The 72089-nt window shown below is 30.0% G+C and overlaps 4 protein-coding genes, 1 long non-coding RNA gene and 1 other non-coding gene across 13 annotated transcripts; 3 read left to right on the top strand and 3 right to left on the bottom strand.

Annotated features, from left to right (window-relative positions):
* Nucleotides 1–3498: 3498 nt before the first annotated feature.
* Nucleotides 3499–5294, bottom strand: LOC121209445 (transcription factor MYB56). The gene is made up of 3 exons (XM_041080099.1): nt 4552–5294; nt 4029–4457; nt 3499–3941 (listed from the first exon to the last, which is right to left on the bottom strand). Exons 1-3 carry the CDS (start codon nt 5006–5008, stop codon nt 3703–3705), a joined length of 1125 nt encoding a protein of 374 aa, XP_040936033.1. The 5' UTR covers nt 5009–5294; the 3' UTR covers nt 3499–3702.
* A 37345-nt stretch (nt 5295–42639) lies between these two features.
* On the top strand, nt 42640–48933 carry LOC107962886 (uncharacterized). 4 transcript variants are annotated; one of them, XR_001701816.2, is made up of 5 exons: nt 42653–42994; nt 43060–44026; nt 44115–44226; nt 47578–47699; nt 47782–48933. It is a non-coding gene; the product is annotated as an uncharacterized lncRNA (long non-coding RNA). The 4 variants fall into 4 exon arrangements; XR_001701815.2 differs by having other exon boundaries at nt 42654–42994; nt 43104–44026; nt 44115–44215; XR_005904595.1 differs by having other exon boundaries at nt 42640–42994; nt 44115–47699.
* A 4082-nt stretch (nt 48934–53015) lies between these two features.
* On the bottom strand, nt 53016–53087 carry TRNAM-CAU (transfer RNA methionine (anticodon CAU)). Its single transcript has one exon. It is a non-coding gene; the product is annotated as a tRNA-Met (tRNA).
* Nucleotides 53088–53814: 727 nt separating this feature from the next.
* Nucleotides 53815–59482, bottom strand: LOC107962874 (probable ADP-ribosylation factor GTPase-activating protein AGD14). Of its 2 annotated transcripts, none has more exons than XM_016899432.2 (13): nt 59160–59481; nt 58555–58616; nt 57953–58040; nt 57806–57867; nt 57624–57720; nt 57070–57522; nt 55761–56435; nt 55486–55596; nt 55292–55408; nt 55104–55190; nt 54528–54636; nt 54401–54446; nt 53815–54301 (listed from the first exon to the last, which is right to left on the bottom strand). In XM_016899432.2, the coding sequence occupies exons 1-13, from the start codon at nt 59253–59255 to the stop codon at nt 54247–54249; spliced, it is 2058 nt and encodes a 685-aa protein (XP_016754921.2). In that variant the 5' UTR covers nt 59256–59481; the 3' UTR covers nt 53815–54246. The 2 variants fall into 2 exon arrangements, 1 of the variants encoding a protein (XP_016754921.2); XR_001701810.2 differs by having other exon boundaries at nt 54289–54301; nt 55091–55190; nt 59160–59482.
* Nucleotides 59483–65249: 5767 nt separating this feature from the next.
* Nucleotides 65250–71651, top strand: LOC107962856 (disease resistance protein RUN1). Of its 4 annotated transcripts, XM_041080098.1 has the most exons (7): nt 65250–65916; nt 66183–67278; nt 67657–67736; nt 68343–68583; nt 68725–69807; nt 69941–70708; nt 71357–71651. In XM_041080098.1, the coding sequence occupies exons 2-5, from the start codon at nt 66280–66282 to the stop codon at nt 68824–68826; spliced, it is 1422 nt and encodes a 473-aa protein (XP_040936032.1). In that variant the 5' UTR covers nt 65250–65916; nt 66183–66279; the 3' UTR covers nt 68827–69807; nt 69941–70708; nt 71357–71651. The 4 variants fall into 4 exon arrangements, with proteins under 4 accessions (XP_040936032.1, XP_016754898.1, XP_016754912.2 ...); XM_016899409.2 differs by lacking the exon at nt 71357–71651 and having other exon boundaries at nt 69941–70810; XM_016899423.2 differs by lacking the exons at nt 66183–67278; nt 71357–71651 and having other exon boundaries at nt 65860–65916; nt 68474–68583; nt 69941–70810.
* On the top strand, nt 65450–66029 carry LOC107954815 (disease resistance protein RUN1-like). Its single transcript, XM_016890505.2, has one exon. It carries the CDS (start codon nt 65450–65452, stop codon nt 65843–65845), a length of 396 nt encoding a protein of 131 aa, XP_016745994.1. The 3' UTR covers nt 65846–66029.
* Nucleotides 71652–72089: the final 438 nt, after the last annotated feature.

Below are 72089 nucleotides of genomic sequence, written 5' to 3'. Positions count from 1 at the left end.
AGTATTATTAGCATTACTATTATTATTATTATGTATTAGTATATATTTTTATTATGTACGTGTATACATATATATATTTTCATATTTAATATTTTTATTTCACTTTATTTTAATATTTTATTAATGTTATGTTTGTTTCTTTTATATTCCAATGTTATCATTATTATTATTATTATTTTTATTAGTTTATGCTTTGTTATATATTTATATATTTATAATACGTATATATACTTGATATATTTGTATATACCTCGGTAATATTATTACTAGTTTTTAATATACGCATATATTACCTAAATATTTTAGTATTATGTATATTCTTCATGTATTATATAAATGTGTTCTTAATACTATACTTTATTTGTGTCATGTTTTTTATGTTGTATTATTATATTTTAATATTATATTATATAATTATATATACATATATCTTTTATATATATTATCATTGTATATATTTTAATATTATTAGTTATATTTTTCTTTTACACTATTATACACATATTTCTAATATTATATTGTATATACTATTGTTTATATATATATGTGTGTATGTATTTATGTAGTGTACAAAATAGTTTTATTATTATTCTTATCATTTCTAAGGTATGCATATACTGTATATGTTCTATGCGTGTTGTATGGATTTTTAATATTGCTAAATATACATATATCATCGTACGCACGCATTCTTAATATTATTATTACGTGTATACATTCATTATTTTCATTTCGTGTTCAATTCCATTATTACATTATACCTTCATCTTTTCTAATATTATTGTCACCTCGATTATCTGTTTCAATATATTCCTAGCTCTTTCATTTATTGATTTTTATTTCATATTATTTTACTTTGCATTATTTCGAAAATATCCTTATTCATGATTTAAATCAATTTCAATAATCAAGGCAATATACCGATTTAACATTAAGTCATCGAGTTCATCGCTATGTTGGGTGAACGTCAATTGACTTATGTTAAAGTGATATACCCTTCTAAAAAAAACGAAATAAACCAAAATTTCTCGTTCTTTTAATCGGATCACGACTAAATTTTACATTGAACCGTATTTTTGAAAATCAAGACAACCTGTGTTTATGAGATACCAATTTTTGGGCGTCGCGAGGGTGCTAATACCTTCCTCACGCGTAACCGACTCCCGAACCCTAATTTTTCTCTGGCTTTTAATGTAGACCTAAACTCACCCTTTTATTTGTTTTAAAAGAAGTCTAACAGGTGTCCGGTCACACCTAATAAAAAGGATCGGTGGCGACTCCCTGTTTATTTTTAAAATCAAACTTCAAGTTTTCAAATTTTCAACAAATCACCACAATTAGCGACCGAAACTAAAATTTTTACGTCGCTACAATTAGTTTTGACTAATGAAAGAACTTTTTAGATCTTGTCAAGTTAAGTAGGCGGTGAAGTACAAAAACATAACTAATTGCCAATATCTCGATATTGGGAGAGAAAATTTCAAGTATTGTTGGCATTGCCAAATATTATAAAGGAAGAAGAGAAAAAAAATAGAAAAATAAAAATAAAAAGAGAAATAATATAAAATAAAATAATTAAAATAAAATAATTAAAAAATATTTTTTAAAGTTTATATGACATGGTAGCTTATTATTAGTTGGAATTTTCTTAACGAATTTAACATTTTTGTGTAAATGGTGGCTAAATATTAGATTAGGTCTCACTTGTGACAAAAAAAAAAGTTTAGGTATCAACTTAGAAAAAGGTAATAGTTTAGGTAGTAATTTGTGGGTTAAATATTTTTTAAAAATAGGCTTAACAGTTTGATTAATAGATGATGCCTTAAATAAAAGATTACCCCTACACTTTTAACAATTCAGATGAAAATATGTTAATATTGGTTTAATATATTATTTTTTACTCGAGTTCAATTTTTTTATTGTCATATTTGCGTTTCTTGGGCCAATGTGATACTTATATTTGATAAAGTTATACATTTTGGTACTCAAAGATAATTGTATTAATTTTTAGTCCTTAATTTGGGTTTTAGATTTAATTTGATGAAAAATCATAATTAACTAATAATATTAACAATTAACTTTTTATTAAATCAACTCTAAAACCTGAACAAAATCACAACTCATCTGTATTTAACAAATTAAACACAAAAATAAATAAAATTCAAATATATTTTTGGGTACCGAAATATATAACTTTTTCTAAATACAAGTATCACATTGAAAAAAAAAACCCCAAATACCTCGTTTAAAAAAATGTCAAACTTAAGCATTAAGTGATGTATTAAGCCATTAATATCTTAAGCATATGTTCGAAATATATAACTTTTTCTAAATACAAGTATCACATTGAAAAAAAAAACCCCAAATACCTCGTTAAAAAAAATGTCAAACTTAAGCATTAAGTGATGTATTAAGCCATTAATATATTGATATTATGGTAAAAATCGAACATATGCTTATATTTATAACTCTTATAATTTTACTTATAAACTAGAACAATTTGTATTACACGTCCTTGAATCAAATTTTAAATTAATTCATAAACTTTGAAATATTTAATTGAATCCTCAAACTAAAATATTTTTTTCAATTATATCCTTGATTCATTACGGCGGTTAACTTTAATATTAAATGTCAATGTAGACCTAACCTAATTTAATTTTTAAACACATATAAATCAATAAATATTTTTAAATACTTTAGATCAAAACTACCATTTAATGCCAAAATTAGAGACTAGATTAACAAAAGAACTTAATTGGAACGATACTTTAATTTAAGGATTAAATTAGAATATTTTAAAAGTCAATGATTGATTTAGAATTTGATCAATAGTTTGGAGATGTTTGATGCAATTAATTTTATATATCTATACTATTTTTTAAGTACGTGACTAAGTTAGTGTCACGAATTAACTCGACATAAACTCAATTAGAGAAAATACTAAAAACCCGAATCTTAAATGATTGATAAATATTATTGTAGTGTGTTTTTTTTTTGTGTGTGTATTTTCATACCTTTATACAAAAAATTATAAAAAATATGCAATTGATGTGATTTGTTCCCTTTTTATCATTAAAATGTTAAGGGAGGGAAAGAGGGACGACATTATTTGATTCCGTATCATTTGGTACTAGATGAGAGCTTTAAAAAATGTTCCAAACAAGTCTTAGATAATGAGATTTGAACTTAAATCATCAAGTAATATTCTTCTGTATATCTATACTATTATCTAATTTTATCACCGCATTATGTTGTAATATACATGTTTAATTATTTATTGAGTTTTATTTTTAAATATACACATAATGTAAATAAATGGTTTCTCTATATATATATAGATGTGTGATATAATAAATATTTGATAGTAAAATTGTGAAAAAGAAATTCATGATTGTGATAATAGCGATGTCCATAATTTAAGTAATCGGTCATCTTCTTCTCTATTTTCATCTTCTTAAAAACTATTTATATATATTATATATAAAGATGTATATATATGGGACTAAACTGTATATACAAAAATTATAAAAATGATGAACCAACTGCAGAAGCATAACATTTTTTTTTTTGCCCAATGGACTCAATTTGCTCCTTTTTCCTCTTCTGTTTTCAGCTGGATTTCTCTACTTTCAAGTTTAACAAAAAGAAAAAAAAAACCCAAAAAATAGATTAAAAAAAAAAAAACTAATGGTTGGTGTTTTAAGAAGCTCCAACTCCAAGGAAATCAATGAAGTGCATGTTGATCTTGTCATCTCCAATTGCAGTTTGGGAGTGGTTGGTCCTATTCGTTCCCACTGACTCAGTTGCTGAAATTTCTGAGTTAGAATCTGATGAGTTAGCATATTGGTCCACACCCATAACCACTCCCATTGGTCTTTGTTGGGAACCATATTTGCCAAAATCACCATTTCCACTGCTCCCCACTTTCACTTTTTCACCTGCAAATCATTTTCTTTCATATGTAAAAAAACTGAAAATAAAAGTGATCATTTCAAGGGAAAAAAAAAGTTAAAAAACATACATACCCTTTTGATGAACACCACTAAAAGCGGTGAAATTTTGATGGGGTGGTACTCCTTTTTTTGTTGATGAAGGAGTAAGGGCTAGATCAGTACTGGTTGAGTTGCTGCATGAAATGGTGGATTGGTCACTGCTAGCATTGTTTCGAACAGTCAAATCCAATCCTTTAGGGAAAGAAGTTGATGATGTTGATGATGATGGTTTTCTCCTTCTGTAAATGCTTGATTGCTCTCTATGTTTCCTTGCCATTATCACATGCCAATGATTTTTAACTGCATTATCTGTTCTACCAGGGAACAATCTAGCAATCAATGCCCATTTGTTACCATATACTTTATGTGCTGTTAAGAGTCTCTCTTCTTCTTCTTCACTGAAAGCTTTCCTATTGATTCTTGGATCTAGCTGGTTAAACCATCTTAATCTACAACTTTTCCCTGAAAAAAAAAAAAGAGATGTCATTTAGGAATAAGATCAAACACTTGTGAAACTAACAAGATACAACTTTTATAGCGAACATCAATGAAAGACCTGATCTTCCTTCAAGATGTTCAGCTATCAAGTTCCAATTTTGAGGACCATATTGAGCAACAAGCTCTTTTAATCTAGCATCTTCAGCTGGTCTCCAATGACCTCTGGAACAAAGCTTGGTGTGTCCATTTTTGACACTACCACCGGGGTTTTTATTACTTTCATTTTCAACACTTAAATTCAAAGAAAGACCCTTTTTTTCAACACCCAAAAACCCAGATTTTCCATCACCAGCAGCAACAAATCCATCGGCTCCCCTGGTTTGAAATGGATCAAAGTTCAAACTTTTATTGCTTTGTTCCATTAAAGAGGTTGGAATCTGAAACCCCATTTCAGAGTTTTTGGCAACTCTCCCTATTTGATGAGGAAAAATCGAAGGGAGTGATAAAAAGTTCCTCTCTTGAACCTCACCACCATTGTAGCAGTTAAAATCATCGCTTAGATTTAGAGGACTCATTGTTATATATATAACAAAAAACCAGGACAAACCCAGAAAACAAAAACCCAAAACAAAAAACAAAAAACAGATGATCAAAGATCAAAGAAGCTAAGCTTATCACTTTTCAAGCCTCAACCATTAGAGATGAATGTCTGAGAAAAGAAAAAACAAAACAAAGGGATCTGTTGAAAATCAAAGGAAGAAAAGGAAGAAGAGAAGAGAGGACACGGTTCTTGATTTTGTTTCACTTTTTTTTTTACATTTCCTTATGGTCTTAGTTCTTGAGCTTAAAAAGGCAATGGAAAATGGGTCCAGGGGTAGGGCGGAGGGGTTGAAGGGGACTGAATTTTTTTTTATTACAAAAATGGGAAATAAATAAATAAATAAATAAATAAAATAGAATAAAGGCTGGGGCTTTGCATGCAACTGGAGAACCGCTCGTGTGGGTGTTGGGAGTGTGTCCCTCTCTTTTTTTGTTGTTTTGGTTTTGATGTTGGTTTTTTTTTCCTTGATTTAATTAATTTAAGGATAAATTATATTGATATCCACTCCATTATAATTTTTTTATCTTTAAATTATAAAAAATTATAAAATGATCACTTAACTATTTTTTTTGTAATTTAACTATCTTAAATTTTTAAATATTTTTAATTTTACGGTAGCCAACTGATGAATAAAAAGAAAAAAAAATTAAATAATTGAATGATTATTTTATAATTTTTTATAATTGAGTGACTTAAAAAAGAAAAAAAACTATAATTGAGTGACTTCAATTGTTATTTACCTAAAAATTAAAAATTATTTATATGAACGGAATGTAAAATTGAGCCATCTAACTATTATTCGATTGACTTTTCTTTTTTAGAAGTTAAATGAGACTGTTGGTGAAACTCAAATAATAGATACATGATGGCTTTTAAAAGTTAAAATTTTTTTAAAAATTTTTTAATCTTAAAATCAAGTCTAAATTTGTTGATTGAGTATTAGTTCAATTAACATGAGTATTACTGTCAATATAAAAAGACGTGTGTTCAAGTGTATTGAAACACATTGTTCTCTTTTTTTTAAGTTGGAGAAAGGCTATAGATAGTTTTAATTACTGTGTCAAAAAAATCGATATGATCAAAACTTATAATAAAATTGTTAAAAAAATGTTAAAATTTATATTGAAATTATTAAAAAGGTTGAAAAATTTAATAAAAGTATAATATTTTATGAGAAAAAAGAAAAGAAAATAGGGAATTGGATATTAGGAAAATAAAAAACACAAAAATTGAGAAAATTGATAAAAATGATGGGGGGTGTTGTGTTTGTTTCGCATCGGGGAATGAAGCAAAAACCAGAATCTATTTGTCTTTTTGTCAAACACTTTTGCTTTTAATAAATTTTTATTCATAAAGTGTTTTTTCATAGTCGTAATTTCCAACTCTCCCACTTACCTTTAATTTCCTCCCTTCTTTTTTACCCTTCCTTTTTCCCAACCATTTTAATTTAAAATTGTTTTTATTTTAAATTTAATTTTTTTAAATTAAAAAGAAATATTTTTTAATAATATTATTATAAGTTCTAATCATATTTTTTTAACACAATACCTAAAGTTATTTATATCTCCTCTCTAACCCATAAATAGAAGGAGAATGTGCTTCAGCACATTTGAACTCACGTCCTCTTGCGTTGATAATAATATCTATGCCAATCGAATTAAGATTCAATCGGCAAAAAAAAGAAAATACTCATTTTTTGTTAACTTGAATGAGCGTGGTCAATAAGACCTTGGGTATATGATTTAAGTTAACATTTTGGGTTTTGGCTAGATTTTATTTTTTTTACTATATATGAATTGTGTTTAAAAGTATTATGATCTAAATTATGTTCGTTTTACGTTTTATAATAATTAATCAATAGATTTGTAATGATTTTAAATCTTGTCACGTGTGAATCGTGTTCAAAAGTATTGTGGTTAAATTATATTTATTTTATACTTTGTAATAATTAATCAATTTGATTATATTTGTAAAAAATTATGTTAAAATTTATATAAATATATATACATTTAAAACTTGATTATAAATTTAAAAAAAAAACACAAGATCATAGAATATAGGATGCCATGATAACAACAATTTTTTTTGACATAAAATTGGACATTGGAATTTGTTAATACTTCAAAAACATTAAAAATAATGACGATATGCCCAATAAGGCATGAGAGGAGAGGTTCCCAACACAGACATAGATTTGTCCATTTCAAACAATGTGTCTTCCCTTGATGTTAGTTCCCTCTTTGCTAATTAAACTTATTATTAATTCTTTATTTTTTTTAAAGAAAATAAATGATGAAATTTTATGTTTGGTGTACTATGTGATTTATTGATTGTATATTTATACATTATTGCATTAAATAAAAATTGTATAAATTAATATAATGTCAATGACGTATTAACAAAACAATGCTGGCTGTATTTATTTTTAAAATTTTATAAAAAAAATTTAATGTTTGTTTATTTATAAAATAATGTAATGTGATTAATATAAATTTATTTATTTGATAATATATCTTTGTTGTGTCAAAGTTTTTTCTTTGTGTTAAAACTAACGTAGATAATGGTAATATAGAACGGTTACAAAGTAAAAAGAAAAATAAAACCCACGGATTTTGCAGGAAAACCTTTTCGAGTAAAAAAAATTACGAATAGAGGATGAGAAATTCACTAATGTTGAAAACTGAATGATATAAGAGGAGTTTCGACTACATTTATTTAAATGTTGAAAAATCTTATTCTAATTAATGTTAAATAGACAAAGTGTAGTTCTATACGGATTCTACTTATACCATATGGTCCCTTAATTTTACCACTTTATTTCTTTTAACAAGAATTTTGGTCACATAAATCTAACAATGAACCCATTTACATTTTTCTCATTTTTAAGAATAATTCAATTAAGAAATGTAACATTCATTTGATGGCAATTCAATTAATTAATGGGTTAGCCATTCATGATTTGATTAATAAATGTAATAATTTTATGTAGCATAAATATATATATATATACTTTTTGGTTAAGAAGGGTATGGATAGTGAAAAGTAAATCAGTTAATTTTAGTTTAAATGACTTTAGTGGTTAAATTAGTTGTAGGATTTATTTATTTAATTATGTTGATTGGTTAATAGTTAATGAATCTCATAATTGAACTGATTGACTTAATACTTGATTTTAAAAATTTATTTTAAATAAGGCAATTAACCGATGAATGCTAAGTTGATTAATTGGTCAAACCAACTAATGTTAAGTCAATTCAATTAGTTAGTTTATTCATATAAGTCAATTGGTTCAATTATTGTATATGATGGTAAGTTAAACCAGTTAACTTGAAAAGAAAAATCAATCTGATTAAATTAATCGGTTGCTCACCCCTGGAAAGGGATACTATGTTTAAATCTTAAACCAAGGACGAATTGTCTATGGATACGAGATAAATTTCTAAAATTTTGAAGGGTGCTAATTTTTTTTATTTTAAAAAGGTTTAGTTTATATAATTAATTTTTAGAAAGGATAAAAATACCATTTTTTTCATTTATTCGAATAACTAAAAAGTTTAAATTAAACAATTAAATTTTTTTTCTCATTTAATAAGGGGACCAAAACTCTACGTATCTTGACTTCACCTATACCCAGGGCATAGCTAGGGGGCTAGCAAGGCCCTTGGCCCTCCTACAATAGAAAATTTTTTATTTAGACCTTTTAAAATTTTTAAAATTTTAAATTATATAGTAAAAGTAAAATAACACTTTGACACCCTTAAAATTAATAAAATTTTAATTTAATCTTTTAAAAATTATAAAGATATAACCTCTTAAAATGATAAAATTATATATTTTTTACTATCGTAAAAATTATAATTTAATTTCGACCCCTTAAAAAAATTTTATGACTTCGCCCGTGTTTATATACTAAACTTAATAATATCAACTATCATTGAAAATTAACACAAATTATTTACTATCATGACTAATTGTTTAGTATTCCAACATCAATATAATATTTCATTTTGAATCAATACAAAAGCCAATTTGAGGTGATCTAAAGTTACAACTTTAGATTTTCTCTCCTTTCTAAAATAATGTACTTGAGTACCATGCTTTTGGGATTAATTAATATATATATATGTTCATAAATGTAGATGAATTTTTTTAAATTTACCTTTGTAAAAGTATCTTAAATCTTAATTGGGCACAACAAAAGTATTAGAATTGTGTGACCCAAATTCTAAGAGATTGTTTGCAAGTCAAGTTAAACAAAAATATATTTTCTTTCTAGAAGATTTAGTATTTATTAGTATAATATATTTAGCATTTATTAGTATAGTTTATTTGACTTACTAATTTAGCCTATAAATAGGCTCCTTTACAATCTTAGAATTAAAGAGACACCCATTAGATTAGAACTCATAACACATTCAGAGAATTTTGTGTTTATGTTTGAGGGTTCTTTGTTTTTCGGGTTTTTGGGGTTTAGTTTTTATCTCCATCTTTTGTACTCTTCATTCTTTTGCCATTATAGTAAAATTATCTTTGCCCGTGATTTTTTATCCTCTTTTGAGGGGTTTTTCCACGTTAAATTTGTGTGTTCATCTTCTCAATTTCTTCTACTATTTTTACTTGTTCGTTGCTTATTTGGGACGATACTAACAAAAAGCAATACCAAAACAAAACTTCATTCTTTTGTTCCTCATTTACGAGATGTAGCTTTGCATGCAAATTTAAAAAAGCAATGAACTCGAAAGCAACAAAATAATAATAAGTGGCAATGTTATGTTTAAAAAAAACCAAAAAAGAAAAAGAAAGAAACCCTACTAACATGCATGGAAAAAAAATTTAATGATTCCCACCACTTAGAGCTTTCAAAAAAAAATTGTAAATTAATAATATAAAAAATATTATTCTCAAATGCAATAGATTTGAAGATAATAAATTAATTGATTAAGAAAGTGATTGGTGATAATTAAATCAAGTGCTTGACTGGTTTTTCCACCACAATCAACAATAGTATTCTTTTTGGATTAGGGGAATCAAATAGTTTAATCAATGTAGCTTTTCTTTTAACAGAAGAAAAAAAATATCAATCCAATCACTATTTACAATTTTTTTCTTTCTTTATTTGATTTAGATGTTTTGAACAGGTAAAAAATAATTGTCGATTGAGTCTTAACTCGATTGATATGAGTATTGTTGCCAATGCAAGAGGATGTGTATTCGAGTATACTGAAACGCATTATCCTCCTATTTATGGGTTGGGGAGAGACTATAAGTAATTTTAAGTATTGTGTAAAAAAGAAAAAGACATGTTTTAATATATACTTAAAGATTAATTTAATTATACACGACAAAATTTTAGGAAGCGAACTTATTGGAAGGATTTTACTAACTTAAATGCTCTTGATCTGATAGAATTTAATCTCGAATTTAATGTGGTATGAAAATATATACGATTGAATCATTAAAGATTTTACAGTTCAAAATGTGTGGCTTTGTCTACATCAATGCTTTCATTTCAGTAGTAAATCCAAAACAATAAATTTTATGTTCTATTCTGATGTAAATTTTCATCAGAATTAATCGTATCAATGTGTACTTTAAGGAATACTATAGAAACAATGCCTACTTCTACCTTGAATCCTCTGTAGCTTTAAATAAATAAAAAAAGCACACTTATATACCTTAAAAATTATCTCAATATGCCATAAACAAACTGATACCGATATTCACCAACATAATAACAATAAATCTATAGATACAATACCTACTAACCAAGCAATATAGGAGGGTGTAAGTGATAAAAAAACAAGATATTGAAAAAATAATGATAAATTAATGTTTGCTACATTGATATTTGGTGGGGGTGAGTCATTCAACTTCCCTTTTCTTTCATTGCTTTTGACATGATTTTTAGGTGACTTTAATTATCTTTTTTTTGTATACTTTTAATAAGGCAATGTTCCGTTAGCTAACCTATTAAAGATGATCAGTTATTATATAAATTCTTCTCCTTTTTGAATCTTTTTGACTATTGAAATCATTGTCCCACTTTTATGCTTTCATAATTTTTTCAATTTTTTCTTCCATTTTAAAAAAAAAATTGTATATTTTATGTTTACTAATGAAATTCTTTCGCCCATCTATTGGCTTTCATCTTATTATAAAAAGCAACATTAAATCATGCATACGGTCCATCTTATATTCAACTAGCTAAACTTTTTTGTTAATAAAATAAATATAGATTTATATTTTTTTATATACTAATATTGTATGTGTTTAGGTTAGATATTCAATATAACATGATATAATTTAGAGATGAATCTTACAAAGATAAAAATTACATTTATATCTATCCAAAAAAATAAATAAATCTTAGAATATCAAATAAAACCTCCCAATTTTTAATATTTATTATATGATTCTAACTAAAAGAAATAGTGATGTAACATTTATATTTATATATGAAAAAAAAAGCTTGTTGTGAAAATGGAGAAACTGTCACACTAATCATGCATGGAAGAGAAAGCAGTGTCACAAGAAAAATGCCTATTGCAAATTAGGTTGTAACGTATTCAGGGAGACTTTGTTTTTTTTTTTTTTTGGTTTCAAAAGTGGTGATAATTATTATGGGTTTGTTTTGTTTTGCTTGTTTGACCATGGGAATCATGTATTCATTGGGGAGTCAGCAGGTGAAATAAATACTAATAATACCTATTACTTGATTATATTTATATGATTTTCCTTTAAAAAGTAAATAATAAATTCACCATAAATATACATAAATACTAATACCAAATACATAACTATATATTTTCCTTTAAAAAGTAAATAATAAATTCACCTCATTATTTATACAAATCTCTATATATGTTCAATGTACATAATAAACACACGATGTAATTTTTATTTTTCTTAAATTATAATGATAGAAATGGTAACAGAATTAAGTTCAAATCATAAAACGGATTTAATTACTGATTAAGACGAATGTAGTTATATATATTCTAAATTCGTGGTCATTTTTAAAATTAATATTTTATACACTTTTAAATTTACTTTAAATTAGTTTTGAAAAAAAATATTTTATTTTATTTTCAGCACATAATTCGAAAAGTGGTACGTTACGGTCGTGCACACATTAATGTCTCATTCGAAAAATCAGCCATTTTTTAACAGTTACATATCACACGTTCTACTACTGTTCATGTCAACCAATAAAATTTCATTTGTAACGTATCATTATTTGCTTTTCCCCATAAAAAAAATTTAAATTTTAATTGTTAAAAGTAATTTTCAAGTTATTCGTAAGCCCTTCTTTTAAAAATTAAATTTTTGGTTTGATAAATTGAAAATTGAAAATTTGATTAAATATTTAAGAAATTCATATTTTATCGTTGGGTTTGATTTTCGATTTAATTTCGAATTAAAAATATATATTTTTGAAAAAAAGAATAAGTAATGAATATTAAATAATATTATTTTGGTACTTAAAATATAAATTAAAAATTGTTGTAAGTTGGGGGTTTAAGCACATGCATGGATTTTGTCTGTTAGTGGAAAAACCGTTTTAGAAATTTGGAGTTTATCGAGGGAGGGAACCTTTTAATGACGACAGGAGTGGAAGCCCGTTACACGTGCGGGCAGATCGTGTCCGAACACGTGTGCAGTGTACGTGGAGATTGTTTTTATAAAAATAAAATAAGAAAACCGTAGTAACGATTTCTCGGTAAGCATCCTTGGGTTTACCTTAACGAGATCGTGGACTGTGTGGGGCCCACCTCCTTTTTGGTGCTTCGAAATGACTAAAATGGTCTTCATTGTGAAACAGTGAGAAGTTGTATAGGTGTTTTAAGGAGGTAAGGAGGATATTTTAGTAATATTAGAGCTATAGAGTTATCGGTTAAAATGAGTTTATTCATGTTTGAGATTAAAGTTCGATTGATAGATACATCTATGTGGTAGTGTAGTGTATGTGTATGTAGATGTAGATGTAGATGTAGATAGCTGATTACTGTAATGGATTTGCACGAGAGAGTAAGGGTAAGGGTAAGTAGTCTATACGTTTAAGCTTTTGGGTACATGGTTTTGTAAGTTGATATAACACTATTTCTCTCACTTCTCTTTAATAAAGTTTGAACTAAACATTTATTTCAGAAAAAAATTACATTATTTAATTTTTAATGTGTCATATTCAAATTATCTATATAATAATTATAAACATAGTACATATAAATTTTGTGTCGAAAATAATACTTGAAAAAGTGAAACAAATAAAAGAAAATTATTTAATTTTCTCATTCAATGGAACTTCGATTTAAAGGTCGTTTAGATTTAATCTTCTTGAATGAATATGATCTCTTTTAAAGATCTTCAAGATATACAAGATTAGAGAGCAATTTTCTTCAAACCAATTGCGACGTACTTCATGATTTTTTTTTGAGTTCTCTAATTTTTCAAAAAATTCTTGAGATTTTGGAGAAAGTTTCTATCTTTTAAAATTTTTTCATCAAGTTTTAATTTCTAGACTTTTAGATTTCTGAACTTGTAAATTTGTGTAAAATGATTTAAAGGTGATCGCTTTTCATAGTGTTAGCCACTGAGTAAAAGTGAGATTTTGTAAAATATAACTTCTTCATTTGAGTGATTTACAAGGATTAAACTATTTTATGTATTATTTATCTAATATTAGTTTAAAATAATATGATGTATCTATAAAAAATTTCTAAAAGTATTTATTTATTTTTGTTGATCTATTATTAGTGAATTTAATTTAATTTAAGATAAATAATAATGAAAAAATGAATTTTGGTTGGTCCAACATTTTCTCCTTTTACAAATGTTTACTTAAGATTTGATCACGTACACAATCTTTGTTGAGGATAGAAAGTGGCCAAGTCTTGAACTTGATTTGCTTTCGATGCCAAAAATTTTCATATTTGAATTGTCTCAACAAGATTTGCAAGATTAAAAGGGTGCCATGTAACACCCCAAATCAGGACTAGACGTTATAGTCGGATTATGAACGTTACATCATTATGCAAAAACATCATCGAAAGGTTATGTAAAAAGTTAATTTATCTCCAGAGTATAAAGTTATTTAATTTATTAAGAACGTAGGTAGTTAGAATACTGCGTAAAAGCATTTTGACAAAAACCTTATTTATTAATTTAATTAAAACATCGTATTGAATTTTGAAAACTTTGCAGCAGAAACATTTTAAACCCTTGAATTATAAACTATAGTGTCTTAATTATGCCGTTTTGATTAACATTCTGGTTTTAGACAGTATGATTATTAAACAATTACCAAAACCAAAGTTAAAGTCCCAACCAAGAATAAAAGTAAAAAATGTCTGAAAAGTCCATAAAAAGTCCGTATAACAAAAGATAATCTAATTTATACTTAAACTAAATGAGTGAAATCCAAACTCTAGAGTTGCCGTCCAATTCTAAGTTTGAGGATCACCTGAAATGAAACAGGCAAGGCGTGAGCTTTAAGCCCAGTGTGTGACTTGGCCCATAATTTCAGTTCAAATATATATAAAACAAAACATGAACATGTCATATCATATCATATTGGAATTCAAATCATAACATATCTTTTATTATTTCATATCGTATCAGATTTCATTCTGATCATATCTTATCATATCATAATGTATTATAACATATCATATCATATCATAACATGTCCTACCCCCATCCGCTATTCACTATTTTTGACCAGCCAATCACACCATATAGGACTATAGGAGTCCATCCATCCAATCACACCAATTTGTGGCGGTGTTGTAATGCCCCAAGAATTTGAGTGTTGTTTGTTAAATTTTGATATAGTTAAGTCTTTGTATCAGTGGCTAAGTGCTTTGTTTGTGTGTTAGAGGTTAGGAGTTCAAACCTCACTTTTGGAAAATTTTGTTATTTTGTTTGACTTGACCCTTATTGTTGAACATTTGACTTAAGTTTATTTTCGTGTTAATCTTTGTCAAGAATGAACCTTATAGTTCAATGGTTAAGCTATAATACTTCTAAGTCTTGTGTTCGAGCATATGCATTAAGGAATATTTTTATGCTACTCGGTAAAAGCCTGTTAGTTTTTTTGTGTTGTTTTTAAAAGTCTCATTTAACGTTTTTTCTTCTTCTTTTCTTCCCCCCCTCACCGTTCTTCTTTTCATTTTTCTTTCTTTTACTTTCTTTTCTTTTTCATTTTGCTTGCTTTCGTAAATTGTTATCGGGTTTAATTGGAAATTCTACGTTGTTCGTTGTGTCGATTGAAAAGTTATTGCATAAGTTCTATCGTTATTCTCTTTTCTTTTTGTGAAATTTCTTTATTTTTATTTGAGGTTAGAAATTACTATTGACTGTTTGAATTTTCGTTAATTGTGCGACTGGGGTTTTGTTAGGCGAAGGTCTTGCGAGAAATGTTCCTCCAATGTGCTAGTTCTGTAATCTGCTGTTACGTACGAGATAAGCGAGTGATTTTTGAGTCAGGGTTCTATGTCGAACATTTTGACACAATTTTGGGTTTGTACGTTAATCCTAGAGTTTCATTGCGAATAATTGCTTAATTGGCCTTTAGATTGTCATTTTTAGGTATAAGATTCATTTCGGCTGCTTCCACATCGAGACCGTACTAAGTGTGCAACGAAAACCTGATTCTCTACGAATTGTGAATGTCGAAAAACCAAGCTATCGATGTCACACGATCATGTGGCAGACCATTGAACTCATTATTTTAGATTTGGGGACACACGGGCTAGGGACACAAGTGTGTATCCAAACCATGTTACTCATTGTTTTGGAATTAGAGTCACACGAGCCAAAGATACAAGTGTTTTTCTAGGCTGTGTGAGTGACATTTTGGGTTTTGAGTCGCACGGGTGTGTTTGCGGCCGTGTGCTAGACCATGTAACTCACTATTTTGAACCAGACGGCAGTGTGCTAGGCCGTGTGACAGACCGTGTGTGATATTAAAATGACAATATAGGTATGTGCTTGACCGTGTGGACCACACGGGTTAGCCACCCAGGTTGTGTGAATCCATACGGGCGTGTAGGCAAAAAATAAAAAATTTTTCTTAGGGTTGTAATCGCCGTTTGAATCGAACATAGGCCTACCGTAAAGTTCGTATGATTTGAGTTAGACAATAAGACTACTACCTGATGATCTGTTATTGAATAATCTATTATTTATATGTATATAGTTATCATGAAATATGATAAGTAATTGTGATAGCCTTAATGAGCATGATCTGAATTGATATTTTGTATATGCACATCTGATATCTATTAAATCTGCATTTGCATTGGGTTGAGATTATGAAAAAAAGGAAGTGTGGTTAGTTTAATAACCTACCGAACTTAGTGACTAAGCCACAAACTTATATCTGACTTAGGTGAGTTTTTGCACTTTGATCTGGAAGCTTGGTTGTAATCTTTATGAAACATGACTTATAGGCACTATGCAGTGTGCAGGGATGGATGAGTACTTGATATCCTATATGCAGCTGAGCTGCCGGACAAAAATTTGCAATCTAGTTGCCATATGTGCAGTAAAAACTACCATATAACACTTCCTCTATCATATCAGAACTTACCCTGAAAAATAGACATACTTATCAATAGTCATATTATCAACATATACATATCATAAATAATATGGCATGTATACACATATATTTCCCTACAAATCATAATACAACATAACCTACTTAACATACCTTCTAAGCTTACCCATGTATTCTTATATACTAAAAATGATGATTTTCTGAGCCTATAGGATGTCCACAGACCTTATTTTTGAGTCCCTTATACGACCCCTCAAATAGACCTTAAAATTGGCCTAAAAGGCCCACACAACCTAAAAAGCTAGCTCGTGTAATCCATACGGCTTACCCATGAGGGCTACAAAATTTCACACAATCGTATGCTCCACACGGCCTGGCACACGACCTACCACACGGCCATGCGGTGCACATGGGCTATCACATGACCGTGTGATGTTGGGCAATTTCGAAAAATAACCTTGTTCCGCAATTTTTTCCTGAATTTCTAATGATTTTTTTAGGTTAGATCATCCACCTAACCGTAATTCCAATTAACCTCGCAACCGGAAACTCAAGAATTCTAGAAACATTCATTCAATCAAACCAGTTAATCATCCACTAACCACATTCTTTATAGCAACATTTTAAATCCCTAAGGCAAAATTTGAGTACATACCACTTAAAAACAACGTTCAACACGAGACTTACTTCGCTGGTAGGGCACGATTATCATTTCCCTTGCCTAACAATGAACCACGAAAATGTTTAATCACAACAAGAATTAAAATTACACCCAACCAACACCTATCTTGCCCCAATAATGAAATTAATATCAATAGCATAAAAAACAACAAATGACAACATTTACGCTTGATTGGATTTACGAAAACCACCAAAGATTTCAACGACACAACCCATAATCACTTAAAGGTAACAAACAGAATAACAAAACAAAGAAAGAAATGAGACTCAAAGCAACTAAAAAGAGAAAAGAAGTAGAATGTGACAAGGGAAAGAGGAAAAAAATAAAATAAAAATAAAACGTGCAAAAAGGAAAAACAGTTGAACAACTGAAGTGGTGAGGAAAAATAGGGATTTGGGATATTATCCACCAAATTTCATAGAATTTAAATACAACTCTAATACCCAACAAAAGCATGAGAAAAAATTATTTCCCACTTGCACATGACAAGATTTGAAATCAAGACCAAAAAGTAACTAACAAGCACCTTACTACCAAACCAATAAACTCATTCTAACATAATTTAACCAGAAATAAGATTTAATTCAAATAATTAAAGATAGGAACAGAACAAAAAATTAACAAAATTCTAAAGGAAAGACTTGAACCTAAAACCTCACACACATAATCACAACATCCAACCACTATACCAAATTAACTTATATTACATAATTTAACATTCCATAATTAAGAAATTTAAGGTGTTGCATGCCATCATTAACTTTTTTTTTCATTTGAACATAACTTAAAAAGGAAACTAGGTTGCATAAGTGTCCTCATTTTTTAAGGGTTAATTTATGACATAATTCATTTTTTATATGTTCAATTTGATCTCGTGTTTAAGAATGATACACTAGTTTAAGCTTGTATTATGAGCCTCAATTTTTGGATGAACAATTTAAGCTCATGCTTAGGAGTATCGTATTTTGGATAAACAATTTAACTTTGTATTTAGGAGCATTGTTATAATTTAAGCTCGTACCAAAAAGCAATGTTATAATTTAAGCTCATTGGCCTTTTTGATATTTAACCAGAGTTCAACCATGTTCATTCTAATATTTTTGTGATAGATAACAACCATTCCCTTAGTTATCCACCGTCTTGTTTGTGCTTGGAGCCAATGTAATAAGATTGAAATATCGAATTTTATGATTTTATCCAAAATATTTGATTGAGGAATTATAGTAATTGATGTCAAGTTTAATGATGTTACTTATTGTAAAATTTGAACATTGATAATGGCAATATAGAACGGTTGCAAAGAAAAAAAGAAAAAAAAAAGAACACAGATTTTACGTGGAAACCCTTTCGAGAAAAAAACCACGGGCAAAGGAGAAGAAAATTCACTAATGTTAAAATTCGAATGATACCATAGGAGTTTCGACTACATCTATTTATAGTTTGAAAAACCTTAATCTAATCAATGCCAAATAGAATCAGTGTAGTAAGGTTGAAACACATTATTCTAATCAATATCAAATAGAAAAAGTGTACTTTTATACGAATTCTACTTGAGTAGCCTATACTTGTGTATTAAGGTTGAAACACCTCCGACCCTCGGCCTTCGCCCCCACAAATCCCCTTATTTTACCACTTTATTTTATTTCTTTAATAGGAATTTGGGTCACGCAACTCTAACACTTCTAAACTCGATATTTCCTTTTACATAGAGTTATATGATATTTTTTTACTAACCAAATGATGGTACTTACAATAGTTAGGATCATCTACCCAATCAGCTTCTTCGAGTTGTATAACTTTTAGTAACAAAATTAGCTTAGCTTTCAAAAGCTTTTTAAGTACGCATAGAATATCAACATCAAAGAAATGATACTTCTTTTCTTATATTTCATTCTTTGACTTTTTTTTGCCTTTGACTTCAGCAAAAATAAGCTGGACATTCATAATCATGGGTTGATAAATATCTTCATTGTTAATTAAAATTTTACCTACTTTGTGAATTTCTTGTTGTGGAGGTTTTTTATTTACAATAGTTTCCATACTTAACTTCGTATCATAAGCTCGAGTAGCTAATTTTTCAAAAGCCTTTAGCTTGATGCCTTAGATAATGTAGCGCAAGCCGTAAATCATACAAGGTATGCACATGCCAAAGGTAGGGGACTCTAACAACTTTTCATTGTAGTCTAGAATCAAATTCCTCCATTAGTGAATGTAAATGATAATTTGCTTATCTTTTCATTGTCATAAGCTTGTAAGCTCAGTCATACTAACAGTGTGACAAATGTTATAAATTCAGTTGAGAAACTCATACTTAAGTTATTCCCAGTTTTCAACCATTCAAGCTCAAAATTAGTGTACCAATCGAAAGCATTCACTTTTATTGATTGGATGCTCTACTTCACCATGAGATCTCTATCAGTTCCAACAGTATTGTAGGTTTCTGACAAGCGTCGTTTTGCCTATCAAAATAAAATAAACCTCTTCAAAAATAAAATAAATAAATAAAAAGGTAGAATAGTGGAAGAGGGTTGATCCACAGAGAGTTTAATGGAATTCTTGATTAAATTTCTTGTTCTCGACCTAGGAGCTGAAATAAAAAAAAGGTGATTTGAGAAGTAGCAAGAAAATAAAATAAACCAGTAAAATTGCAAAGAAAGATGTATTAAAATAGAAGCAATAAAATAAAGAAGATGAAAGATTAAGTTGAATAAACACGAGTATAAGAATTGCCTCGAGCTAGTTTCGTCAATTCCCACGATCATCGAAAATAAATTTTTGCTCCGGGATTCATGTGGTTACAGTCTACGAGGCCCAACCATTCATAACTTGCTTTTCTCTTATGCAACCGATCTTCCCAAGTCTATCTTCGAAAGTCGATTCTTAAGTAAATCAACCACGTCTATCGCGGTTAAAATACTTAGTTTTAAAGCAGGAAAAGCCCAACTCGGAAGTTGTCTTATCAAGAATTATTTTCGATCTCGTCTTTCCTTAGCGGACCGCTGCTAAGAGTGTTCATAGGAAGTCGAAATGCCACAGGCCAATCCTCCCTCCCAACTGTAAAATTAAACGATTCCAAACCAACAGATCTTTTTTGATTTGAAAAACGTTTAAAAATTTTAGTAAGGCCGATTGCCAAACTATCTAAGCAGAAAGATGAAAATGTATCCCGAAGGGATTTAAGCAATATTCAATTCTCACGTGAGGAATTGATTTGTACTAGCTCTTGGCTTGAGAAAAATTAGTCAAGCATGATATTGATTATCATGCTTAACATGTTTTGATAATGTAAAAACATAAAATAAAATAAAGTCAAGTAGAAATAAAACAAAAGAAGAAAATTTTATTAAAAATGAAAATAAAGTAGCAATAAGAACAAAAGACAAGAGATCACATTAACCTTACCCAAATGTGGGTATTTATAGGCTTCAAATTCCTAAATCAACAAGGAAAACTAATCAAAAAAAGATAAGATAATATCTTTAAAATTATGAAAATGAAATCCAAAATCCCCCAAATCACGTCAATAGATCAAGATAAGTTGTTTCCAGAATATTCCCAGTGTTGACTTCTGATTTGCCATGTCAGACCCACGTCGTGCCCAACGTCGTGCCCACGACTCCAGCCGTGACAGAATAAAAAGAAGAGAAACTGCAGATTACATCTTTTTGTTTCCATTTCCAGTATTGGGTTCACTACACAAGAAATAAATCAAATACAACCAATTAAGTAGTGAAAAATTCATAAGACAAAGGAATTAACAAGCAAAAAGTGTCAAATATAAGAGTACATCAGTTTCTGTCAATGCATAACATGTTGATGTGAATTTCCTTTGGCATCAAATTGCTGAAACTTTGGTGTTTGATAATTTTATGGCATCCTCAAATGATCAATATTTTGAGTGTATGAATTTGTCTATGTGAATGATGGCGGAGCAACTCATTTGTCTTGCTTTGATTGTACTAGAAAGAACATATGTTTTCTCCATACTTATTGGTTAATTTGTTCCCATTTAGTTATCTTTAACATACATTTTAGCATTTTCAGTTTAGTAAATTGCATTTTATAGCCCAGTGAATCCTAACCTATTTTATCCTTAATTTTGCTATCTTTTTGCAATAATGTTGTTGCATTAGTTAATTCTAGATTGCGTTCACAATTGTCGCCGCAGTTGACAGTTGTCTGATAAGAGCTAACCATGCGTGAGCTGTCCAATCTGGTATAACTGCCCTGTACGTACAAGTACAAAAGAATCCTGAAGGAATGACACTTGTACAGTCGAGAAGAGCATAAAAGATTGATGTAAGAAGAGGAAGAGAGGATTTTTTTGCTGAACAACCACTCTCTTACCCTATTTTGAAGCTTGCGGCCATGGCAGCTTGAGCCTCCTACGGGTCAGCCAATGCGATGAATGATGCAGATCTATTCCTGATGAGGAAATCTAAGTGCAGAACAAGGGGAAATAGAGAGATCCAGTCGAGTAGCCTTGGAATAGTATTCTCCATTCGATTCTTTCTTATTTCTTTGAAATCGTTGGTGATTACTCTATGTTTTCTACTGTATAGAAGTGCAATGAATGCTTTGTTAAATATTATCTTATTAAATCTTGTTTTTGTTCTTTAATCTTCAGGGTTTGAATGTTCTAAACACGGAAGTGTTATTGCAGTCACTAACACTGGAAGGTGTAGTGATAGTTTGAGCTAATAATCATTTAAGCGAAAATTGAGTAAGGACTAAAGGAATTTAGTCCACTTGTTCTTAATATGGTCATATTTCCATCATTGGAAGGTGAGGTGAACGTGCATGGTTAAGTCTCAAATTAAATAAAAGAGTGGCGTTTGGGGAGATATGCATTAATTTTTATTGCATTGACAATCACCTATCTTTTATACCTTGTGAGTACTTAGAATACTACTACAGATTCATGTTGGGGATCCCAGTTTATCATTACCATATTTTATTTCATTGTTTTTAAGATATTGCTCCGAAAATTACCTACACAATTTAATTCAATTTTTTTTAGCTATTGCATTGACATTAATAGACAAAGAACTACAATCCCTATAGGATCGATATCTGACAGACTCATATCTGTCTACTGTACTTGCATCGATAGTGTACGCTTGCACATTTTTGCTGTGACGTTAACAGCTGATCATGTTACTTGATAGCTTCTTTGATATGTTCTTTGAGTTGATATAAAAAAATATTTTAAAGTTCTTATTAAATAGTCTTGGTAGAAGTTTCTCTACTTTTTGAAGAGATTGATGATGAGTTTAAATAGAAATTAGTTATTTTCCCTTAAGCTTTTGATTTGTGGTATCATGAAAGTAAGTTGATCATTCATTCCTATAATGCTTGTCGCAATAGACTCCATAGTTTTTGCAAGAGAAACCATTTGTTCCTCAAGAGTAGCATTGTTGGTTGCCATCACAGTTACAATGTGTAACTTAAAGATAAGCTTTGGCGAAGCACTATTGCAAATATTTCTTCCTTTAAATTTTGAGTTGGAGAAGACTTGAGATTTAAATTGTTAACATGGGAAGCATCAAAACTTTGGAGAAAAGAGATAGTAGGTAGAGATTGTTCCATTGGATATGTCAAAAATTTGTAGACATGAATTTCGAGTAAAAAGATATACTTGAAAATTTGAAACAAATAAAATAATTTTATTAATGAAAATTTCTTTCAATCTTCTAAAGTTTCTGAAAACAAAGAACATCGTTTTATTATTTCTTCAATGGAGTTTCAGCCAAAAGGTTGTCTTGCCTTGATATTTGATTAATGTAGTTTGTTTCAAGGGTTGTACATACTTGATCTTAAAAATGAATTTGCAGAGTTGTTTTCTTTAAATTATTTGAGATTGATCCAAGGGTCTTTGAGAGTTGATGTTGGGTCGCGCTTCGAAAGTCTTCTAGACTTGATATTGATGGACAAATTAGTCTTGTTTTTGTTGGTTGAACAAGGTTGAGAGTAATTTTTTCTTTTAGAATTTATGCAATGTTCTTATTGGTTTCTTCGAGTTCTTATTTTTCATAGATTTCTTAAGATTTTGGAGAAAGTTTCTAGCCTTTAGAATCTTTCTTTTGACTTTGATTTTTGAATATTTGGACTTTTACACTTGTGAAATTGTGTTGAATGACTTGGAGGTGAATCATTATTATAATGTCTCTTAGTCAAGTAAAGGAGAGATCTTATAGAATATAACTTCTTAAACTCTTTTATTTTTTATTTCTCTCATATTAATTTAAATTAATTGAAATGAAAATAATACTTAAAGAATATGATACCTTTATAAAATAGTTTTAAAAGGATGAAATTTCTTGGTTTATCTCTTATTAATCAATTTAATTTAATTAGAGACAAAAATGTTCCATATTAGATTTGAAGTAATATTTAATGCCTAAACTAATGATTAGATTGATGAAATGACCTAATTGAGACGTAATGATATTTTAAAGATTTAATTAAAACTTTATGAAATTTAGGGACCAATTTAAAATATGGGTGATAGTCTTGGGATTTTGATAAAATCAACCCTTTTTACAAGAAAATAAAAGATTTTATTTTACATATCCTTTTTTAAGTGAATAAAAATATATAAAAATAAATTACATTTATTAGACTATAACTAGGGTATCCACCATTAGTAGTGGTGACTAATCTTCTTGCCTTAGGTGCTCTCTGAAAAAGTAAACAACTGGTCATGATATGTGTTCCATTCCCATGAGTGGAAGTCGAACCCTCAACCACATAGTTAAGGGATGAGGTAAACAATCGTTACATCACATCTCATGGTTAATAAACTAAAATTTTTAGAAAGCTATATTTTTCAAGGAAATTGAATACAAATGAAGAAAGTTTGCAGATGAGTTGATTTTTAGTTGGTAGTCATTATTATTCTAGATTAAAAAGGCCGACTATCATTAAAATCTATTTTTACAATGTCTACTTTTATTCATAATACCTCCTCCATCTTTAAATTGAAAGGAAAATGCTCTTAAACATATACTAACCTACCTTCTCCTTGTTACTACAATTACAATAGTATTAATTTAGTTAAAACTCAATTAACATCGTGTTAGTATAATTAAAATTTGGTGTTTATATATATAGTAATAATATATTTTATATTTGAATTTGTTGATTATTGTTAGAGGTTGATTATGGAAGAAAATGAAACAAGTATAAAAAGACATTAATTGGAGACAATAGCCGGAAGATTTGCATTGTGTTAAAACATTTTACATCAATGAACAAGAGAACACTATAGTGTGACTCATTGTTTGCTTTTTATAATCATAAAAATCCAAATAAAATTAATTAAACGACAGTTACAATTTGAGTTAGGTCTGTGTTTGTTTTTGAAACAGTGTAACAACACATCACAAAAGGACATAAAAAGCAGTCTTTGTTGAAAAGAGGAGCTTACCAGAATTAAGGCATCACAAATTTACAACTTTATTTGACTCACCTTTTTCTTTTATATATATGGAATATTTGGGTGACAAGACATGTCTAGTTTAGGGTTTATTTGGATAAATATTTAAAGATATGTAAAAATATTTTTTTGGGTTTTTATACAATATTAAATTAGGAGTGAAGACAAAAAATTATTTTAGGTGAATTATAAATAAATTATAAACTTTTGGAGGATTTAAGTGTAATTTTATCATTATACTAATTTATAATTTCATAAACTTTAAATGGGCTAAAAGATATATTTACCATTGGCTTGTCCCCTTATCTACGTCATAATTAAGGTGAAGATGAGGTAACATAATTTAAATTTATGTCAGACGAGCGTCTAATATAAATCAAAACATATTTAGTGGATTTTCATTTGATATAATAATAGTGTATAATTCTATAAATTGTTAAAAGTATTGTCAGTTATTTTTATTTTCATTGAATTTTAAAATTATTGATGATATATGTTTTATTCACCGTGCATGAACTCATACGCTTTTTACGTATCAAATACAAATACATATTTAATTGGTTTGATATGGATTTAGATTGAAATTCAACTTTTTATATAGATAATCAATTAATTATGGAAATAAGTTTGAAAAATAAGCTATATGGTAAAAGTTGAAAAACCAAATTATCCTAAAAATATCTTAGTGATGTTTTGCAATAATTAACTGAATCATTACATTGTAGCAAAAAACAATGTAATTTTTTGTCTTGTTTCCACATTAATATCCAGTTGTTTTCTTGTCTAAGACATCAAAATCATGATAATATGTAATTAAACTCAAATTGATGTTTGTCATTAACTATAAAACATAACTAAATTGACAACCTCTTTTTCTTAGTAAACGAAGCCCAATGACAATCAAAACTTCCTATCTTCAAACCTTGTTTTATAATTTGACTAAACCTAAACTAACTTTGTTCTAAGAACTTATAAATTCTAGGGTTTCTTAAAAAATAATATTTAATTAACGAGATAACAAATTTTAAATAATAATAATGAACTAGAAAATTATAACAACTCTAGGGTTTTATTTTATTTTATTTTATGAATGGACCCTTGTTTTGTTGCATGTATAAAAATTTGATACTTTTGGATATGAAATAAAAATACTATGCATATATATATTTAGGGTTTAATATATAATTTAGTATTTAAGTTTGTCACTATTTTCTAGTATGATATTTATGTTTTTTTTTGTCCAATGATACTTACTTGAAGGTATAGTAGAATTGCCAATGTAGAGATTGTTAGAGTTTATGTACCAAGTCGTAGAAGTAGAATCTGTATAAAACTACACTTCTTCTGTTTGACATTGATTAGAATAGAGTTTTTCAACCTTTAAATAGATATACATCATTTGTTTTTCAACATTAGTGAATTTCTCCTCCTCTACCCGTGGTTTTTTTGAAAGGTTTTCCATGTAAAATCTATGCATTCTTATTTTTCTTTTTTTTTTTTTGTGATCATTCTATTGCCATTATCGTCTATTATAACAGTGTTTAATTTGAGTTTTAGAGTTGATTTTATGAAAGTTAATTGCTAATTATATTATTAGATAATTATGAAATTTCATCAAAGCAACTATAAAAACTAAAGTAAATCATATTGATGGGACTGAATCTGACAAATTAAACAAATTTACAATTGAAAAAATCATGAAACATTCAAACTTGATACTATTAGCGATTAATTTTCATCAAATCGACCATAAAATTCAAATTAAATACTAAAATTTTAACACCATTACTTTTAGATACTAAAAATTATTACTTTTGTCAAATATATGTATCACATTGAACAAAAAATAACCCAAATATAAAATGATATATTAAGCCTATATTTAAATATAATTAACACGATTTGTTTAATGATATATTTTATATTAGAGCTTAGGGTTTTAATGTATTTAATTATTTATAGTTAATTTATGTTTATATGATTAATACAAAAAGGAAAATATTTATATTTTTTATTGTTTGATGAAGACACAACTGATGTGGCACAGTCATTATCGTGTAAGTGGGTTGCTATTTCATTACTTAAATATTTTATTTTTCTTTGAAATTTCATTGTAAGTCCGACTTTGGCAATCGAGTATAACTAAACTGTTATCTTTAATAACGAAATTTGTAATCCAAAGCTACAATCAAACAAAATTTAAGAACGAAATTATAGAAATGACCGATCTCCATTTCATCACATTGATATCTTTACTAAGATGATATATAAAATATTTCAATTTAATCCTTAGAGAACGTCAACCACTAAACCTGAAAAAGGAAGGGCTTAATTCGATGAATAGCCCTCAAACTATACCTTTTTTTAGTTAGGTATCCAAAAGGTTTTGTTTTGTGTTTTTTTTTTGTGTGTGTAAAATTAGGTATCTAAATTATAATTCCATAATCATTATAAGCCCCAAAAGTTACCCTTCGTTAAAAAAATTTCAAACCAATCAAATTATGACATGTGACACATTTATTTTATTATTTACTTATTTTTCTTCTTAATTTTTCACTTCTTTTTCCTTTCATATTCTTTTTCATTTCATTTCTCTTTCCTTTGTTTTTTCCCTTCTTCTTTTTCCCACAATTTTCCAAATCCTAGTGATGGATGCTCAACAACCAAACCACGGATTAACAAATTAATTGGCTACCGTTGAAGAAAAAGAATAAAGAGAGTAGAAAAAAAAAGAGGAAGAGAAAGAAAATCAATAGGACTCTGGAAAGAAGAAGATAGGAGAAGAGAAAAGAAAAAGAAATATGGAAAAAAGATTGTGAAAGGAAAAAGAGGAAAGAAGAAAAGAAAGATAGAAAACCAATGTAAGATTGTGGGAAGAAGAAGAGAGAGAGGAGAAAAGAAAAAGAAAAAATTAAAAATAAATATGTCACATGTTGACTCTTGATTGGCTAAAGGGTTTTTTTTTTAAAACAGAGATAACTATAGGGACCCAAAATGGTTATAGAATTGTAGTTTAGGTACCTAGTTCGACAAAAAAATTTTAGGTACCTAACTAAAAAAAGTGAAATAGTTTGAGGGTTTTTTCATTCAATTAAGCAAAAAAAAATATTTTTCTCTATGAAACACATAAAGGAATCAATATTAGCTAAGAGTATAATTCTATGCTACATTTTTCATTTTTTAATTATTTATGATTAGAGTCCTGATTATCCAAAGTGTTGTTCTTGGTGGTGTTTGGAGTGTTGTAGTACAACATAAGACACTTTCAAATAGATGTATAAAACAATAAACACATAAGAATTGTTTACGGAGTTCAATGAACAAATCTACGTCTAGGGAACTTTGCCTAAATAGTTAATTAAATTGCAAGTCAACAATACAATCCAATCAATTCTAAAATTATAGCAACCTTAGTGTTGTACACTTCTAAGTGGACTCACACACAAGAAGCCTCATGTTCTCAAACACCTTTTAACTCAAGGTTGTAAACACTTCTCACAAGAAGGAAATGATATCAACAATGCATCAAAACTCTTCCTATTCAAAACTCATGATCATCGCTTCGTGCAAAGCTTCTCATAACTATCTCTTCTTCGAAGTAGCCAAGAAGAAGATGAAGAAGAGAAAAAAGTAAAAAAAAAAGAAGAGAAGAATTCTCTCTTCGGAAATCTTTTCCTCGGCTATATATATATGATCTCGATTTTCGTGACAGGTAAGTTTTAAATATTTATAATTAATCGTTCTTGAAACTAACTATTATCGCGATGCTGGCAAGTGTACCTATCGAACAGTAGTATAGTTTTAGCAAGACCGGATTGTCGAACCCAAATGAACTAAAAGTACTAGTAATGACTGTCTTTTTATTATCTAGCCTAAGAATAAGGGGGTTTTGTTTTAACTAATTAATTAACTAATCTAAGAATTCACAGAGAATGGAATTGGGGGATTACTTTTAGAAAACGATTGAATTAAGACAATACCTAAGGAAAAATCCACCTAGACTGTACTTGTTATTCTGGCTCCGAATCGGACGATTTATTCATTTAACTTGTTCCGTAGAGATCCCTAAGTTATGTTATTATCCCTATTCAAGACTAATAACGTCTAATCCCTAGATTGAATAATTGAGACTTTTCTCTAATTAATACCCTAGGGTTGCATTAACTCGATCTATGGATCCCCTTATTAGGTTTCACCCTAATCCGGTAAAATCTTGTCAACCTATGTCTAGGCACGCAATCAACTCCGCTTAATTATGACAAAAGTACTCTTAGACAGGGTTTATTCCTCCTCTGAATAAGAGCTTATCTTGAATCAGTATCATGGGATATCAAAACTAGAATTAAGAACACATAATTAACAACAAGTTAAATATTTATCATACAATTCAGAAAATAATAACAAGATTCGTCTTAGGTTTCATTCCCCTTAGGTATTTAGGGGATTTAGTTCATAATTAAAAAGAAAAACATCTCAGAAGAATAACGAATACAAAACATAAAGAAAACCCAAAAACTCCTGAGGGAAGTTGAGGGGAGATCTTCAGTCTTGATGATGAAACCGGCTTCTGAGATGGATCAATCGGTTTCCTTCGAGTAATTCCTTCCTTCCTCTCCGTGCCTCCCTCTTACTTTCCACCTCTAGGGTGTATTTATAGGCTTTAGAATGCCTAGAAGCCCCTTAAAATTGGCCTTTTCTGAATTGGACTCAAATTGGGCTCGGCAGGGACATGCTCGTGTGACACGCCCATGTGAGTCGTGCTTCAAATCTGCCAAATTGATACGACCGTGTGGTTTGCCCATGTGAGGAGGTCTAGGACGTGTTGAATTCGTACTTTGGCCCATTTTTCTCTGTTTTTGGCCCGTTTATGGTTCTTTTCGCTCTCCTATTATCTCCTAAGTATAAAACATGAAATTAAAGCATTAGGAGCATCGAATCCACCAATTCTAATGGAAAATCATCCATAAAATGCGTTAAGCATGGGGTAAAAATATGTATAAATTACGGTTTATCAATATACCCCCTCTCTCACGGTCTCCAACCATTTAGGAACCATCCATTGACAATCATTTTGTCCCCCAGTAAAAGACTGGCTAGTCTAGATTAAACTGAACCATAATCAATTCTCAACCTTGTCCAATTTTGTTTCTAACTTTTCCTGATTTTCCAAAAAAGGCCGCTAGCTTATGATATCTTTCAATTTAACCCCTAAATCATCCTTAATTTATGGGTTTAAAGTAAACCGTGTGTGACAAAGCTTATAGCAAATTATTATATATTCAATACATTCGTACTTTGGCCCATTTTTCTCTGTTTTTGGCCCGTTTATGGTTCTTTTCGCTCTCCTATTATCTCCTAAGTATAAAACATGAAATTAAAGCATTAGGAGCATCGAATCCACCAATTCTAATGGAAAATCATCCATAAAATGCGTTAAGCATGGGGTAAAAATATGTATAAATTACGGTTTATCAATATACCCCCTCTCTCACGGTCTCCAACCATTTAGGAACCATCCATTGACAATCATTTTGTCCCCCAGTAAAAGACTGGCTAGTCTAGATTAAACTGAACCATAATCAATTCTCAACCTTGTCCAATTTTGTTTCTAACTTTTCCTGATTTTCCAAAAAAGGCCGCTAGCTTATGATATCTTTCAATTTAACCCCTAAATCATCCTTAATTTATGGGTTTAAAGTAAACCGTGTGTGACAAAGCTTATAGCAAATTATTATATATTCAATACCTTCATACATCAAATAATAATGGAAACTAGTAAATCATAACCATTCATCAAATGAGTTAAAATAACCAAAATTAGATAAACTCCTCCTTAAGTGTTGTATCTTCAAATCATCAAGCAAAACTACTTAAAATCTTAAGCTCCGTGATAAAATATCAGAAAAGTAGTAGCATAATAGACTATCATAAACTCAAAATTTCATCAAAGGTCTATTACATGACTATATTTGCATCTTCTCCTTTTTGTCAGAAATGCCCAAAGAGGTGATTTCTCGTTAGGGGAAAAGAACCAATATCCATGAGAAAACAATAAAACAGCATGAACAGTAAACCAAATTCATAGGTTCAACAATAGAATCAAAGTGCTAGAAGTAGTTTATACATACAATAATTATAACAATTCAAATGTCCAACCCAACCATGAATCAAGGACGATGCTGATAGGGGGCAGGTAGGAGCCTTGGCCCCTCAAAAATGGTAAAACTTCCTCTTAATCTTTTTAAAATTCTGAAATCATAAGTTAATACAAGGGCAAAATTACACTTTGACCCCTAAACTAATAAAATTTCAATTTGACCCATTTAAAAATTATGAAATAATAAGTTAATATAATGATAAAATTATACTTCAACCCCTTTAAATTTTTATAATTAAATTATGCTCCCCAAAAAGAAGGGCTTTGTCCTTTCCACCAATCATCACCTCCTATACTTCTTCCCCCTTTTTTTGTTAAAAAAGGGCCAAAGTGAAAGCTCCCCCTTAGTAAGATGACATGTATAGATCTTTTTCTTTCCTCACATACTCTCTGGTCAACTTTTTTTATGGCTAACTAAAGTGACAATGTCTTCATCATTAAGTTCATTAATACTTGGATCAGGTGTCTTAGTAGACGGTATATATCACCAATAATAGGTATACTACTATCATCAATAGCTGGTATAACAGGTGTTGCAATAGTAGGAATGTGTTTAGTTTTAGTTTCATTGTCCTAAAAATTTTCATGTGAGACTTGTTTTTCTTGATTCTTACATTCAATATTCTCATTAATAACATCATTAATTGTAAGGGTTTGAAGGTAGTGATAACAACAAAGAAACGAATCATGAGCCACTAAATTAGATTTTGCATTAATGAAGAGAGTAAGAATCCATAATATTTGGGTAATCATTGAATATAATAAAATCGCTGAAATTTTTTTGACTTAACCAAGTCATGAATCCATCCAAAAAGGAAAATAAAGACTTCATATAAGGTAATTATTGAAAAAATTGCTTAGTAAAATGACAATGTTTTATTTTTCGTTATACACCTGTCAACAAGTCATATTGCACATACCTCTAACCATATCCTTTTTTTTGTGACTTATCTCTAGTTTGTACTCCCTCATTTAGATTGTCGATAATATTATCTAGAAGATAGTTTTTACTAATATTTTGTAACGCCCTTCGCCCATATCCCTCGCCGAAACAGGGTTCGAGGTGCTACCAGATTTAAACTCATCCATTTATATAAAACCAGACCGTAAAATTTTTTGATCAATTTTAAACTGTTCATACACACGTATATTATCCTTTAATCGGGCTTACAATGCCCAAAATATTCATGAGGCATTATTAAATAGTTACCAATATCTTAGTCTTGTATCATTTACTTACTCAACTTTACAACCCTATACATGCCATAGACTCGAAACACTAAGATTTACTTACGCCGATAGCGTAGACTTGACAATGTGATAATATCTCTGACGGCCTCCAACCTGAGCTAACCTGGCAACCCTAGGGAATATGGGAAAGAAAATGAGAGTAAGCTTTACGCTTAGTAAATTCATAAGAAAACAATAAGCAACTCATTAACAAGTTTTATCAATGTTTACAACATAATCACAAATTCACTACAAGTTGTCTTCCTGAGCAATAGTCACTAAATTATTTATAACTGGAGCTACAGAACTCCAAATCAATTGCCGTTAATTTTCCCTGAAAATAGACTCATATATCTTCCATCCATAAAATTTTCAGAATTTTAGGTTTGGCCAATCAATACCAGATTTTTCTTAAAGTTTCCCCTCTTTCACTGTTTGACTAATCTGACCACTCTTCACTACGAATCAAATTTCTCATTGTACAGAATTCAAAATATGTTCTATTTGATTTCATTTGAAACTAAACTCATTAAGGAGTCTAAGCATATAAATTTTATCTTATAACCATTTTTGTACAATTTATAATGATTTTCTAAAAACAGAACAGGGGACCCCGAAGTCATTTGACTCTATCCCACGCCACTTCAAATATCTCATTATCAGCAAGTTTTTTTTATAAGAAACTAGACTCATTAAGCTTTAATTACATAATTTATTCAGCTTCTAACTCAACTCCAACAATTTATGGTGATTTTCCAAAATCACGTTACTGCTGCTGTCCCAAGCAGATTTATTACAAATTTACTCTTTCACACATTCTTTGCATTCACATTATTTAAACATGTATATCATCAATCAATTTCATCACATATCTATAATTTCACTCAAGCATAATCTCAATACAATACATCATGCTCAATGATTCGCACACAACCGTTCAAATTAGCAATTATAAGATGATTCCACACATAGTCCACCCTTATCGATAATTTACGATGGTTTTGCCCTTACTCACATATATGACATAGGCATTTTCACCTATGCTTCTCATTTCACATTTACGATTCAATTCCAATCGATCTAACATGCATAAGAATATATCACATACCTGGCCAACTTAATGCATTGAACAAATTCAATTGCTGATTTAACACAAGGTCTCATAGTCTTAGACTTTTATCAAATCATCGGCATTTAGCCTGCTAGGTTTTAAACCCGATAATATTATTCACCAGCTTAAAGCTTGCTAGGCTCAAAGCCCAAATATCACCATTATAAAGTCGTCTCATAAACAATTCATATAATATAGCATTTATACCTGTTCACTTTGCTCTATTTAATCATTCAATCACAATTTATAATTTCCCTTTGAATCATTTGATATTTTGCACACTAAGTGTCATTCTCAATATCTCGCACACTAAGTGCCATTCTCAATATTTCGTACACTGAGTACCATATTTGATTGCCCCGCACACTAAGTGCCACATTTTGTCGATATGTCGTCAGACATTAAAATATTCACGTATATACAATTTATACAATATTAAAGCATTAGAAACATCAATTTAACAATGCTTATTGCATACGAACTTACCTGGCTAAATTGTAGAGATACCAAAGTTCAGGGGCATTTTGGTAATTTTCTCATTTTTCTCGATTTTCCACCCGATCTTGATCTAAATTAATAATTTCATTCAGTATATTAATTTAGACATTAAAACACCTCATTTCATACAATTTGGTCATTTTTGTCATTTTTACAAAATTACCCCTAAAGTTTTACTTTTATTCATTTTAGTCCCTGAGCTCAAAACATGCAAATTAACCATTTTTAACCATAATTAAGCTTAGCCAAATGTTCATGGTATCAAAATAGTCCATAATTCACTTTATGGCAAAATTATAGTTTTGCACCTAATATTTCAACTTCTTTACAATTTAGTCCCTATATCATAAAAATGCAAATTCATGAAGTTGAGTAAAATTCTACTATATACGAATATCACTAGTGTCTCTAGCAGCCCACACATTTCATTTATTTGACATTTTAACGACAAAGTTTTCACATTTATCAATTTAGCCCTTAATTGTCAATTTCACAAAAATTCACTTAACAAAAAGTGTTTAACTATCAACAAGGACTCATATTCTTCCATTAAACTTCAAAGCCCTATTATAATCATCAATAGAAAATATCAAACTATTCAATGGTTTTGCAAAATAGTCCCCTCATTAGATAGATTAAGCAACAACGATCCCGAAAATATAAAAATAATTAAAAACGAGACTAGAAATGCCTACCATGCATTAGCTGAAAGTTGGAAGCTTCTTCCATCGCTTCTCAAGCCTTCATATTCGGCTGGTAAAAAGAGAATGAAAAAGATGACACCTTGATTCTTTTATTATATTCATTTTATTATTATTTTTAACCAATTTACAATATTAACCTTTATACACTTTATTTATTACACCAAATGCCAAGCCATCATATCCCACTATCTCTTTAAAGGGATAATTACCAAATAAGGACTTCTACTTTTAAGTTCTATATCTATTTAATACCTTTAGGTTATAGAACACAACTTTTGCACTTTACACAATTTAGTCATTTTTGTTTAATTAACTATCAAAACGATAAAATTTTTCAACGAAACTTTAATACCATCTTATTGCCACTACGTAAATATTTATAAAAATATTTACGACTCGGTTTATAGAAACAAGGTCCCGATACCTCATTTTCTAAACCCACTTGACCTTAGGGTCATACCACTTGAACTTAATAAATCGCTTATAAAACAAAAATCACAATATCAAAAACATTTTTAAAATCACAATTAACTCGTAAATATTAAATATAATATTTACCAACCTACTCGTTCGGATTTGGTGGCCCCGAAACCACTGTTCCGATCAACTCTAAAAAAAACGGGCTGTTACATATTTGGACCATTAAAGAAAATAGATTGGCCATTTTCAATTATTGTGCATTAAATGTGTAAGGCTCGAAAATATGAATCAGGGGTAAATTGATATTTTAAAAAATTCTACAAACTTTTCTAAATGATAAGAAAATGAAAGTAAAGATTGAAAACTTTAGTTTATAATGGTTCGGCCCCAATTACCTATCTCCACTACCTTAGCTTTCCACCATTAAGGATTTCTCAATTTACTATAAAATTAATACATTTCAAGGAGAAGGTATAACTTTTACAAAACTATCTACAAACTTTTCTAAATGATAAGAAAATGAAAGAAAAGCTTGAACACTTCGGTTTATAATCGTTCGGCACTAATTGCATATCTCCACTACCTTAGCTTTCCACCATTAAGGACTTCCCAATTCACAATTAGAATTAATACATTTCAAGGAGAAGGTATAACTTTTACAAAACTAACTTTTTCTTAAGGCTTAGATAGAAACTTTCCCCCTAGCTTTTATGGCTAAATCAGAACTCTTCTTAGTTTTATGGTTTAACTAAAACCCTCTTAATTTACAATTGGTGATATGATTGAGAGTAAACAAAGAGACCTCTACAAGATGCGTTTACAAAAATTAAACTTTCAATGAAATGAAATGAGAGTGATACAAGATCTAACAATAAGACCTTTACAAGATTAATACTTTTCTCTTGATCTTGATGCTTAGATATATTTATTTTTAGTCTTGAAGTATTCTTAAAGTGTATTTATATCATGGAACAAGTTTTTGGATGTTTATGGTCCTTGAGGATGAATTCTTGTTGTTGGAAGCATTAATTTTGGGCTTAAAAAAGGTCCCTGCAACATATGTCTCAAGACTTAACAAGATATCTCGAGACATGACTGAAAAATAACTGTTATATACTTGTTGCCAGGCTATTTAGCGAGACAGGCTGGTTTATGTCTCGAGACATGTCTCTAGATATATTGGGCAATGTCTCTAGGCTTGCATACCAAATTCCCTTAAAAACTTTTGAAAAACCTTAAAACACTTTGGTATTAACGCAAAAACATTTAGATAAATTAAAATACATTTAAAACATATTTTTTAGTATATTGCAAATCTTTGAAAATATTTGATAAAATTTTCAACCATATTTTCACCAAATGACTTAGGAAATATAATACATATAAAATTTATCTTTGTTGAGAAGGGAATGACTCCTTCGAAAGAAGTCTTTAAAGTGTCGTCCTTGAGGATTCTGACCCGATTCGTCAACAACGGAAGGTATTATCCCTTGGGGAAGGGTTTTGTCCCTTATTCCACGAAGAGTCATGGACGGTTCATGAAGGGGAGTGGCTCGACCGTATGTAGACGTACAGTCAACCACCAAGAGGAAACATGAGGGTCTTGCCCTTGGTGGGATTTGAACCCTTGATGATGAGTTTTTTAAGGGAAACAATACTAGTTACCATCACAGCCTCAACTTCAAATTTTGATAATGATTTTTAGCGAAGTGCTATTGCTGATATTTTTTCTTGAAACCTTAGAAAAGACTTGATATTTGAATTTGAATTTTTGGAAAGGCTTTTCTTGGGAGCCATTGAAAATTTGATGAACTTAAAATTCGAAGAAAAGAGAAGAATGGCAGAAATTTCCTCACCAAGTGTGTCCAAAATTTGTATACACAAAATTTGCTTAAAAACTAAAACCTAAAAAGTGAAAGACAAATGAAATAAATTTTATTTAAACTTGAAAGCTTCTAAATCTGTCTTTTTTTTTTATAATCTCATTATAGGTTCTAGTCATATCTGTGTTTTTATTTTGTTTTTTTTTTATTTTAAGTTACAACCTATGTGTGTTTCTTGAATACAAAGAAAAATATTTTGATTCTTTTCTTGCATGAAACTTCAATCTAACGATCATCTAGACTCAATCTTAGATGAATACCATCTCTTTCAAGAATCGTCAAGACTTGGTCTTAAAAATAGGTGTAGAAAGTTATTTTGTTGACTTTGCTTGAGGATTGATCAATAGGTCTTTGAGACTTGCTATTAAATTAACAAGAGTCACTTAAAAAGTTATTGAGACCTGATCTTGAGGAACAAGTTTGACCTCCTTTGAATTGACGGGATAGGATTAGAGTGACTTTTAATCTAATGACCTTTAAGACTTGATCTTAAATAGTTAAGTTTACTCCCATAGTCTTTTATGCTTGATCTTGAAGAACATATTTGATCAAGAACATGATTGAAGAGACCTTTGTTGCAAGGGTCTTTGAAACTTTATCTTGGATTTCTTGCAAGAGCATGATTGAAGGTTTTGCCTCTTTATTTTGGCAAATTAAGATCAAATGGTGTATTTTGAGGATTTTTCAAAGCTATATTGTAAAGTCAAAAAATTTTAAGTTATTCTATTTCCACATAGATTTCCTCTTTGTCTATTAATTTCATTATAGGTTTTGGTCATATTTTTTTTTTACACAATGCCTAGAACTATCCCTAACCCTTTCTCAACCCATAAATAGGAGGATAATGTGTTTCAACACACTCGAACCCATGTCCTACTATATTAACAATAATAAACATGCCAATCCAGTTAAGACTCAATCCGCTCAAGTTACCTCTTTTTTAACATTCTACCAAAAGCAATGTTGCTTTTATCTTGTTTTTACATCAAAATCATAAACAAATGAATTTCATTGATATTAACTATATATAACATAACGAACATTATCCCAATGATAATCAAACCTTCGTATATTCAACTCTAAACTTTATAATAATTAGACTAAACCCTAAACTAACTTTGTTCTAAGAAATTATAAATTTTAGGGTTTCTTAAAAAATAAATAATAAAAAAGAAGAAATTAACGAGAAAGAAAATGACTTAAATCATAGTTTAGTGCTGAATGCCGTTAGCATAGTTTTGGGAAGTCAATTATCTTTGTGTCCCACCATTTTATTCTCTTGTCTAACTAGTTTCTCCCATCACACATTGTTTTTTTTCCCCTTTCATTGCTTGATGGGCCAACCCTTGTTTTGTTGCATGCAGTTATAACTTTAGATATCATAAAAGATTGATTATGTTGATTGATTTCGGGTTTTAACATTTTTAATTTATTTTAGGTTTGATTAATTTTGAGTTAGGGTTAATTTTAGATTCAGATTATTTTGGAGGTTTTTTGTTTTCATTTGGGTTTGACACTTTAGTTAAAATAATTTCAGGTTATTTGTAAAGACAAAACCAGAGATTGTATTGACGGTTGAGATAAAATCATAAATATTTAAGGAGGTAAAGTATTAAATTATTAATTTAGGAGGGTTGAAATTGTAATTTTTTGTTTAACCAAGGGGTTAAAAGGACATAAATTAAATTATTAGTTTTTGAAACGGCTAAAAGTACAGTTTTTCCATTTAATCCTAATTTGAGTCAATACTGATTTAGGTTATTTTCGAACAACCTCGTATGGTCAAATCATATTGATCGGATTAAAACTCGAATTAACCATTTCAATTTTAGATCAAAATTTACATATATAGTAGGAGCAAAGGATGGGGTAGGTAAGGGCCCTAACCTTATATAAAATGAAAATTTATTGCTCTAGTCCCAAAATTTATAAAATCTTAAGTTTATATACAATAAAATCTTAATTTCATCCAAAAATATTAAAATCCTTATTTAATTCTTTTGAAAATCATAAAAATATAAATAAATATAAAAATAAAAATATATTTTAAATCTCATAAAAATATATAACTTAATCTTAATCCTCCTACCTTACATCCAAGTATGATATAATAATATGCTACAATATATTTAAACACGATTAACACAACAAGCCTAACAGAATATTGTATATTCATGACATAATTAGTAATTTATATTTTTATATGATTGAAATTATAGAAGGAAAGACAAAATTATATTAGTAATAGTTTTGCACATGGTGTGGGTTCTAGTCCTTGATGAAAACAAGACTAATGTGACAGCATTGTCATTATCGTGAAAGTGGGTTAGTTATTTCATCAATTTTTTTTTATATTATTTCTTTGTTTAGCAGTCGATAAAATCAGAAGCAAAAAAAAAAAACCCTAATAAAGCTTAGCAAATATTCCAAAAATTGAGCATAAATAATTTGTAATCCAAAGCTACAATCAAACAAAATTTAATAACGAAATTATAGACATAACCGACCTCTATTTTATCAAATTAATATATATTTTCAATTTAATCCTCTAGATTCTTAGAGAATTTCACCTAACCAACCTAAAACAATAAGATATTCAATTTTTATCCAAAGAGTAGTCCTTATCATGGTAGTTATTTGTTGAAAATATATATTCATACTATTTGCATATGTTGTTGACGATATGAGTTCGAATTTTGTCATCTTTCATTTTTCTCCCTTGATATTTTATTTATCAAGAAAGAAAATTACATATACTTTTAAGGGATAGTTCAATTAGAAATGTTCATGAGTTAGCTTGGGACGGGATTGAATCGAGCTTATTTATAGTATTAGTATACTTCATACGTGCCAAAGACAACCTAACCTAAAATATCCAAAATTTACTTAAACCGCCCATATATTTAAATGAACTAAAACCCATATTATTATTTACAACTATTTTTTATTTAATATTGAATAATTTAATTTATTTTTCATTTTATTAAAAATTTAACTACAAACAACATAACATATTTTTTAATATTAAAACATCATAATATTATTACTTATCATATAACTTTTATAATTTATAAAGGTAAAATTGTATAATGTATTAAATAACTATATAACAAATCGGGTCAAATTCAAATTTTAAATGTCAAAGCTTAAGTGTGATCCACATGTTAAATAAGTCTAATTCTTTTTCCCATAGTTCATTTATATATATATAATATTTTTGTTCAAACCCTTGTAAATATTAAACAAAATTTCTTCGAAAAATAAAATTCTATATAAAAATTAAAATCAAACAACATCAACAGTTTTATCTTATCATGAAATTTAGAAAATCAATTTAATTGGTGGTCCCTTTTAAATCATGCTATGAATATGATGCAATACCCAAATTTGATTAGTCTTTTTTTGTGAGATTTACTTTTATTTTATTTTTATTAAAAAAGATATTGTCGGAAAATTTATAATTAGCCAACAGTAAAATCATTTTTTCCCTTTATGATTTTGACTTGATTCGTTATTTTGCCTGGTTCATGTATCTTTTCTTCATCTTATTATCAATTGTCGGTAAAGTTATTAATTATTTCATTTTGATTTTAAGATGTTGAGTATAATTACGATGAATTATATGAATGGTTACTTTATTTCTATTTTGATCATCTAATTTTTAAAATTTTCAATTTAAGTATTAACGTTTGAATTTGTTTCTATTTTAGTCATCCGTCGTTAAATTGATTATGGAAAGCTTTTGTTAATATAATAATACATTTAGTCCTCAATACTTACATATTTTATTGATTTGATCATTAATGCTAAATAATTCAATAAATCTAACACTTCACATTTACAGATTCTATCAATTTGATTCTCAAACTTCCTAATCAAAGTTTTCATATTTTAAAACAGAAACATTCCGCATCTATAAATTTGTAAAACTAAAAAAAAAAAAATCTCTCAACTAACAAGCAGCTTTCCAAGCCAATTCTTGATACCAACGAGTTTATCATAAAACTTTATTTCATTTTTTCATTAGTTTTCTTATAAATTATAGCCTTTTGATTGATAAAAATTTGGCTAAAGAAAGTGGAAAAGCCTTTTAAAAAAATACTTTAGATTTACTCTTGTTGTTAACGGTATGATATTACCTTCAAGGTATATAGAAATAGTTCTCGAAGTTGATCCTTGAAATTGGAAATTAAATCCAAAATTAAAAAATATGACTTTGAAAAAATACAATTGTTCAATCAATAATTATATAAGAAAAATTATGAACATTTCATAAGAAAAAAATGTTAAAGAATTAATTGAATTTCCTTTTATCACATTAATAATGATTTTTTTAAAATTTTATAATCTGATTAAGATATTATTATGTGTTGCACTTATTTTTAATCGTGTTTTTAATTTTTAAATTCACTATAAACAATACGTGTCACTAATAATTTAATTTAGTGTGAAATCATTTATCAAATTAATTTAAAAAATAATGCTAGTCTGAGTGAATATTTATTTTTGGCACATAAAATTATGTATTATATTTTTAAATTTTGTATTTCTATTATTTTTAATGGTGTTTAGTTAATTTCTAACACTAACTTCTTAAAAATATAAACAAAATGGTTATGTACTGAATTAGGTAATTTCAACCATAAATAAAACAATTAATATATGTGGAATGTCTTTGTTTTAAAACTTGAAAGCTTTGGTTAGGAAGTTTGAGGATCAAATTGATAGCATTTGTAAAGATGAAGGGTTAATTTTATTGAATTATTTAGAATTAGGATCCAATTGATAGAATAAGTAACTATTGAGGACCAAATGTGCTATTATATCAGTTAGAAAAAGACTTTCTGTTATCGATTTAACGGTGAGTAACCAAAACAGGAATGAATTCAAACATTAGTACCTAAATTAAAATTTTTTAAAATTAAATAACCAAAACAAGAATGTGAACATAATTAGATGACTATTTAAACAAAATTAATCTTAAAATAATAAAATAAAAAATGAACGTGTGATTATAAAAAAAATATTAAATATTTCTAAATAAATTAAATAGAAAAAAAAAACATTTTAGAGGTGGAACATTAACTGAAACAGAAGAATCCCAAAAGCACAATCTAAATTAGATTCGGATTAGGTAAATGAATGTTATCATTTTTCAAACGAGACTCACATGCAAAAACTTAAATAATTTTCAAATTTGTATAAAATATCAATCTCTTTTATATATATTGCATTTTATACAATTACAAATGTATTTTTTATTCCTGATAGTTAAGTCTATTATAATATATATATATATATATATAAAATATTAATCTCTTTTATATATATTGCATTTTATACAATTACAAATATATTTTTTATTCCCGAACTTGATAGTTAAGTCTATTATAATATATATATATATTAGGTCTACTTTGATATCTGAACTTGAGAATTGAATCCATTTTAGTTAATGAAGTTAAAAAATATTAAAGTTTGATGATGTGATTAGGGGAAATCAATTTTTGATTTTAAATAAAAGACTGACTCATTCAATTTTTTCAATTTCAGTTTAGTTGGGTAGGGCAGGTTGGTCGGGTTTAACTTCAGTTTAATCAATTAATTTGATTGGTTATAAGTTTTTGAATCTCAAAGCCGAACCAACCAAAAAAATTGACTTATTTTATATTGTTCTTAAATTATTTAACATGTATTTGTATTATATAATCAACCCATTAACCTTATGTCAATTAATAAATAAAAAATGACCGAACGAATCAATTAAACCGATTGCTCTCCCCTAAACATGATACCTAAAATTTTTTTGTCAACAAATACTGGTTGATATTTATTAAACACTGCTCAAGGCAAAAAAACACTGAAACGTCACCCTCATTCAGCTACATGAAAGGACAGATAAATAAATAAAAACCAAAATAGCTGTAAAGAAATAATAGTTTTAGAACCTACCAAAACCAACAACAATAGAAACACCTTAAGCCAAAAAAAAAAGATCCAAATATAAGCCAAACAAACGATTCTCTTCTCCTATTGAAAGATCCTGAGATGAAGAAGAGGAGAGAACTAAGCTTTGAATCCATCGATGGAGAATCGGTGAATCATCACCATTTTCAAAGCCGAATTAAAGTGAACCATGAAACCTCTGACGATCCAGCATCGCCATCTCCTTCACAGCGACTGGTACTCCGTCTGTCCAGACACTGAAAATCTGTCTTCGCCGTCCTTCCATCGCCAGTGTGTGAGCCGTCCTATTCACCAGTCAGGGCACCAAAGTGTAAGTGACAGAATCAAAGCTTTCATTTAGAAGATTAATTTGATGTGTTATTGACCGTATAACAGATTTGTCTTTCTCCTTCTTGTGAATGCTCTTAATAACTGTTAAGGAATCCCCCTTAATATTCAAGCGCCGAAATCCCTTCTCAACTGCAAATAGAAGTGCCCTTTCACATACCCGTGCCTCTGCCAAGCAAGCGTCGCTCACATTCGAAAACAGATAAGTTTCTGCCCCAACTATTTCACCTTCCGAATCTCTGGCAATAACTACTGTAACAGCGAGTTGTAAATCATGCTGAAAAGCCGCATCAAAATTAAGCTTTAAAACTCCAACATCGGGGGGTTTCTAGACCACTCTATCCATAGATCTAAGAGAAGGACTAGAAATCTCTTGATTCAGGCTCAAATCACGACTATAACCTTGAATAAACCCTAACAATTCCATCAAGGATGGTTTAACCCCTTCATGAACAAGTTTATTTCTTCTAAACCAGAGACTCCATATAGAGATTACCAGTAATTGCTTCTGCTGATCACTCGCAATAGAAAATTCTGAATAAAACGATGCTTATAATTTGACAACTCACTGAAATCTTGCAGCTGAATTTGAAGTGTGGCCCAAACAGATTGTGGGAAGTCACAAGACCACAACAAATGACCAGAGTCCTCCATCTCAACTTTACACAAAGGGCAGACGACATCAACAAATAAAGACCTCTTTGCCAAATTACAGAAATGAGGCAACAAATCGTTAATAAGCCTCCATATGTGAATTTTAATTTTCACAAGAATGTTCAAATTCCATAGAGATTTGTAAAAACCCCTATAGTCAACACAGTTAGAGGATGTGTATGTATGATTCTGTAGTAACTCTGTAGATAGAGCCCGGTATCGACTTTTCACTGTATATTCCCCAGATCCTTCGTATTTCCAAACCAACATGTCATCTACATTAGCACCAGAAATAGGAATGGAAAGGATACGCTTTGCAGTGGTTTTATCAACCAAATTATGAATCAGCTCATTATCCCAGGTATTAGTCTCAATCTTGATTAACTGGTTTACAGTAGTCCAATTAGGCAAAATCTTCTGAACTACTATTCTATTGCTCTCTTTCCCAGGCAACCAAGAGTCATTCCATATGTTGATACGGTCACCACTACCAACTCGCCACACCAGCTCTTCCACCATCAGCTCTCGAGCACTGCAAATGCTTCTCCAGGTAAACGAAGGGTAAGACCCAATATTTGCTGATAATAAGTTTGAGGAAGGATAATACCTAGCTTTTAAAACTTTGGCTAAAAGACAATTTGGCTGCGATAAAATATGCCAAACCTGTTTTGCTAGCAGCGCCTTATTAAACAGAATTTTTTTTTAAAACCCATTCCCTCATCACATTTCGGCCTACATAAAAAGTCCTATGAACTCCAATGTATCCCCTTCGCGAGCTTGTTATTAGTCCACCAAAACTTGTTCATAATGCATTCAAGTTTACGACATAACTATTTCGGCATAAGAAAATACTGCATAACATAGAGCGGAATGGCTTGTAATACCGACTTAATAAAGACCTCCTTCCCCCCAATTGAAAGATAGCGCAAACTCCAGCCTTCTACTCTTTTTCTAAATCTGTCGACAAAATGGGAGAAAGCCCAAGTTTTGTTCTGACCCACCATCATTGGCAGACCTAAATACTTTTCTGGACTTGAGGCTACCCGAACGCCTAAAAGGCTAGTAATCTTCTCCATTGTAATGGAGTCCACATTAGCCCCAAAATAAATTAATGACTTGTCGAAATTCACACGTTGCCCTAAAATCATTTCATATTCTCGAATGACGTCCCGAACCACACGAGCTCCCTCACAAGAAGCGTCCCCAAAAGAATACAATCATCTGCAAAAAAACAAATAATTTATTGAAAAACCAACTGACGCACCCCTCATCAACCCTTTCTACTTTGCTTCCTGATAAGCGTAGAAAATCCCTCAGCACAGATGAGAAAAAGATAAGGACTAAGGGGGTCTCCTTGTCTTAGGCCTCTTGAAGGCAAAAACCACTCCCCATTAGCCCCATTAAGAGTCACCGAATATGAAACAGAACAAATGCACCTCATAATAAATACAACCCAATCGGCATGAAAACCCAGTTTAGTCATCATTCCTGCCAAGAAATCCCACTCAACCCGATCATACGTTTTACTCATATCGAGTTTAAGCGCAAAATTCCCTTTCTTGCCACTTTTCTTCATCTTAAGAGAATAGAGGACCTCATAAGAAATGAGCACATTATTAGAGATAAGCCTTCCTGGGATGAAAGCCCCTTGGGCCTCATCAATACAACATCCCAAAACATTACTCATTCAATTTACCAAGACTTTCGCGATAATTTTATAAATGACATTACAGAGACTTATGGGTTTGAATTGTGACAAATTTTTTGGCTTCTCAACCTTGGGAATCAGAACAATACGAGTTTTATTAATATCAACAATTTTAGTTTCTCCACTCAGAATAGAGAAACAATAAGAAGAAATGTCAGAGCCAATTATGTGCCAATACCTTTGAAAGAATAAAACGGGAAACCCATCAACCCCGGGAGCTTTCAAAGGTTCCATCATCTTGATTGCCAAACTAATATCCTCTTCGGTAAACTGTTTGAGAAGGGAATCATTCATTCTACCCGAGACTCTATTTTCCACAAGTCCAAAAACATGTTCGTCAGAACCTATCTCAGAAGCCGAGTACAAATCCTTAAAATAATCGGAAGCGAGACATAATAAATCCTCAGTCGAAGAAAACCTCCTTCTATTCCCATCATCTAACTCTGCAATTCGGTTAAGAAAATGGCGTTGAACAACAATTTTGTGGAAAAAACTAGTGTTTCGATCTCCATTTTTCAGCCAATTAACACGGGCTCGTTGCTCCCAAAATAATTCTTCCTTGTCAGCTTCCAGATTAAGTCCCCGTTGGACCTCTATTATTTCCCCTAGAATCTCATCATCAGGTTCTTGATTAAAGAGGAATTTCAGTCTATCTTCTAAATCCACTCGATTTTTCCTTTTCTCATTAATTCTGGATCTACTCCAACGCTGAACCAAAGAGCCTAATCTCTCAAGCTTATTTGGAACACTTCCTGACATATCATTCCACGAACTTCGAACCACATCTTCAAAGGAACTATCCAAACACCACTTAGCTTCAAATCGAAACACCTTATCAAAACTACACTGATCCTTCTAACTCTTTTTCATAGTATCCAAAAGAATAGGACAATGATCAAAAAATGAATGATTTAAATGTTCAATCTGATAACTAGGGAAGATATCAATCCAACTCAACGTAGCAAATCCGCGATCCAATCTCTCTTGTATGTTTGTGTTTGAAAACTTCCCTCGCTCCCAAGTAAACTACCTACCAACAAAGCCCAAGTCACTGAGATTGCAATCCTCCAACGTCGTTCGAAAGCCATTCATCTGACGCTCCGATCTAAGACGGCCACTTCTTTTCTCATAAGAGTTTATAATCTCGTTAAAATCCCCCAAGACAACCTATGGAGAGGACGGATCACTACCAAGTTGTCGAAGTAGTTCCCATGATGTACCTCTAAGCCAACCGTCTGAATTCCTATAGAAACCCGTTAATCGCCAGCCCTCCCCTCGTTCATTATCGTGAATGTCAACATCAATATGAAAAGAAGAAAAACTTCTGAGACTAACCAAAGAATTCCCTTTCCATCCCAAAGAGAGTCATCCTTTTGACCCCACCGCCCCAATATCAATCCCATTCTCAAACCCGTACTTTAATCTAACTAATTCCATCCGTTTAGAACTTAATTTTGTTTCCATAAGAAACAAAATTCGGGGATTAATGGCTCTCAACTTATTCTTGAGCCTGTGAAAAATTCGAGGCCTCCCCAAGCCACGAACGTTCCAACTTAGTATTTTCATTGTGATCGGCTGCTCTGTTCACCAGAGCTAGCCGTTAAATTGAGGGTGCCACTTTCCACATTAAAGCCTAAAGTAACATTCAAGCTTGTCACAAGCCTTTGCCGTTTCTTCCCTTCCACAGCTGTTAATGGGTCATTTTCCTCCTCCACAATCATTTCCATAAGCCCATTTTCCAACCCAGCAACAAACAAAATATCTTTGCCCAAACTACTCCCATTATTATTTCCTTTTATAGGAAATTTTTTATTGAATCCTAATGGAATCAAATTGGGATTTGACATCTTATCCCCGAAATTCCCTATGTTATGGCCAGAATCCATCTCCCAAATAATACTATTGCTGTGATTGGAACTTTCCATATTTTCAACTTGGCATTGTGATCCATCGGCTTCACACAACCACCTACTCACCACCGTATTCCGTCGTCGTGGCACCACACGAATAGATAAATCCCACCCGAAAATAATTTTTGAAGGATTAATTCTCAAATGGAATGGACAGTAGCTCTCCCCATGCCCCAACTTACCACAAATAAAGCAAAACAGGCTTAGCTTTTCATATTTAAATCGAGCATAAACAATTAAAGCTCCACCTATTTGAATCTTCTTTTTGCGCTTCAATGGCGCCGTGACATCCAGGCGAACACGGATACGCATATAATTTCTATTGCTTGAAGACGGAATGGAAGTATCATAATCAAGAAACTTCCCCAAAAAATCACCGAATTGCCTAGCCATTGGTTCAGACATTAGCCCTGCAGGTAATTCGTGAATTTGAATCCAGAACTCAGAGAAGATTAACAGCAATACTGACGGATTCTCTCCTTTTTGAATTCGTTGCAGTAGAAGCAGATGACTGTTAAAGAACCACAACGTGCCGGCCATCATTCTTTGGACATCAACCTCATTAAAGAATTGGAAAAGATAGCGTTTATTCCCGAGATCCGTTATACAAATCCTTCCAATGGGATGCCATAGATTTGCCATCGTGTTACGTAAAGCAGGAAAATTAACCATACTATCTGTTACATAACGCCCTACTAGACTGAACTGAAAACTTTCCTCGACAACCACGGCATCCTCTTGAAACGCCTCCTCCTCCTCATCCAATAAACTCAAGTTGGCTAACTCGTCTTTCGTAACTTATACCACAGAAAACACCAAGATAATAGCGAGGAGAACACAAAAACCAGGGTCAAAAGTTAAAAGAAAAAGCAGAAGAATAAAAAACAACCGTGTCAAAAGACAGACAGGAAAAACATGTCAAAAGACAGACAAGGTCAGGGTAAAGGTATGTTTTTGCTCTGTTAGGTAACATGATACCTAAAATTATGTCATGTTATTACTTAGAAATCTTGATAGAATCCAAGTCTGAGATACAAAATAGAAATAAATGCCAAAATCGAAATCCAAAACTTACATTAACCAAATAATAAAATTGATCAAACCAAACCAAATTGAATTAAAAAAATTGTGAAAAGCTTGTCTAGTTATAATCTCGTAACTCACCTACTTGTCAAATTCAAGTGTAGAAAAGGCAACCAACAAAATATCTTTACTAACCCAAAACCAAAAATGAAAAATAAAATTTGATCCAAGTTTTTAAGATTTGAAGAAAATTTAACTAACCCAACTTGAAAGGAAAAAAGAAATAGAAGTAGCCAAAAGAACAAAGAGATAATGGGATGGGTTGGGCAAATATTTGTGAAGTTTAGTTGTAGTTTTGTCCCTTCTTTGTCTCCAAATAACAACATCAAACAGCAGCAATTGTTGAAATTATTGAAAGGGAAGCCTATTGAGGTGTGTGTATATATATATATGTATGCTTCTTTATTTGACTTTATGTTATGCCCCTATTTAGATCTAATGCCTTGTGACGTAACATCAACTTACATCCCATTAAAATTTATACACTAGTTATTCTTTTAGATGTTACTTTTGATATATATTATTGGTGAAGTGTTTTAATCTTATAAGTAAGTTTTTTTTTTCTTATGTCATCACATGTTCCATTTTCTAATATTTATTTTTTATTACATTTTAAATAACATTTATTTTTGTTTGAAATAAATTTTAAAATTATATATAAATCGTAAATAAACGTATGAATTTTAATTTTATATAATTTTATATATGAGATTTTTGTTTGATTCAATTTTCACAAATTATTTATACAATCATTATTATAGAATTATTTTATATTTACCTATTGTAAATACAAATGATTATATTTATCTAATAGATAAATAAATTTATGTTTATTTCTTTAAAAGTGGACAGTTAAATTGAAATTAAGATTCATATATTAAATTTCGTACATTATTATTTTTTAAATTAAGAAAATGTAAAAATGTTTGTGGTGCGGTTTGTATGTTAGGTGGATTACCATATGTGATTCACTCTCAAAATTACAGACATCATCCTGATCACCATTTAAAAAATAGTAAAAAAATATCTCTAGAGATACTCATAGGTTAGACTAAATTATACAAAGTATCAATTTTGTAAATAGCTAATTTAAGTATGTTTAGACCTCTCCAAATATTTTTTTATTTTTAAAAAATATTTTTTATTTAATATATATATTATTATACTTGCACTCTTTAATTAAAATTGTCATATTTTGAATTTTAGTAATCGAAAATTAATAAAACAAAACAAATAAATTTAATTATAAAACTTTCAATAGTTTTTAAACTTATGTTATACAAAATAATTAATTAAAATATTTAAAATAATTGACATCAAAGATTAAAAGATTAATCTAAAAATTATCAGATGTGTCTTTGTTATTGGGACAAAAGAATATTTTTTTCTTCTTTTATTGAATTTAGAAACTTAAATAACCTGACATATATATATATTTTAAATATTTGCACTATAGTATTGTTGAGTATTTTGTTGTGTGTCTTCAATTTGAGGAGAATTGAGTATTTATAAGACTATTCATTGAAGTGACATTTTAGGTAGGCTTCATACATGTCAACACGTATGTTGTCCTCAACTTAACATGTGTTCATTGGTCCACTTGTTTGACTTCACAATCTCTACCCGTGAACACTTAGGGACATGCGAGCTAGCCTCACGAGCCCTCCTCTCGGGCCGTGGATCGATAAAGGAAAATATCATAATAAGTATAGTATAAATAATTCTCATACGATACAAATTATATAATATATAAATATATTATAAACTAGAAAATAGGTCAATCGAGGTAAAAATTGGATTCGAAATATTGGAGCTCAAGTCTAATCCATATTTTAAATGAGTTTAATATTTTTATTCATTCCCTCTTAAATTTGAAACATGCTTTCATACTTAAACAAATAATCCGACCTTTAAATAAATCTATATATTTTAATTTTTCAAATTCGATTAAAATTCTCATCGCCATTATTGAAAACTTTTTAAGAGCTTCCTATAATATAACATCTAAATTTTCTTTGTTCTACATTGTCTTGCTACCTATGGTTTATTTTTCAAGTTTAAACTATAACTATCAGTTCACTTGATTGACTATCTAATTTACAAAGGTTCTTTTTCCCATAATTTCTCCCCTTATTTCACGTTTGATTGATATTTTTATAATAACCAAAGCTACAAATTCCTCAATGATGTTTGTAAGTTAGCATTAAGGGAATGAATGTTGACAAAAGATGGCAATAATTGAAGATGCATCTTATTTGTCTAGCTAGTTTAGCACACAATTAGAGAACATCTACCTCACTAAACAACCTCCCCTAGGGTTTTTAATTAAAAGTGTTCACGGGTCATAGTTTTGAATTCAGTTCGTTTTGAGTTAAATTTGAGTTTATACTTTTTAATCTTGAATAAATCTTATAAAAAATAAATATAAAAAAAATTAATTTTTAAATAAGAAAATGTGTATTTGGGTGAATCAAAATCTTAACCTGACCCGATCTAACTTAGTAACATTTTTCCTATTAACGCACCAAAAGTTTCAACAGGAGATTTGTTTTTATTGCTACCATTTTCCTCTTCACTTTTTCTCCATTACTATAATGGGGCAGGAAGTACATATATACCTAATTTCATTGTCTCTTTGCATTTAGGGGAATGAATTTTTGACAAAAATGGAGTAAAGGTCAGCAAAATGTGGTTAAAATTGAATTAATATACTGAAAATTAAATCCAATTCGATTAATTCAGTTTTAGTTTTAAATCAGTTGAAGGAGTGATTAACTTATGTTGAGTCAGTTGATTGTCAGTTTTCGTATCTATAACGTAATCAATCAAATTTTATATAAATATATTCAGAGAAAATATTTGATACTCTAATTTTAGAGTTTTTAGACTTCACAAATAAGGTCGAAAGAAAATATTTAATAAACTATATGTGGAATAAAAAATATATACTTTTAATGTATGAAATATTAATCCATATATTAAATTTATATATTTTTTAAATTTATTTTCAAAACTCAAATCCATTATTATATTCCCAAGCCCAAATAAATATATCCAATACTCAAAACTCAAATCTAACCAAATCCAATCAAAATATTATTCTTTATTTTTATTTTTAATTGTAACATTCCCCCAAACCCAAATCCAATAATATAATATTTCTATTTTTTTTCCGGTTAAGTTGGTTCATTGATCCAATTGATCTAACTTAAGTTAGTTTGGTTATTGTGTGTATATATGTTATAATTTTTATTTTTTGGAAGGTCGATTAAGTCAATGTACTTATTGTATATTCCTAAAAACATATTCATCTCATACTATCTTATGTGAATTCAGAGTAAGTATTAAATATGATTATACGAATCATTTTTATTAAAAAAATTATATATTTAAAGTATCATACTTTTATATTCATACCCATATATATATCGGACACAATAATAAACACAAATATTTTTAAAAAATTAGAAAAAAATAAATATGGTATAAGTAGATTCATATATTGTGTATCTATCACTTTTTCTGATGTCTTAGTAGCAAGGGAAATGGAATTACAAAACATTAGTTCTAACAGGCTGGCAATTTTTCATTACAAGGATTGATTTAAATCATCATGCTTCAATTTTCCACACAATTTTTTTTTGTCAAGTACAGAAATGCCAATAATTTGTTATGTTGTAATTATGAAGCTATGCAAAAAGACATTAATTTAGAACAGTTCATGTGGGACATTGTTATGTTCTATTACTGCTTTAGAGATAGTGCAATCTCTTAAAATCATGCATATTAGATCCATCGTAATGCATTATTTTAATTTTAACATATTTTATTGATAAGATTTAAATTCGAAATTGATATCAATTCAAGATTTATTTATCTTTGATAAAATCATTGCCTGTCGGTATCACCTCAACCTCGTATTCCGCCTTAAATCCCAACGTTGGCTTTTAGACATAGTTATACAAACTGGACAACTTCTAATACGGTATTTAGGTCTCAACATTGAGTATTAACTTAATTTAGTTAATTTAATATTTTTTTATTTTTCTGATATGATTTATACAATTTTAAATTTTTTATTTTAATTATGATTTTAGTCCATCTACTATATTAAATTTAAGATTTAACCCTTTTAGTTTTTTGGAATAATTTTTTTTTCGGCTTATATTTTAAATAATTTGATTTCTCCATTTTTATAAAATCCAAATTCATAGCACCTTTAGTTGCTAAGATTAAAGCAATAACATGAACTTGTTATTTTGTCAAATAATCTAAGAACATGTGAAAATTTAATCAATCATATTTAAATAATAACAAATTACATATTAATAGAATGTTGAAGGCTTTTTTACTATTATTATTATAAATCACACCATTTTCATAACAAAAATTAACGATGGTTTTCAATTTAGAGCAACTAAGAATATTATAAAATTTTTTTTATAGTAAATTAGGAATTAAATTATAAAATTAACTATAGTGGAGGAACTAAAGTGAGAAGTAGAACTATTTCACGAGTTGAGTGTATTAGAAAGCTAATCATTACACTTGGCCCATAACAAAGAATATATATGGATAGCCCACTCTTGTGATCCGGCCCGGCCCATAAAAATTTGAAATGAAAAACTTCAAAGGGAGCCTTCTCTGGATATCAGAGCCAGGTTTCGATCCTGGGACCTGTGGGTTATGGGCCCACCACGCTTCCGCTGCGCCACTCTGATTAATTGATTGGTGGTTTGAAATAATTTTATTTAATATAATATAGACATCTATGACAAATACTGAGTATAAACAATAGGTAAAATGACCTTTCTACTACTTCTCGATTTCAATATTGAGCAAATTAGTCTCTCTCAACAAAATCAAAGTAGTTTAATTATTGTCAATTTTGAAAGTGAACAATTAATTACAACATTAATATTTTTCATCAATTTTACATAAATATGACTCGTATAAAAACACATTTAACTCTCATAATTTATACATTCTGCCAAATTGATTATGATTTAATAAATTTAGCTCGCAAAAATTGTTTTAAATGTTGAGACTAATTTTTTTAGAAGTAAGATTAAATTAAGAAAATACGTAAACATTATTATTGTACCAATTAAAACCATGTATAATGACGACATTAATTATCCTTAATTATTCATTTTCAAATTCAACTAGTAAAAAATCCTTTAAATTTAAACTGCTCAATTTTTAACCCCCAATAATCTCTCTAAATTATTTTTAATATATATTTAAAATTTTCATAAATAACCCTGGTTAAATCTAAAAACCCCATTGAAAACAATGCTTTTTACAAAGCAGAAAATATCAATCAGATCATCAATTGAGACATTAAGGAGTCGGTTTAGTGTTTCAAGAACACCGCACATCAGATTGCTTCAATTTTTGCAGTCTAATATCAAAGCAAAAAAAGAACACAAAAATTCAAGTACTCAATAAAAGTAAAAGCAAGTATGCATAACCTGTAGAAGGATTCAAGCAAAAACCGGTTCAAGATTGCTAAAAACCTCTCCAATTTTGCTAGTGAAACAGTCAAAATAGAAAGTTGCAAACAATTACAATACCATTATACTATCTTTGCCACCCTAAGCACCATTAAACCAAAGCCTATCTCCCCCTACAACCCTTTCCTGGGTGCTTCTAACAACTGAATCACATACAAGCATGAGGCCTCTAAGACACAAAACACTAAACGGAATTTTCAGCCTCCACAATGGTATTATTTTTCGCCAAGGAAAAAAAAATTGGAATCACTTCACGGTAGAATTAGTTCTAATGTACGCACTGAAAGATTGATTATATTTTGGCAACCAGGAAACTACCCAGACTGAAAATGTACTAAAAAAAGCTATTGTTGCTAAGTAGTTTCTACGCGAAAGGATTTCCTCCGATGGAAGCAACAGGACCTTGAGCTGGGACATTCCTGTTAATATAGAAGTTGCATATGATCGTGCACGGTTACTTATGTATGAATATTGTATTGACAATGTGAAGTTGCCTATAACATAATAAAACAACTTACGGTAATTGCGAACTTGGTGTTTGGCCTGACATGTAGACTAATCCACCTGTAGAAATAACATCCATTAGCCAAGTATGAAACTAATAATTATGGCTCTTCTTCCAAGAAGACAACATTAACTACCTACCTTGTGGTGGTGTGGGATTCTGAGGAAGCCATGGTTGCGATACACCAAGAAAGGTGGAAGGCAACTGAGCATTAGGAAGTGTGCTTTGTAATGAACTCATATCGAAGAACTGCGGTATGCCATAAACCAGTAAGAAATTGATTAGAATAAATATTACATCAGCCGCATAAGATAAAAACAAAAGACTATCTCTTCTCCCTACAAAAACCATCGATCTTGAAAACCATAATTAGCATTGAAAGCAAGGCTCAAAGATTATGTCATCTCTATCTCCCCCGTAACCTTTGGCCTTGAAAAAGGGTAACTTCTCAGCAAAACCAACCAAACACAAAGTGAACAAAAGTATGCAATAACGAATATAAAATCAGAGTAAATATTCCATTGAAAGAAATGGTAAACAAATCAAATAATCCATCTCCATAGGACAAGTGCAAAAAGGTAAAAACAGACATCTTTAACTGCAGCGAAAGATTAACCAGTTTTAGAGAGAGAAAAAAAAAAAAACTAAGAATAAAGATATTGAATGATCAACATGTGTGATATATTATGTTAAAAAAACACACATGTATGATATACCATATCACTTTGTTCCAATTCAGAATCAAAAGGAAGATCAAATGGGTTGGTTGGTTTAAGATCAGCAGCTTGTGTCTCTTTCTCTCCCTGCAAAATTAAGTTTAGAACCTAAATTAGATTAAAGAAGAGCTCAATAAGAATCCATATAATATAAAGAACAAAAGAACCAGTAAGTTAAAAGAACAAACCGGAAGTGGATTCATTGATGGAGCATATAATGGTGCTATGCCATTCTCTGATGGTAGAGTAGCAGCAGGAAAACCAATATGGGAGTCAGCAGTTTGGATACCATAATTATCATGGTTCTGCAAGAATAGATATTTTAAACATAAATACAAGAAATGTGAACTTTTTGGCATAATTAGAAATAAAAGTAGCAAACCTCTGAAACTGCTAAGCCCAAATGTTCATCAGTGGTGGCCATATGTTCGTATGCTACTACTTGAGGTTCAAGAGGAAGTGATTCAACCGAATCATTAAAAGCATTCCATGACTGTTCAAAGACAAAGGGTCACTTGAGCATGCAATTGACAGGAGAGAAAATTTTATATTTCAAACCGTAACCATATGTAGACCAAGCAATAAAGCCGTTGAATAAATGCATGCTTAAAGCATCTCTTTCTTATTCTTCACAAACCTGCATGTGAAATGGCTTACCTGAGTGCCAGTTGCAACAGGGGGGGCTTGAACCTCATGTCCATCTTGCCATTTAGTAGACATTGCTGAAGAATCCCCAAAAGCACTAAAATTTTCAAAAGGTGACCACTGCATGGTTGTGTTTATGGATGACTGTTGGTCAAACTTCACTGACAAATCTTCATCACTGGGCATCACAGCAGGTAAAAGATTTTTGGATACTGGATCAGATGCTGCAGGCTGAGGAGTATCAAATGTTGCCCATCCTTCATTTTTAGGTACAGGTAACTCAGGTGATTTTCCATCAAAACTTGTAGCGGGGTGCTGCTCGGCAATCTCAGCAAACAAGTCTATAGATGGAGTAGATGAGGGAGGTTTATATAAATCCCCAGGTGGCATTGAAGATACAGCTGTAGGTTGAAATAAATCTTTGGAAGATTCTGATGATGTTGCAGGTAACTGAAAAAAATCTAGTGGTGGAGAAGCAGAAGCCTCAGGTGTATTAAAGAGATCCAGGGCACCATAATTCACAGGAACAGATGATTGCATAATAGTAGATGTTTTAGTATGATCGAACTGATCAATTTGTTCACGTTCAGAGACAACATCAGGTCCAATTCCAATGCCTGAACTACATGACTTGACAGGCATGGCATTGCCATCAAATGACCCATAACTTTCAATGGATTTAGTTCTCTAGAAAAAAGATGAGTTCTGATGTCAGCTTATGACGAGATGATTTAAGATATAAAAGTAGTGTTGAGATTGCAAATGATAATGCATGTATTACTACTGCAAACAAAGAAAAACAGTTTTTTCTTGAAAACACTTGCATTTCACACATTCGGTAACATTATGGTCATGCCAACCTGTATTAGCGCTCTTTTAATAACACACATTAAGAACATTAGCTAGATTCATATTCCACCAATCAAAAAGTAAGCAAAAATAACATTGCTACTTACAAGAAACACCAATATTATCTCTCAAATGTGAATATACTTATAGGTCTTTGTATATGCATCGTGCATTCATGGGTAGCAACTCACTATAAACCAAGCATGCATCATGTCTGAATTTTGAATGAAATGATGGAAAGAACCGGAGGCTCAACTGCAATATTTTTAGATATGTTATGAGCTACATGATTTATCATGAAGGTTGAGCTCTTTTCTTGATGTTTATAATCACCATATGGAACTTTCCCACTAGATTACATCAAAATCAGCATGGTGTTCCCATAACAATACTTCAAATATCATATATTTTGAGATGTAGTGAAGGACTTGAAAAGAAACTTCTCACTAATTAAAAGTATGAGATATGTGACCTGTCGGGGAGGAATCCCTCCACCATTGTTTTGGGAACTTGGGTCCAGAGAAGGATTGATCATTTGATGATGTGTATCTTCACTTAAAACATCTCTTGGAGGTTGAAAAGTTGGGCTGCTAAATCCAATGTCCTTCCGGTAATTCGGTGACCCTGTACCAGATGCGAATGGATCACCTCCACTAGATACAGAGTAGTCTGAAACCCTAGGAGCAGATCCCTCATTTGCAAACCTGTCCTCAAACATTTGATCACTTAAGCGACCAGGGCTGTAGACAAAACTAGAAACTTTCCCCACATAGTGTCCTCGATCTGAACCAGGCTTCCTAGAAAGTGCAGCAGCAACTTGTTTACCATAACGCCGATCCTCATATTGATAATCATATGGTGGACTTTGAGAATAAGAATGATAAGAACTGGCACGTCTTACTTCATCTTCATGGTTTCTATGGCTCTGTCAAATTCATTTAAGAATCCCACATTTAAACAACTGCTCAGGATCTAGAAAGGTGTACTAAAAAAAAACTCAAAAACCCTAATATCAAAAGAAATTACCTGCATGTCTCTAGGAGGCTTGTCGGATGATTTTCCTCCAGCATATTTTCTGTCCACATATACATTCTTTATAAACTCTCGGATTTTATCAGCATTGCTGCAATGAGAAAGAGTTATTAGAAAATCCCACACCTATCAAGAACAAGCCTAGAACTTTAAGTGAGAAATCACATATTTTGAACCTGCTGTCCGGCAATCTTTGCCTCTGCAGGTCCCAATCCTTAAGATAAATATCTCGTGCACGCTAAAAAAAGTAAAAAAAAAAAAAGGTATTATAATAAGCATCACAATCTTGCTTAGATAAAAACAAATGTAACAGTAGTTCAAACCTGATTCCCGCCATTCTGAAGCGCTTCAACTTCCTGTTTAGTGAACTTTGACATTGATACAGACTTTACGCGATGAGTGAACTCACGACTACAATACACAAATGAATCCAGCAAAAGACAAAAAAAAGGGTAAAGATTTGAAAGGCTTGATATGTGGTGACGTGTCACTCCAACATAATCACGCAAAGTAAATAGAAATGAATTATCAACGATCAAATAGGAAAAGAATGATGCATTTACTCCTTTCAGTTAATGAAATTTAAAATCATCACATAAGCAATAATTAAAGCTGCAAAAACCTTTAAATTTCAGAAATCATAAGGCATCGATCTTATGTTGCCCCTATTCTTCATCTCAAATACCCGTGTCCAACACTCATGTCCAATAAAAGGATAGGGGGATATGAAGGATCCTCCAAAAATATGGAAAACCTCGGAAAACTTATCCGTGTTGGATACATACCATATTTGACATTCACACCCGAGTTCGAGTAACATAGCATTGCCGAAGTTAAATACTTCCAAATACGCAAAGGTTTGCAAAGTGAAATAATTTCCAAGTCAAGATAGTAGATACTGAAATAACTAAAACAAAATACTCACTGAATCCCACTGCATGTCATGCAAATGAAAGTCCAGAAATTTGTGCAAACATACTGAGGACCCTGCAACAATAACCACAAATTAATATCAAAGAAATAAGGGATACTTGAAAAAAGAAAACCCTTTACATTAAAACATAAATAAAAAGCTAATCTAAATCCATCTTCAAAATAACTATTGAGAGATGCATTGCATTCAAGAAATCAAGAAAACCCAAATTTCAAAAACCATTTCTAAACCCCAAATCCATCATCTTTATTTTTTCCTTTTTCAATTTCCTAGCCTCCAAACAAACATTGGCTATCAAAACGGTAGTTAAACTAATTACAAAACAATCAAGAAAAGGAAAACCCAATTACAAAAACCCTTTTTAATAACCTCAAATCTATCTCATTTTCTTTTCTCCTATTCTTCTTTTCAAGCTTAATTATATTACCCATTTGCTAAAACCAATACTTCCAAGAGAGTTTTAAAAAAAAGAAACCATTTTTTCCACTTTACCATATTTTGCCAGCATCACTAGCCGACCTTAACTACAGAAACCCACAATCCAAAAGCTTTTTTTAATCTAAAAAATAGGAAGAGAAGTTTGAAAAAAAAATTACCAAACTGTTACAGTTAATGCAACGACGATTTGGAGGCAGTTTCATGAGACCTCGTATTATCTTCTCGTTTCTTTCTTCTTCTTTTCTACTTCCCATTGCTGAAAAGAGATAATTTTTGATCTTCCAAAATTAACAAAAGCCTCAAAAGAACCCTAAAAGTTTCAAATTTTATAAAAAACCCAGTAGGAATTTGTAACTTTTGGCTCGAAATAAACTTGTATGAAAGCAGAAATGAAAGAAAATTGAGAAATTTAGAGGTTTCGGGTTTTGGCCTTTCGAGGGGATTTTTTTGTTACAAGAAAAGGAAAGTCTTTGTTTTAGTCAGCCTCAGCAGTGATAATTAATTTAAGGGAAAACAAAAAATAAAAATGGTTATTTAATTATTTATTTCTTCATTGATCATCTTCTCTAAGTAGTCCTTCTAGTACACATTTCTTTCAAATTTAGTCCATCTATCTTAATTTTAACAATTCTAATTCCTTTATATGTAAAATATTCTATATAAATATATATATATATTTAAATCTCATTGATGTTATGAGTGAATAAAATATCAATAATTAAAAACGTATTATTTTTACAAATTAACAAATATTACTAAAAAATATTTTTTATCTTTTATATTTTTATAAAAAATTTACAAAAAAAAACTCACAATAAATCTAAAAAACTATAATAAGACTTAATCTTAAATATGCCTACATAATTTTTTTTCATTTATATTGTGTGGTGTGACTGGCATTTATCGGACGTTTAACAGACGCATGATGTCACAACGAACAAGCGGCAACATCGTGACGAGGGTCATCGGGGGACAAGCAAAGATCTCTTGAGGTAGGAGTAGGGGCGACGTCACGAAGAGGAGAGTTATGACGTCGCAACGATATTTCACCTAATGTAGCTGCGTTTTAGACTCCAAGCATGATGTCACGACGAGCAAGCGGCAACGTCGTGACGAGGGTCATCGGGACGAGCAAAGATCTCTTGAGGTAGGAGCAGGGGCGATGTCATGAAGAGGAGATTCATGATGTCGCGACGATATCTCACCTAATGTAGTTGCGTTTTAGACTCCAAGCATTACTTCTTCATCTCTTAGTTGAACTCTGATTACTTCAGTGATATTTTAGTCATTTTAGCCCTTCTCCCTTTCTCTCTCTCTCTATTTAAAGGGGTCATTGTATTCTTGTTTTGACACGCGAATCAATAATGGCTCTTCTTTGAGGGTGACAAGATGTAATTACATATGGAGTTTTGGTGAGATTTTGAGAGAATTTTATGAAATCCCTTTTGTGAGAGCTTTGGGAGTGAACTTTGTATTCGGGGTTTGGGTTTTTGTGTTCTCATTGTACTCTTGTTCTGTTTACTCCATTAATGTTAAGCCGAAGCCTCATTTGTCCGTGGTTTTTATTTTCTTTGAAAGAGTTTTTTTACGTAAAATAATTATATTCGTTTTTCTCCACATTTATTATTTCACTGATTATACGAACAATCCCCAATATATATTATAAGTGAAACTTAAATTTCATCAAACGTTTAATATTTTTAATATTAAAATATATATTCTTTTTAAAATACGTGAATTTAGGTCAAGTTAAATGAAAAGAGGAACTGAATTTCTAATTAGGTCTTAATGGAATCTTTGATTTTAATACAAGTGTTTTGTTAGTTCATATATGGCTTAGTTAGTTTACGGGTACGCATGGATTAAATGAAAAAAATTAAATTAATTAAGTTAATAAGTCTTAATTTATTAATAAAAATTAATTTAATTTTTTTTCAAATTAAAATGAGTGAAATAAAATTTAAATCTTATTAAATTTATTTGAGTTAATTTAGAAATTTAATCAAATTATGTTAAAATATTTTTCAATTATTATTTAAAATTTTTTATATCCAAATTATAAAAATCAAAATTGACTCAAATCCGAATAACTCAACAAACTTTATTCATTTCCCTAACTCAAACTAATTTAGCCACCCATTAAAACCACCTTATCATAATAAAAAGAAATTTTTTAAAACTAGACCATACCAAATCATAATAAAAAGAAATTTTTTAAAAATTATAAAACCAATCCTTAAAATTTTAGATTATCAAAAGTAAAAACTTATCTAAAATGGGTCGTCATCCCTAAACTCGATGATTTTAATGGTCAACCAGGTAGGTACCAAAGTTGCTGCCTTTATCATGCTACCTACTTAATATACTTATTGTTTCCTTTACTTCTTCTTTATTCTCTACAGGAATATTTTTTTTTTAATTTATATATTTTTTTACACATTAGAAATTAATTATATATATTGGCATATTGTATATGTATGTCATGTTTACATTACTTACATGTTATAATATATTTTATATAGTTTATCATAATTATTCAATATATTCGTTTTATTGTTTATGTTTGAGGCACGTGGCTATCCTTTTAATAATATTTGAATTCGTATTTATTCTTTAAAAATATAATGTGCTTTACCACTACACTCAACATTTATATTCATCTTGTATTTTACATAATTTCTCATATTCATTTAATAAGTATATTTACATTATATTTTTCTTCAAAGTACTATAAATTTAAATTTAAATAAAATTTGACATAGTAATGATTCATTTTATGTAAGAGTTTAGCATATTTGTTTTTGTGTCATGTATATATAATCTTGATGGCGGCATAACTATTTGTTTTAATTTTTTTTACATTATTTTATTATATAGGTCTTAAAATATTGGGATAAATCTCAAAATTATATAGTAACTTTGATTTAATGTGCAATTTGATAAATAAACTTTGATTTGGTGCAGTTATAGACATGAAATTTTGATTTTGATTCAAAATTATACATGAAACTTTGATTGTGGTTAAATCATACACATTTAAAGAAATAAAGTACATCAATTTATATTTATATTGGATAAATATAATTATATGTGTATGCAATATATTAACATAAAATGATACTATATTAATAATTTGTGAGAATTGGATACAAACTAAAATTTTATGTATAAAATTGCACATTAGACCAAATTTCATGTATAGTTTTGAGATTTATCCCCAAATTATTTCATATATTTATATTAAAAAAATTACATTTATACTCTTCCATAATAATTTAATTTTAAAATTATATTATTACGCTAACATATATTAATATAATGGATTACGTGATGTGACAGGTTGTTACAAAGGAGGTTGCCATCATGGAGCACTTTAAGATCGTGTGTTGTGGGGTCCATTATGGTATTCATTTAAGCGATACGGAGTTGTTATGCACAAATGAGTCCTATTGATTGCTCAAGAGAATGTTCATACTGAAAAGCGAGTTGCTAGACCATGGTGAGAAAGTAGCTAAGTAGAAGGGGAAGTGCTTCCCATAAAAGCAAGTGGTCTATAGTAGGCTAGGAGGTGGATTGATTGAGGGCAATCCGAATGAGTGGTTAGATGTAGGACATTCTCTATTATCTACATGGAGCCTCCTAGATGTGCCATGTGTCAGGCCCGAGTGATAGTTATAACAATAGTTCATGTACAAGTATTAGTCTTGCTTTTGCCAGTAGTCTTATTTTTGCAAGTGTTTTTAGGGATAGATTTATCATCTTCCCTTTCAGTTTAATAAAAACTTAGTTTTCTTGTTGATTTTGCCCTCACTTTGGACTCTCAGGATTGATTTTCTTATCATGTTAGTTGCTTACAGTCACTTTAGATATGTCGTGTTTGAGTCGTGACAAAATCGGTTGTCAACATACTATAATGTTCTATTCTTGGTATGTTGATGTCTTTGTCTGTGTTAATAGAGCTTGTCCATTATCAGTGACAGTGAGAGTTTGTTGTATCTTTGTTTTTTCTTTGAATCATGTGGTCCAATTCATGAAATGAATTAATTAATTTCTTTCACTTTTCTTCATATGATATAAATTATATAATATATAAAATAAATGAAAAATAATATATGATAAATTTAAAAATTGGTCGAGTTGAGTTGAGCTTGAGCTTTGAATATTAAAACCTAAATCCAACTCATATTTTAAATGAGTCTAATTTACCCGACCCGATTTAAGCCTAATATTTTTATTCAAATCCTCTTAAATTTTGAATGAGTTTTTAGACTTGAACGATTTACACTTGAACAAATCTAATATTTTTTAAATATTTTATACAACATTATTGAAGTCATATTTTGAATAAAATCTTTTGTAATAGCATGGCTTGCTATTATGGATGGTGGAACCAGGGTTTGCTGAATTTACTACCTCCACACCATATCCATAGAAACTAATAGCATTCCATTATCCACTGCTTATAAAGTAATATCGATATAATAAAATTTATGCTGAAATCAATTTAATGTTTTTTAAATTGGATTTGTAGTCGAATTGGATAGGTTATTATTTTGTTGGTCCAATGATTAAAAATTACTAAAATTTAAAAATATTAAAATAAAGTTTCAATTCATTTAATTAATTTTTAACAGGTTAGTTTTAATCTAATCAATTCAAAATCACTCTTCGAACCAATACTCTGTCGGCTCCAGATCCAATCGATCGATTGATCCGATTCAAACAAAACTGAATCAATAGATAAAAGATGAGAATAATTCTTAACAACAACCTACAAATTATGAGATTAATTATATCTCAAATTGATCCAACATAAAAACAGATAAAAAGAAAAGGTTTCAACAACTCTTCCAATACATATTATGTATTAATGATCCCAAACCATGTTAATGAGCTGCGTACTGCACCTTCCTCGATGGGCAAGCATATTTCCCTCACAGGATTCTCACTGGCACTACCACGGCCACCCTGCACCGTTGGCAACATATAGGAATCTCAGCTTCTTTACTGCAACAACATGGAAAAAAAAAACTTGATAGAAATAGTTTAAGATCAAAATTAAACACCAATATATACACACATAGAAGATAAAGAGAAAGAGCTATCATATATATATACACACAGACATACACATACATACATTCGGTATTTCCAGCGTTTTGGCCAGTTCTTCTCTTCTACTTCTTACATGTAAACGTAAAATTCCCATGCCGATCACCCGTCCCTGTACAACAAAACTTCAAAAGCAATGATCTATATACATATAGTTTTTAGATTGGAAATGAGACCCAAGATCATTGCCTTCAAGCTTTCAGCCGAATAACCTTGTTTCATTTCTCTTATCACACACTCGCATTGAACAACAATGGAGGGGAAATAGAGTAAGAATTAGTTCATTGATCCTTGTTTTAGCTTATTTGAAGATGGATGATTGAAATTTGGTTATGATAAGAATATAAAAACAAAAATGAGTTTTTTTTTATGTTTTTTCATTGCTTTTTAAGTTATTATTGTTTTCAATAGCCCCTATATAAGTTGAAAGTGATCAACTTTTCCCAAATCAAAGACACCAGACTTTAGTATTGTAGATGTCCATCCATCACTAGGAGTGCTTAAGAAGCTTAAATTTTTGAATTTCAGAGACGGCAAAAGTCTTAGAAGTCTTCCAACTAGAATTGGAGTGAAATCCCTTGAAACATTGATTCTTAAAAGGAAAAAAATTAGAAATTAAATTATAGAGACTAAATCTCAAATTTAGGCATAATAAAGAGGCTAAAATTGAAATTCAATATTTTCTATGTAAAAGGAAAAAATTATTAAAGTAATAAATTATTTTTCAATTATAATCATTCAAAATAATTAATAAATTGTATTCATACATAAAACTCTATGATACTGGGTAAATATAACTTATTTTAGTCTGTACCTAATGAACATTTTAAATGCTTCAAATAGAACTTAATCATATAAATGGAAAAATGTGAGGGACCCAAATTAAAATTACCCATTATTCATTTCCACCAAGTAGTCTCAACATTTTCCTCCCTGAACAGGTGTCACCAAATACTCATTTAATATATAGTTAGAAAGATATGATTACGTAAAAGAAAGTAAGTAAAACACAAACCGTCTAACACTATACTGTTTACTTATGATTATTGTAGGCTCCATTTTGTCAACACCCACCTTCTTGGATTCTTCCTGGAAAGAACATGCATCACTCATTTATGACCCCCAGTTTTCACACCTACGCGCATTCATTTGGAAAACGAAAAGGTTATAGAGAAATTGCTTAGAAACCACCTGTATTCTTCCCTGGAATTTTGATCTGTTTTTCTCCTTCATTCTCATATTCTTATTGTTTCTAGTTTCTTTGAGACGTATTGAACGATCGGTTTTCTGATTTTAAACACTACATCGAGATATATTTTTCTTCTCAAACATCGTCATGTTGTCATTACCTTCAACTTCCTCATACATTTCTAGAAAGAAATATGATGTTTTCTTGAGTTTTAGAGATGAAGATACTCGCAAAAACTTCACCGATCATCTCTATGCTGCTCTAAAGAGGAATGGGATCGTCACTTTCAGGGATGACCCAAAGCTGGAGGCCGGAGAAGAGATCGCATCAGAACTCCTTAAAGCAATTCAGCAATCATGGTGCTCGGTAATCGTTTTTTCAGAAACTTATGCCTTTTCAAGTTGGTGCTTGGAGGAGCTTGCTGAGATTGTTAAACAACATAACAACGACGGCCATAAAGTGTTTCCAATTTTTTACGATGTTGATCCATCTGATTTAAGAAAACAAAAAGGGAAAGTTGGAAGAAGCCTTTGCCAGACATAAAGAGAGATACAAAGATGGCGAAATGCTTTAATTCAAGTGGCTGCAATCAAGGGATGGCATTTAAATAACAGGTAATTCTTTCTTTTCTTCTTTATTTTCTAGTTTTTTGGATATATATTTTTTCTTTCTAATCCTATGTGTTTAATGAAGAGTGTCATATTTCAATAAAAGAGCAAATTTTGTATTCTGGCTCCGCAACAGATCTTGCTTTCTTATTCTTATTAGTTCTTGTTTGCTTCCAAACTACATTATGTTTGATGATTCATTGAAAAAGAAAGTGCCTTTGAAACATATCAACAAAATTTTATTCAAAAAATTAAAATTTCTTTTCTTGTAGGCATGAATCAGAATTTATTAGAGAGATTGTTCAGAAGATATCAGCAAAACTACGTCGGCCAGTTACTCGTAGTGACTTGGTTGGAATTAGTGAACGCATGAAAGATTTATATTTGAAAATAAATATAGGGGAAAATGATGTCCGCATTATAGGGATTTGCGGAATGGGTGGTATCGGTAAAACAACACTCGCAAGACTTGTTTACAATCAAATGTCACATCATTTTGAAAGTAAAAGCTTTATTGCTGATATTCGAGAAGTTTCAGACAAATGTGGATTAGTTTCTTTACAAAAACAATTTCTTTCAGAGATCTTTCATGATGAATGCTTTAACTTTTTCAATGTTCTTGAAGGGAGTGACATAATTAGTCATATGTTGTCTCGCAAAAAGGTTCTTGTTGTTCTTGATGATGTTGATAACATACAACACTTAAAATGCTTGGTTGGAAGGCATGATTGGTTTGGATTAGGGAGTAGAATCATTGTAACGACAAGAGACGAACATTTACTTCAATCTTGCCAAATTGATGATGTGTATAAGGCCACAACATTGAATCTCGAAGATGCACTTCAACTTTTCAATTTGAAAGCTTTCCAGAGTGATACAATACCGAAAGATGATTTTATTGAACTTTCTAATCAAGTTGTAAATTATGCTGATGGGCTCCCTTTAGCTCTCGAAGTTTTTGGTTCCTTTTTGTGCGGTAGAGATGCGACTCAATGGAGAAGTGCGATTGAAAGACTTAAAAGAGATTCTAATAAAGAAATTCTCAATAAACTTCGAATTAGTTTTGATGGGCTGGTAGAAAGAGAGAAGAATATATTTTTAGATGTAGCATGCTTCTTCAATGGGGAGAAGAAAGATTTTGTAATGAAAATATTAGAGGGTTGTGAGTTTTTTCCAGATATTGGAATTGATGTTCTCGTTAAGAAATCTCTCATAAAAGTTGATAATAACAACCAACGTTTGTGGATGCATGCCTTGTTGCAAGAAATGGGAAGAAAAATTGTTCAAGAAAAATATGTTGATGATCTTGGAAAACGTTGTAGATTGTGGAAGGAAATAGATATTCATCATATTCTAACAAAAAATACGGTAAGTCATTCAACAAAAAATACATACTATTTCTTTTTTTTTAAATATAAAATATCTAATTAATATATGATATAAATTTAAAGTCTAGTCTAATTGATTGATACAATACAAATATAATATTAATTCAAAGCTTATCTAATTGATTGATACAACGATACTTAGAAAATGATAATTAATTTATAAGTATTGTTTGATGTTTACAAAAAGTTGTAAAAATAAATATTTAATTTCATTGCATTGCATTACCCTCATTAGATACTGTTCTTACTTTGTTTAAAATGCTTTATTTATTACATTTTGAGTATAATAATGTTAAATAAAAATTTTAAAATTGTATCTTATGTTATATATTATTTATTTTATTTTTGATTTTTTTAGACTACAGAAATGATTGAAGGTATAATCATCAATAGTAAAGTTACAGAAATGATCGAGAGCACAACTATAGATAATAAAAGGTAAGAAGACATGCTTAAACTTATATATTTGTGTATTATAAATAATGATTATAATTTTTTTTATGTTAATATTCCAATGTTTAATTATGAAATTTATCTAGCAACATATTACTCTTTCAAAAGTATCAATAGAAAAATGTATGTCTTTTTGAAATATTAATGATATATGTTTATTACATAATAGTATATATCAATGAATTAGATTATAACATGCCCTAATAAGTTTTTTTTAAATGAAAATGATTTCTTTTTTAATTATGTGTCATTGTTTCGTTCATTAACTTGTATAGAAATATATATTGTTTGCGAACTAAATATAAATCAAAATATTAATTCAAATTTTTTTAAGATTAGATAACTTGACGTGGTCTGATATGACTATTAAATGTAAATATGTCTTTTATATGGCTATGTTCAAATTTGTTTAGAAAAGGCTTTTCATGTATTTAAAGAGTTTTTAAAAGATAATATATTAATATTAATATTCATATTAGATATAAGCATTGAATATAGGTACTTAAAAAAATAATATCAATGTGACATAGCTTTTAGATATTGAATGTTTTTGCTTTCAAAGCTCATTTTTGTTTTGCTCATGATCATTAGGGAATCGAGCTGGATGCTCAATTTGAGTGCCGATATTTTCTTAAAGATGAAAAAATTGAGCTTGCTCAAAGTACTTTGCCTATCAAATTGTGATAATCTCAAATATCTTTCTAATGAGTTACGACTTTTAGATTGGAAAGGATGTCCTTTAAGATCGTTACCTTCAAGCTTTCAACCGGATAATCTTGTCGCACTTCTCTTACCATATAGTTGCATTGAACAATTATGGAAGGGAAATAGAGTAAGAATTAACTCATCTCATCCTAGTGTTTTAGCTTATTTTAATATAAATGATTAAAATTTGATTAAGATAAAACAGAAAACAAAAATGAGCATTATATTGTTTTCTCTTTTCTCTCTAATTTATTATTTTCTTCAACAGCCCTTGAATAAGTTGAAAATGATGAACCTCGAAGGGTCTCAAAACCTGATCAAGACACCAGACTTCACAACAGCACTAAATCTTGAAGTTTTGATTTTATAAGGTTGTACCAAATTAGTGGATGTTCATCCATCAATTGGAGTGCTTAAGAACCTTAAACTTTTGAATTTAAGAGATTGCAAAAGTCTTAGGACTCTTCCGACCAAAATCGGAATGAAATCTCTTGAAACATTAATTCTTTCGGGTTGCTCAAGTCTTATAAGGTTTCCGGAGATTGATGGGAAAATGGAACGTCTAAAAACTCTAGACCTTTCTGGTTGTTATAGAGTTGAAAGTTTATCGGACAATTTGCAGCAAGCAAAGTTTTTGGAAGAGCTCGACTGGAGTGAAACAACCATAACAGAGCCACCATCCTTCATTTTTAAATTGAAAAATATTAAAATTCTGTCTTTCAATGGGTGCAAAGGACCATCATCAAAGTTACGACCAAATTTGCCTTCTCTTTTCAAGGTATTCCAAGGAAGAAGGACGAATCCCATGGCTCGGATGTTACCTTTGTTGTCATGTTTGAGTTCATTAAGAGAGCTAAAACTAAGGGACTGCAATCTTTGTGAAGGAGATATTCCTAGTGATATTTCTTGCCTATCCTCCTTGACAGATCTTGATCTTAGTGGTAACAATTTCATCAGCATACCTGCATCTCTTACTGGACTCTCAAAGCTTGAGTCTCTTGAATTGTCAAATTGCAACATGTGCACTCTTGGTGAAGCAGATATTCATGGTCTATCCTCTTTGAGATATCTTTATCTTAGGGGTAACAATTTCATCACCATTCCTTTGGCTCTTACTCAACTTTCCAGGCTTGACTCACTTCAATTATCAAGTTGCATGAAGCTTAAATCATTGCCTGAGCTACCAACAAGTATAAAAGATATGCGTATAGATGATTGTGCTTCACTTAAAGTAGTTGCAAGTCTATCAAATGTAAGCAATTTAGTGGATTTGGATTTCATTAGAGCCATTAACTGCTTCAAATTGGCTGAGAATATCAAAGCATTAACACTGCTGAAAAGACATCTCAAGGTCGATTAATCTCTATTTTCTCCCTTACAAAATCTCATACTTGAGATTTATGGTTTTAGTTTTCTCCCTTACAAAATCTCATACTTGAGATTTATGGTTTTAATTACTAAACTGCTTGTGTTTTATTTTGCAGGGATTTGCAAATTCAAGAAAAAAGTTTGAAGTTATTATGCCAGGAAGTGAAATCCCGGACTGGTTTAGCCAACAAAAGTGACTCTTCAATTAAGATCCCCTTTCGGAAAGATAGTGAATGGATTGGCGTTGCTTGTTGCTGCATTTTTGTCAATAATGATGCTTCAAGGGATAACGAGGTTATCGGTTGTGGAGCATATATCTATTGTAGAAATTGTGAAAAAGCCAGCTGTAATGGAACTATTTTTCAAGGGAGAAACCATCGAAGGGTTCATTGGGGTGGCTGGCTGATGGGTAAAGAAATTAACCAGCCCGTAATGAAAGATCACCTTTTTCTTTGTTATTGGTCACGTGATGAATTATGTCCATTTTCGGAGGATAAATATGGTGACTGTGAAACCAATAATTTATGGACAACAGATTGCTTAGATCAGAAATGCGATGAGCTTGAGGTGTCTTTCTCAGACTCAGATTTTGAAGACAATGCTAAGGTGAAGAATTGTGGTGTTAGAATAGTGTATGGGAAAGATTTGGAAGAAATAAAAGAGTTGCAGTGCCATACCACTCAGTCTTGTCCCAGTTTTGAACACATCCACCGATACTCTGGTCACAATGATGGATCAGTAGGTAGCACTTCTCGCATAAAACGAAAACATAATATCTACGAGGAAACAGAGGAAGAAGGGCCGCAACCCAAACGAATGCAAAAATTTTTCAATTTTATGATGGGCCAATTATAAACAAAGGAAGAAGGGTAACATTTACTGTGGTAAACTACTTAACCTACCTTGTCCTATTAACTTGTTTTTACACATCTATGTTGTTTATATCTTTTATTTCATTTAAAGTAATCATATTATATTTATTTTCATTTGAGTTATGATACTTTTATCAAATAGTTTTAAAATTTTTATTCATATATCAAATGTTGATAACGTGATTTTTTATACCATTTAAAATTTTAGTCACTCAATTCATTCCTTTTTACATAATTGAAATGTGTACATTTAGCTTGTTTTAATTCCTTCTAATTTAAAGTACCATTTAAATTTCATAACTTAAACTAACTTTTCGATTTATATTTTTCATAAAGTATTTATGTTTAAACATTTATTTTTAACACTTATTCAAATATAAATATAAAGAATACTCTTTTAATTAATTGGAAAATCTTTTCCATGTGAGAGAAATATTCATATTCAATATTTTTTTTTAAAAATTCAGTAGATTTTTCTTTGTTTTTGTATAATGTTAGGGTTTAGAGAAGTAAAGATTTGGTGTTTGATTGACGTAAGCAAGATTTTCGATAATAGTGTTTTCTGTGATATCAACAAAAATATATGAATTTGAGGTAAGTTAATATGTGAGTGATATAGATGATGTCAATGTGTTTTTGTTTTGTCCTCTGGACCAACAGAAGCATGAAAGTCTACTCAAAGGATCATGCAAGTGAGGGACCAACAAAAGTCATCATGTTGAAATGGAAGCAAAGACTTTAACAATTATAGGCTCGAATAAATTTAGGAAATTAAGATTTCAAGAAAGAGATTGTGTTAATATATAATTAGTTGCTTTTTTACATGTAATGTACATTATACTATTTTATATTTTAAATGAACTTTTTTGAGTTTGTTGTTTGTAAAATGTAAATTCAAATAACAATTTAATTGTAATGTCAATAAAACCTTTTAAATTAGGCATGATGATAAAAAGGTTGTTAGTGTTTATAAAATTTAACAATTTAACTTTTATTCTTTTTACAATGAAGATGTTATAACTTTACAAAAAAAAAACATCTGAAATATTGAGATTCAAAGAATTAATAGATTTAAATGTTTTTAAAGACAATTGTACGAAATAAATAAATCTCAAGTTATATTCTAAATTGGATTTGTTCATTTAATACATAATAGTAGAATGAATTGTCACTAAATTCTCCCTCCAGTAAGAATGCATAAAAGTCTATTCAAACAAATTTATGTGATTGAAATTGATGTAATCGTTTTATACAGTCTGTTCAAACCAGCATAAGTGTTAAATATTGGTACTAATATAGGCTATGATATGGCTCATTGCCCACAGAGTAAGGATTTGAAGCACCCCACAGAATTCGACCTTTCAAGCCTTTGATTACTCTTTTTGCTGTTCTT

Source organism: Gossypium hirsutum, chromosome A11 (genome assembly GCF_007990345.1).
Source record: "Gossypium hirsutum isolate 1008001.06 chromosome A11, Gossypium_hirsutum_v2.1, whole genome shotgun sequence".
NCBI lineage: Eukaryota > Viridiplantae > Streptophyta > Magnoliopsida > Malvales > Malvaceae > Gossypium > Gossypium hirsutum.
This window is presented reverse-complemented; position numbering and strand designations above follow the sequence as displayed.

Bases quoted from the DNA above. Each gene is read 5' to 3' on its own strand.
- LOC107954815 (XM_016890505.2), top strand. From the start codon at position 65,450: ATGTTGTCATTACCTTCAACTTCCTCATACATTTCTAGAAAGAAATAT.
- LOC107962874 (XM_016899432.2), bottom strand. From the start codon at position 59,255: ATGGGAAGTAGAAAAGAAGAAGAAAGAAACGAGAAGATAATACGAGGT. The intron at 57,868-57,952 runs GTTTGAACTACT...TACTTTTTTTAG, and splicing joins TTCAGAATGGCGGGAATCAG to CGTGCACGAGATATTTATCT. The intron at 56,436-57,069 runs GTCACATATCTC...TCTTTTTTCTAG, and splicing joins GAGGGATTCCTCCCCGACAG to AGAACTAAATCCATTGAAAG.
- LOC121209445 (XM_041080099.1), bottom strand. From the start codon at position 5,008: ATGAGTCCTCTAAATCTAAGCGATGATTTTAACTGCTACAATGGTGGT. The intron at 4,458-4,551 runs GTCTTTCATTGA...TTTTTTTTTCAG, and splicing joins ACATCTTGAAGGAAGATCAG to GGAAAAGTTGTAGATTAAGA. The intron at 3,942-4,028 runs GTATGTATGTTT...AATGATTTGCAG, and splicing joins TAGTGGTGTTCATCAAAAGG to GTGAAAAAGTGAAAGTGGGG.
- LOC107962856 (XM_041080098.1), top strand. From the start codon at position 66,280: ATGAAAGATTTATATTTGAAAATAAATATAGGGGAAAATGATGTCCGC. The intron at 67,279-67,656 runs GTAAGTCATTCA...TGATTTTTTTAG, and splicing joins ATATTCTAACAAAAAATACG to ACTACAGAAATGATTGAAGG. The intron at 68,584-68,724 runs GTAAGAATTAAC...TTTCTTCAACAG, and splicing joins AATTATGGAAGGGAAATAGA to CCCTTGAATAAGTTGAAAAT.